The following is a 72,089-nucleotide window of genomic DNA, read 5'->3' as shown; positions in this document are numbered from 1 at the left end:
TGAAATCTTCAAATATAATCTAAAACAATATTTTTGAATGGTCTTGTGAAACCCATCCCGATTTTAGGTAAGTCTGCCATCAGTGGAGACTCATTCCTCTGCGATGATTTTCTACAGGGTACACACTTTGCCTTGATTTGTCTGAGTTTGTTTCTTACACCAAAAATCCAGAAAATCTCTTCAACCATGCTTCTGAGTTGTTCAATCCTAATCTTCCAGATGTTCATTTCTCAGGAAAATAACGGGTGTTCTGAATCCAAAAAAATTGGATGTTTTTGTGCAAATGATACGTCTTTTGACCTCGTCAATCTGCATCTTGCTCTTATCACTGCTTCCGCATCAATGAATGGGTTCACTTTTTCGAGAGGAAATTGTTTTTTTTTCTCAAACTTTCTTGTTGAACACACCTGAAGAGAACTTTTGTAGCTTGCTACTTCTCTTCAGCTGTTATGCCCAGCGATTTGGGTTTTTCTTTCCGTAATAATCTCAATCCGTAGGCAATTGTATTGTGAAATTGTTTAAAGTTAGTAAACCTATGCCAATCGGCCAAAGGTTTAAAAATTGTAACCTTACTACAAGTTTCTTCAATTACTTTTTTCGCTTCAGCATTTTTGATGTTCGATTTCTATGGCCATTCATCTTCACTCTTTATCAGGTCGGCCTGTGTAGCAGGTACTTTCAAGTGTTTGTGCTATTGTGAAACTTTTTATAACTAGATCTGCCGGATTCATATCTCCTTTAACATGTCTCCAGGTAATCGTCGTCGTGGTGTCGAGAATCATTGAGACTCTATTTGCTACGAAAATTGGCAATTTCGTTTAAGGAGACAATCAAGCTAGTTTTGAGCAAGATTCCGACCACATGTTGACTTTGAAGTTATTTATGTTTTCAGTATATTGGTAAATTGTCATTAATTCTTGTGGCTATAATTGCTGCTTGCAGCTCCTAACGTGGTGTGCTTTGTTGTTTTTCTTGATCAACTCACGTTTTTCCAAGATTAAAATAAACGTTTCTAGTGTCATCTTGCACCGATGCACAAAATTAAGCAACCGCGCATAGTCTTTCAAGTGAAGCATCAGCGAACGCGTGGAGATCAACCTCTGTTGGAATGAAATTGAAATATTTTCTTGGGAATTCAATGTTTTTGATTTGTGTAAGTATTTCTCTCTGAGAATTATAATCTTCAGCAGTATTTTTCGGAATTATTTTGTCCCTTTCAGCGCCTTCAGATTTCCAGAGTTTCTTCAATAATTTCCTTATCCGAATGGTGAAGGGTGACATTATTCCTAGCGGATCGAATAGGGAGGAAACCACGCTAAGCAATTCTCTTTGTGAGAATTCTTCGAGTGGCCTGTCCTTCAATCGTCCGACTGCTAAACTGTTCGATTCTATTTTCCATTTGATTCCAGAATCGAAGTTTCCTTTTTTGCGGTGTTTTCACATAACCCTTTTGAAATTAACCCCTTTGTTTAATCTTTTTACTACTTGTTGTTTGGGGTTATCGGATTTTGGATATCATTGATTGAGTATATGAAATCATTTATATAGAAATGATTCGACAGTTTTGTAAGTTGTCAATTTCCAATGAATTGGTCAGTGCATAATTTGCACAGGTTTGTGAAATTCCGGCTCCAAATTAATGTCTGTCATTATTTATATCACTATTTTGCTGCTTTTATTTTCGTTATCTGGATACAAATATCTTGGACAATCTTTAGCTTCTTTTTTCTTTTTGACTTGAAAAAACAACTACTCAATTTGCGCTGTAATTGCAATTGTTTGTCGCTCGGAATTTAAACAAGGTTTCTACAAGCTTCTGCAGCAAATTTTGTCTAGTTTGTAATTTATCATTCAAAGATATCCCATGATACTTCAAAGCTACATTACAAACTCTTCTGATTTTCCCTTGCTTGTATGGATGAAGGACCGGATGATGAGATAAATACCAGACTCCGGCATTCTCAGTGTTGGATATGTCATTTTGAGACATTTTCTCATGGAACCCAATTTCGAGATCAGTTTTATTGTGTCGGGATACTGTGTTTTCGAATCACCATCTTTACTGAGTCTTCTCTGTATTGATCTAAGTTGCCCCAGCACACTTCAATTGTTTTCTGGAAAATTCGATTGATTCTCTGACCAAAGAAGTCCAACTGCCCATCTACCAGCTTGATATTTGGTAGTTGATTCAAGGATTTTCTAAGCTCGTTTTTCCTCACCAGATTAAATTCAACATTTTTCACTGATCCATAGCTTTCTAATGAACACCAATTTTTGAACTTCGGAGCCAATTGCTCTTCTGGTGAAAAAAAATACGATCGCGCTTTGCAATCATATGATTGTTTTTGCACCAATGGACCGCTTAGAGACCTTCCAGGAGGCGTTCTTACTCCCCGTGGACTTCTCTTGTTCAGAGTTCTGTAATATATTGGTCTTATCATATTGAAATTAACCTGACTAGTTATTAATTTCACTTCGGAGCGTGAATTTTTCTGGTTTGACAAAATTGATGAGTGCGGATATCTTCTTTTGTAGGCACTATAACCCTAATTCGTTGACCCAACAGACAAATCGGGATGAACCAAACAAATGACGTTTTCAGGTTTCAGGATCTTGGTAGATACCTTTACTGTTACTCTTTCCGTGATACTTACTGAAGTTTTAATTCCAGACCATTCTATTTTGCAGCCCTTTGTATCAAATTTCATCGCTTCTTTAAGAGATTTGTTTATTAGTGTCAATGTTGACCCAGTATCTCGTAATGCACAGGTCTCCAATGATTTGCCTGTCCATGCATCAGTTATTTGCACTCTTACAATTGGTAGCAAGGCAAAACTGGATGGCATACTTTAGGAATTAGTTGATTCTTGGTGCATTGGTTTTCGTTCGGATCTGTTTTCATGTAATAGTCGGTTGTGCTTTCTGTCACATCCATCTATTCTACATGGATTGACTTAACAGTCTTTAATGCTATGTGGGTAGTTCCAGCGTTTGCGTATCACTTTGTTGCAACACAAGCAGTGATCTGCGCTTTTTTTTGAAGTCTTAAATTTTGACTTCTCTAACATACGTTCTGGCTTTTGTTGGTGTATGTGGTTCAGTTTCCGTGTTTCAGTTGGTCCTCAAGGCTCAGGTCGCTTTTCAATTAACTGATCGTGCTCTAAGGCCACATCAGTGAGCCATTCACTTAGCTCAACCACATTTAGTTGTAAGCAATTCCTTTCGATTGAAAAGAAAGTCCATTTCACTCTGAGACCTGGTGGAAAAATGCTCAATATCATGTTTAAATTTGAAGTTGTTTTCATATCACTTTTATACCCAAAATTTTTCACAATGCTTACAAACATACTCAATATTTGATGCGAATCGTGTATCCTCAAAACTGGAAAGTGCTGCACCAGCTTTTGTTGTGAATCGACTATGATATGTGGCTGACCGTGATGCCTGGGCAACAGTTTCCATGCATATTCTATTAGTTGCCATCATAGCTGAGTCCTGTCAGAATCTGTTTAGCGTTGCCAGATACATTGTTTTTGAGCTATACGTCTTTTTGCTGTTTGTGATGTTTGCGTTATGCACCGTTGCTGTGATCAATCCTGACCATTCTGGCCCTTCCAGTGGATCACCAGCAAGTGTTTTGTTGGATCACTTTACGTTCGGTGGGCTATACTTTGGTAAACTTCATTATCTAAACTCTGTGTTTAGTTGTTTGGAATATCTGCCATGAGATCGCTCTTCGTGTGATGTACTTAGATCTCCAAGTTTAATCCTTGCTTTTGACTTTTGCTTTCTGTTTGGTTTAATGATTTTAACCAGTTGTTTGCGTAGGTCCTCTCCGGATCTACTTCGTCGGATCGGACTGATTTTCTATCTGGAGGTACATATTTGTCACTTTTATCTGGAGACAAGTATCTTTTGCTTCTGACACTTGCAAGTTTCGCTTGGTTGACGGCAAAAAAAGTTTTTTTTTTCACGAGCTGTTCAGTTAACCTTGCTGCTTCTTTGGCATTTGTAATCCTCATTTCCGATAACTGCTCAGAAAATTTTTGATTCATTTTCAAGTTTTCCATCTCTAAATCTGCTATTCTTTGTCTCAGTTATTGGTTTTCAAGGTCATTGGAATGGTTGCCGGCATGCGACAAGGTTTCTATGGAATGACGTCTGTAACATTCGTCTACTGCAGTCACACATGAGGCTTAAGAAAAATAGGCCCTATAACCACTGGCTCAAGGGTCAGGGACACCATCTCTTGTGTTTTTCTACCTCAAGAACGGTCGGAGCCAGTTCGGTTCGTTTGTGACATGAGACTACGACCCGTTACAGCTTAAAGGCTACTACTAAAATATCCCCCCACTCTAGAATTAGAAACGTCCCCATACTTAGGTCTCTAGATACCCAAAATACATGAACGCCGTTAAAAACCGGGTTGGAACAATCCGTTAAGTTACTTTTTATTAGACAGTAGGACTTTGATCCATTTCAGATGGATCAACCTAAAACTCGCCTTACCTCAACATAACAATTATAAAACAAACTCTAGAAATTTAAATTAGTACTCACATTGTAGCACACTCAAGAAGGGGAAGTACTTCAGTCGGTAATTAACTCAAGAATTAAATAATGTAACTAAATGAGTTTTAATGTTTATCAGTTTCAATAACGAGGACAAGTCTTAACTCTAGGATATAGTTTCTCGTGAACCATTGGGACACTCAAGTTGTCCACCTTTCCGTCGAAGGTTCACTCTGGTCCAGCTCAAATAATCGTTCTCTCGGGAATACTCTGTCCTCTATTCAGATGGGACAGCTCTACTCTTGTTCACTATGATGGAAATTGCGAATAGCAATTTCCTACCGATTTCTCTTGCAACTTTCCCGCGTTTTTTACTCGAACGTTCTGACTTCTCTTTTTTGATTTTTAGTTATCGCGAGAAAATCGTGCATGACATGCTCCACTCGAAATTTTGAAAAATTAATTTTCTCTCCAAAATCAAGTGTTTTTTGCTTCTCTCAAGATCAAACTTCCAAATATGACCGACTGGCACATACTCCCCGGACTCGAGATCGATGTCCTCATCGCGTGCTGTCGTCTTCCCGTGAGTCCCAAAAAACCGAGTGTTGCTCAAGATACAGTGCCAGTGGTCATTTACAGAAGTTTGCAGCAGACTTAAGCTTATCTACACCCCAAAAATTCACGGCCATGTAAAATTTTCACACTATCGCTAAACAGCAATCAAAATCTGCAAACACCTGCACCCTTGAATTCTCGCTTTTTAAGCCAATCATTTAAAATTTCTTTTGTCCCATTCAATCAGGAAATTGTCATGCAGTATTTTGATTTATATAGTAAATATATTATATTAATAACAATACTCGATTCGTTAAAATTTCTTTTTCGTGAACCCAGGTTTCGCCCGGATCCACACTCAAACCCCCTTTCCCTCTCAAGACTCAAGATCCATTCGAACCGTCCGCTCATCTCGCACTCTTCGCCTTAGAGGTGCCGTCTCCTGAAGTACTGGATACGGCAAACTGTCTCAACAGTTCTTCTTCATCATCGGAGCTGATCACGATCTCCTCCCAAGCCTTCAGCTGTTCATAGGATCGGATCCATTCTCTTTGCTCCTGCAACCTCTTTGCCTGGTTGGGTAGTGCCTTCACTCTAGATTCCCTGTTCAAACAAAAGGAGTTGTGCAGGCTCAAGCTCACGTTCTTCGCCAAGTCCTCCTCTAGTATCGATTCCCTCGCTTTGGTATTGTCTCTAGACATTTTACCCACTCTCTTCCATCCTGTCGTGATCGCATTTCGATGGGTTAACAAGGGTCTTTTGAAAGCCTCCGGCCCAATCTCGGCCTGGAACTGTCGATACTCCTTTTGATGCCTTCTCATGTGATTTTTCGTTGTCATGTACAACCAAGATGTCAGCGTCGCCCGAAACCATGGAAAGTATCTCAAGCGGCTCCATACGCTTCTGACTTCCGTTGGTATGGCGAATACTTTTGCACGCAGTCTCAAACAACTCGAGTCTCCTGCTGTAGTCTATTGCATATATTGATTCAACCGTTGGCGTCGCTGCTTCCCGATACTTCATTATATTCTCATCTATCCATCTCAGAGCCAGCATCGTACTCACTACTAAGAGCGTCACCTACTGCCGGTGATCCGGTAGTCCGATCGACCGAATTTCTTCTATATCCTACACCAGGCAAAGGTTCTTGTGATCTGGATACCACACCGTTTGTGCCAAACAGTGGCATGGGCGTTCTCCATGGGTGATTTCGATGCTTCTGAGGTTACGCTCTCCCGAGGCTTCCAAGAGAGGCTCAAGCTCCATCATTTTCTCATGCATCGTGTCGTTCTCTCCCATGTTTGGAGTACCCCCCACAGGCTTTCCGATCACGTTTTGTCTCTCGTGATCGCTTGTATTCTCACTTTCCAACTTCAAAAGCTCTTCTCCCCAGATTTCACTCAAGTCATCTCTCAACTCCCTCGGTACTGTCCCTTTGATTTTCCTCAACAACTTGTGCGAGTGATGCGATACCCGAGCCAGCCTCCCGCACTTGGGCACTGAGAATGCCTTGTCCACCAATATTTTCTGGCTGGACACTTCCACCATCGCCATGTGCAGTGGGTAGTGGCTTCCGCACAAATTGGCCATCATTGACCCTATCAGGGATTTTGCGTTCAATGGCAGGCCATAAGCTTCGCTCATGGGGAACCCCATCTCTGCCTCGAGACCAACCTTCCAGCTCCGGATATGTTTTTGAGTCACCTGCAACACTCCCGGCCATGATTCCACGCTCAACGCCGTCACCAAATGGTGCTCAGACTCTAGCCTCTCCAGTGACTGCAGACTACACATTCTCGAGAAGAGTCCGAGAGCTGTCGCTATGTTCACCGTAGTTCTCGCGTAACACTCCGCCACTATTTGTACTTCACTTTTCTCCCTTTCCGTGATGTCTTCAAACCAAGTAACCAGATCTTCTTTCTGAAAGGACAATATTCTGACACATGATCGTCCATCGCAAGTGTGCTCTCCACTCCCACACGTAGAATCCAGACAGCTACCCGGTTCCATCTTCTTTGCTGACTCGAGATTGTTCGTCTTTTCGCTTGACTCCTTCAGCTGAGGTAAGATCAGTTTGTGCACCACACTCAACTTCGCCAAATCTTCGTCTTCCGTAGGAGCTAACCTCACCCTTTCGGTGGTCTCCTCAATCAGTCTCGCATGGGGATGTGGGCACCAGGAGGGTCTTAGTAGCTTCCATACCACTCCCAAGTTCGTGATCAGCAAGCCATTGCCATCACCCATGTTCACTTCAACTCTCTTGTTCGAGCGCGGTATGCTCACCACCTCCGGTGTTTTCTCAAGGATCAGGCCCAGGCTCGGCCTCTCTTTTTCCACCGCGTCTATTTCCATTATTCTTTCTGTCCAAAACTTCAGCAGCTCCACTACCTCGTGGTTTCTGTGAGCGCCTCCAGTTTCTGAGTCTAAGAAGGGGTTGTAGGCTATTCCCATCACTCCTGACACGTATTGGTATTCCCCCTTCTCGCTGGGTCTCGAGTACTGCTCTGACGAGGCCAGGTTACGGTGAACATCATGTTCTTCTTCGAACTTTTTGTTAGAAAACCTCCGCACCTCATCTAGCTTTCTGTGGTTCTCTAGGGATAGTCTGGAGCCATCTTCCTTTTCTATTCCAGTACTCTGATACACGTTCAAGATGATCGTCGAGACTCTTTTTTCCATGGTTTTACTTCCGCTTGCTCTTTGGTGGCACACCAAGATGGTGCTGTCAGACATCATTGACATTATCCATCTCAAGAAACATGTGGCATCCTTCCTCCTAGCCAGGCTCAAGCCTGAATTATCCCTGGCCACGTGTTGCATCAGTGCTTGATACATATCCAGCTTCTTGCTTCCCAACTTCAGCCTATCATATGAGGTTAATGTCTCAAACTCTATTCCCACCAGACTCCAGGTGAACATCAATTGTCCTGCGGTTCTAACGAAGGGATTCGCCATCAATGGCAGTGCTGATGAGGGTGTCCTCATTGCCTCTTCAAAATGATCTTTCAACAAGTTCTGCCAGGACCTCTTCAGCTGATTCGCCATTTCTATTTTATTAACCTCGGCCTTTTGCTGGGTGGCCCAAATGCGTCGCTTGCGAGCTACTCCACTGTCCAACTTCTTCAAGCAGTCCTCCATTTCCTTCAATGTCTCGAGGGCCACCCACCACGTCCGGGAGGTGTTCCTCGTCTTATTCCTCTCCAATGGATCGCTCGTCACTTGCTTGCCCGTGGCCTGGTGTGCCTTCGAGATCCATACTTTGCCGACATCCACTTCCCATGTCTGTCCGTTCGTTGAACCTCTCTTTACGTTTATCTTCTGAGGCTTGAAGTCTTTCTCCGATGTCGAACTGGTGGAAGCCTCTATTTCCTTCTCTACTTCGAGTGGTCTTCTGAGCTCCGAGCTGCTCTTGTATGCCGCCGTCTTGCATCGAGCCAAAACCATGGGCGCCGTCTCTCTCAAGCTTTCTTCCGAAACAGCATCCACTGAAGGACTACCCAATCCCTCCACTTCTCTCTTCCTCTTGCGAGTCTTTACATCTCTGCTTGAGGGTGTCGTGGCTATCATCACTGATTCGACCTCTCTGTCTACCTCCAGCCCTTCCAACTCTTGCCTTAAGGATATTAGTACTTTTAATCATATTACTAGTCCCGACCTTATCCCTTTTTATATCATCAACTATTTTATCTACAGTTTTTTGTTTCGGAGTAGAGCTGTCCTCACATTTTTCTTCTCTAGTCTTCGATCGTGCATTCCTCAGCTCTACCAGCTTGCTCAGCAGCTCTTTTCTCGCCTTCTCATCCAGGCCCGTTCCTATCAGAAGCGGTTCTCCAAACCTTACGACTGTGTCCCACAGTTCCTCCTTGAATTTGTCCAGCGTCATCTCGCTGCCCACTTCTTGATTGAATTCTTCCAAGAACTCCTGCCAAGCATCGTCCTTCAGGGACCCCAGGAATATGTCCCTGTTTCCCTCGAAAGTGTTCTTTTCCCTTTCCTCCGAGCTCAAGAGTATCATTCCCATATTGGAGGTCTCACCTGCCAATGGCAATTCCAGATTCTTCCTGGGGGACGGAGTCAGAGAAGGAGTGGCAGTATCCGCCCAATTCTCCTCGCTCAAGTCTTTCAACAGCTCTTGAGTGGTGAGCTCCTCTCCTGATGGTCCTGGTTCAGGCGTATTCCCCACCTCCATGTCCTCAACAGCTTCACTGAGAGTTTCATCCATACTCTCTTCTTCTGACTCCTTTCTCCTTCTCTCGAGAATTCTCTTGAATCGGTCCTCCACGGGTCCACTCCTCTTGTCTCCAGGCGTGTCCACTGACAGAGGTGATGGTGTCGCCGGGTCCAATTTCTTGTATTCCTTCAGGGCTACGAGCAATTGGCCTGCTGCATCTAGTTCTTTTCCCTCCTGTCTCACTTCCACCTGTTCTAAGCCATAGGGTGCCCTGAACTTTCTTGTCGCAAATTTCATATCGTCCACCAATGCGACGTGCCCTTCCATCACAATCATCCTGCCATCATCCCATATTGGCAGCATGTTCTCTAGTCCTTCCCGCTCAAGAGCTCTCAAGACCTTCCGCACCTCATACCCGGGGGGCTGCGAACCTCTCATCTTTTTCGCTTTCGTCGTCCACGAATTTATCTTCACCTCGCTAGTGTGGAAGTAGACCGCCGCTGTGTAGCCGATGAACAGGGGATCCCAGCCATCAGTGAAATACTTCTGCATTTCCTCCGTCGTCATCCTCGCCATTATGGAGGGAACTACCGAGGGACTGTTCATTCCCAAGGTCATCCTCCTGACTATCGGGAACTCAGGCATGGCGGCTGGAAGGATTTCCTTCTCCATTATGGCCTCCAGCTCCCTCTTGACCAGTGCAAAACATTCCTTCCAAGCAGGAATCCTCAAGATCTCTCGCCCGTCTGCCGTCAATGGGTTCAAGTTCCAAAACTTGGGATATGTTTCGATGGGGACCTCTCGCTTGCCTCCCATTCTACATTGCATTTGCCCCCTGAAGTTGTACACTATCAGCTCGGCATCTTTCACTTTTCCAAAGAGTACCGTGTTGCTCATTCGCGTTCTGAGCACTTCCTGCTGACACCAATTGAGCGCCGTCCCATCCAGTATGCTGATAAGACTCAAGTGCGTCACCGAGTGACGATACGTCGTCACCAGGGGATCTGGAAATGCGTACGTCACTGCTGGACCATAAATGCACGTCACCACCTCCTCTAGACCCCGGATTATCCCCATAGGGTCCGACCTCATTGCCAGGCATAGGTCTGTCAACAGAGGCATCCCTCTGTTCATCTTCTTCCATTCCTCTCTCGAGGTTGGATTTTCATCTTCACCCGTCATGTGCCGATTCTGCATCATGAGGTATTGCACTAATAACGTCTTCAACCCGGCGGCACACTTGTAGGAGCAGGTTTCGATGCTCGAGTGGACTCTCCCCATGGACAGGGGCTCTCCGTATTCCATTAATCTATGAAACGACAACAATTCCCCATGGGTCAAGAGTAATAGTGCCAGATACCCATCAACTCGAAGTGTTTCTACTCCTCGACTAAACATGTAGGCTGGGCCCATGTTGAACAAGTATCTGGGGTAGACCAGATACAAAGCCAAGAGCAGGCTGATGGGCATGCCCAGTATCTCCTGCACGAAGGCTCCAAAGATACTCGCCGTGGTGCCGAACATTCCTGCCATGAACTCCTTCTCCCAGCAAGGACTCAAGAACTTGAGAATCTCATGATCCCTTCTCGTCCTCAGTTCACCCTTGGCGTGCTCTCTCCAGAACCCTCCAATCGTCACTTCATTGGCGGCCGTGACAAATCTAGCCACCGTCATGTCTCTTACCTCGGCCAGCTCCAGTTGTTTCTCCAAAAAACTCCAGACTTGTTTCACGAGGGGTGGTGCCTCCTCCCTTGTCTTATTCGTGGCGTTCTCCAGCCTTGATGTCAAGAATGGCCACCAGCCATTCTCTTGTGTCAATCGATATTTCATCGACTCTAATTGCTTTTCCGTCTCGGCCACATTTATTCTCTCGTTACTCGGACCTCTAGATTTGCTGTTGGAATTCGTGATCCTCACTTCCATGCTCCGAAACCACAGACTGGCCGTCAATTGGTTTATCGCCGGGTGATCGTCCCCGATGACTGGGCTGAACTTAAGTTGCCTGGCGAAGTTCGATATCTCTAGCAAGAGCACCTCGTCCAATACAATCAGGATGTCGGCTAGTCCATAGAAGCCCCTCAGTGCATGAGATATGTCCGCCCATGCCGCCGCCAATTCTGACTTGCGAAGCCTCAGGTTCGATGGTTCCAACTCCCGATTGGGGGCTGCCATTAGAACTCGCCATTCGTTCCCCTCTGCTATCAAGATCAAGACCGCGTACATGAATTGTAAGGCGGGTGGCATATTCGCATAACCAGGAGACGTGGTGAACACCACCTTCGTCTTGGATCCAAATCTCGAGACAACATTCTCTTGCACTTCATTCATCGCTGCAAACAACGCCTGAATGGCTTCCCATATCTTCCTCGATGTCGGAATTTCATTGCCCTTCAGCTGCTCAAGAAGTCCCATCGCGTGCAGGTGATCATTCATTCCTGCAAACAATAGCAGCTCAGGCTCACAGGGCATCTCTGACTTTATTGCCACCACCAGAGTTAACATCTGGTTTAATTCAGCTCCTGGCAAAGAGTATATCAGGGTCTCCGGCCAGAACAACTTAGGAGACGTTCCTTCGAAATCCGATCCCGCCACAATGACTACTCTCGCAGCAGCTGGGTCTGCTCTATCATAAACTGCCAGGGTTTTAGCCAGCTGGGTGCTCCCACAGGGCTTCCCGTACCTGGGATCTTCCGCCAATTTCGAACCTTCGTAAGCGGCATCTGGCAATCCCCTTCCCCCCGGATTGAGCAGCTTGTCTACGACCTTCAACTGTGCTGGGGTTGCCAACCTGATCCTGGCGATGTTCGTTCGGTGTTTGGGGGGTTCTGCTATGAGTCCAGGACTCCCCAACAGCTTGAGAGGTCTGTAGTTGATGGGTCCCATGATCGCTTTCGTGGGAACTCCGGTCAGATCCGCGGTCTCCATCAATTTCGTTCTCGAGAAGTGCGCCTCATGAGCTTTCAACCAGTCCACGCAATGATGTCTGTTTAAATCCTCGTGCGACACTCGTTCAATCCCCAGGGTCTCCGCCAATTCTCGCCTGCATTCCAAACCCTCTAGGTCCAGCCCTTTCACCTTCTCAGGATATCTCAAGCGAGCGGTCTCCATAGACCTCTTTTCCCGTTTGCTCTCTGCCACTACCACTGAAGATATCGCCGAGCCTGGAGGTGTTGATGACATCACCTCCTCAGACTCCATTGGCGTGGCACTCTGCAATCTGGTCTGGCTGCTCCTTGAACTGTCTCTAGTGTCAACTCTCGGTCCCAAGCGACCAGACAAGGCCCTTGAGGCAAGGAATGGTGGGTTCGGAGGTGGTCCTAATGTGAATTGGGCTGTCTCTAGCAGATCCGCCTCCAGCGCGTTTATGTGTTCTTGGAAGACGTCGTTTAGCCACTCTGCTCCCCTTGGTCTATCGAAATGGATTCCATCATTGGAGGTGTCTTCAGGGAATCCCTCTTTCTCCATGCGCTCTGCCACGTCCAACAGTCTGACGGGGAGCACACTCTTCCGGTGGATATCTCGTATCACCTTGTTTAGGTTCCGCACCTTCTCATTCATCTCCAAGGCGTGCTGATCAAACATCATGTTGTAGGGGACAGTACATACCGTCAACAGGATGGGGTCCATCTGGATCCTCAGCTCCTCAAGAAGGCAGCTTATCTTGTCGTGCAGCCTTGTTATCTTCCTCGCTTCCCCCCTTGACACATCGTTGGTCCCGACCATCAGGGTCACCGTGTATACTTTGGTCATCCCCAGCATGTCCAGCGTTGCCAACATCTGTGGTGTGGCAGCTCCAGCGAAACTCAAGATTCCTGTCTGCCAGTGCGATCGGATCCGGGTCAACACTCGCACCAGGCTGTCCCCTACGATTAGGTGAACCGCACCTTCTGGCACCCGGGGTGGCGCCAAATAGTGCACCCAGGCCGCATCATGAAAGCAGTCTCTCCTAACTTTCTGTTCCGCACTCCAGTCCAGCCGATTGTGCCTGTGGTACCTCCCCTCTGTATTCTTCTTATAACTCGAGATCATGACGCTCCTGACCGGCTGTTCTCTCCACGTCGGGGGAAGCTCCGGTCCTGCTGAACTCTCACGATTCTTTTGTCGCAATTTCTCGCCCAGTTCTTTCAAACGCGATGAGCCGCCACTCACCTGACTGTCACTCGAGGTCGAGGTTGGGGTATATCCCGGCAGCACCACATCCATCAGTGGGCGTATGGGTTGCGTCTCCAGGCTACGCAAGGAAGACGTTGCGTCATTCGGTATCCAGACTTCCAACCCTTCACTCATGTGTTCTCGGGCCTCGCGGTCAAGGTTGAACCGTGCTCTTAGTCTGGGGGCTTCATCCACCTCCATACGTGACTCTGGCCTTGAGCTGGTAACCACTCGCTCCTTCGGCCTGGCTCCCTTCTGTGCATCAAGCTCGCGTTGTCGTTGTTCTATTCTGTCCAACTCCGACCTCAGCTGATCACGATTCACGGCGCTCTCCCGCACCCTTAGCTCCTGTTGATGTTCAGCTTTTTGTATCTCAAGCAACCTCAGAGCCTGATCTCGCTCGTTGACTGCCTGGTCCCTTTCCAGCTGAACCTTCTCCCGATCCAGCTGAGCCTGATCCCGATCGAGGTTCGCCTTATTCTTTTCCTTCTGCGTCTTCTCGAGCTCTTTCTTTAGGACACCCAGATCCGGATATGCCTCGGTCGTCTGTTGCGCTCGCGACATCGATAGCACCTTACTCGAGCTCTGGCCTGTTGATCTTGCCGTTGGCCTAGTCGGTAGTGGGAATTCCCCTGCGCCATATTCGGTATTATTATTCAGGCCAGGATTCCTTGCCAAGTCAAAACCCCTTACTCCTCCATCCACATTCCAAGACAACCATCTGGTCTGTTCTTGGTTCGATATTCCCTCGGTTGTGTAGCCGATCATCAAGACAGCCTCCGTCGCAGACTCCTTGCATTCACCCTGGTCTTCCAACTGAAGGATGGCATTCAACATTACTGCCATTCTCTCGTCTATTTGGGTATAATCCAGGTCCCTCAGGCGTCTGTACAGCTCATCAAGAGTAGGCTTCTTCAGGGCCGCGGGCATGGACTTCCAGAATCTGTCTGCCATTCTCTGTGACTTTGGGATGTATACAGGTATGTGTTAACCAGCTCAAGAATTACCTTACCAGCTCAAGAATTACCTTACCAGCTCAAGAATTACCTTACCGACTCAAGTATTACCCAACTCAAGAATTCTCTCGAAATGTTCCCTTGCAAATACTTGCTGTAAGTGCCGACTATCGCGAGTTCAATCAAGGTTTCTCTCTCTGTTTCTCGCTTGAGTATAGTTGGATTTTCAACTTTGTTTTCAAACTTGATCTGAAAACAGAAAGCATTTTGAAACTTGACATGTCATGTTCCTAACCTAGAGACCCCCCTTTTACCAGTATGGTTAAAATCTTATTATTTTCATTTTGTTTAAAACGATTCAATTGGGATTTCCTTAAAAGCATGCAGATTCATTTTATGTTTTAGCACCGTTAATTCTTTTCTAAAATTCAATTGTCATGCCAATCACGTCTTTAAGATCCCTCTACCTGTGCCGCACCCCAGTACCTAACTCAAGACTCCTCCCTCACACCCAACTCGAGACTCCCGTTGCCCCAACTCAGGCGATGCTCAAGTAGTATTTTTTGTGCAGATACACCATTATCTCAGTTTCCGCAAAGAATACATGTAGGATAGCGTACAATTCCCTCGAGCTCAGTTTGCCCCTGTTTGGGTCATACACCGGCATTGAGACCTCCGTTATTCCTCTTTCAATCATGAAGTCTCGTAGTCTTGTCAGTGCCAACATCACGTGTTCGGGATCAATTGTGTTCCTGTCATTGACCCTCGTCACTAGGAAGCACAGATATTTGCCCGGGACTTGTGCTACTGATGGTGGAAGCGCTGCCATCCCTCCTAGTCCTGGTCTCTGTCTGAACAGAAACTCCACGTTCTGGTACTCTCTTCTGAAGTCAGCTTCTAATCTTGATTTGAATTTCATGTCCGCCGTGATGCAGATCGCGCTAGTCCTGTTTGACAGGATGAAGTCGCTATCCGTTATCATGATGTTTTCCGAGTACTCATTGGGTATTTCAAATTTCGTTTTGAAATTCCTACCTATGGTAGGCTCTGACTCTTGTTCTTCCTTTCCAATTCGCTTGTTTCTCTCACCTCCTTGAGCTTCTTTATCATCAAATTTTCGGTGTGGGTAAGTCCTACCCCCACTCCCCGGACAAAAATATTTATCGACGTCCCCGTCGATGTTGTCGGGTCTGAATTGTCTGGTGGAATGTTCAGCGGCCTGTCTGTCGCCGTCCAGCTGAAGAGAGGGTCTTCTGACTTCTTGTGTTTTTCCGCTGACACGTCGACTTGCTGGATACTCTGTCCTCCTTGGCCTTCGTCTTTGACGTCGCGTGTCCACTCTAGTATTCTCAAGTTCGTGTTCTCCCTCCTCTCTATCTCGCTCTGCTCGAGATCCGTCTCTAATTCCGGCGTCGAGTGGTCTTCCTGTGGATAGTGTCCATCATCGTCAATGACCTGCCATTCCTCTCCGGCTTCCAGTTCGCCTGCGCTCAGTAGTTCCTCGCCCAATTTGTCTGGCTGTATCTTATCGATCAAGAAGTCATCTCCGTACCTGTTGTACCTCATGCCGGTGCGTTTACGATTGCCAGTCCTGGTTTCCGGTGGTGTCGGTCGATCCGGCTCCATCCACTTCGGCACCTCATCTTGCTCCGGGTCGTTCCAGTCTTCTTCTACAAATGATCCTGCATCAGACTCCACTTCTATCTTTTCATTGTCGTCTAAACTCAAGTTCTCATTACCATCATTTTTCTCCCTGGTGCCCTTTTCATTCACTTCACACGCTGGTTCTACCACCAGGTACTCGAGACCCTCCATGTCTTTCGGTAGGCACCATTCTTCCGGTGACGGGACGTGAGGCTTCAGATTTTCGTAATGTGCTGCTCGCCCAGTTATCAAGCGGTAGAACCGTCCTTTTTGATGTACTTCCGTTATCATGAATGATCCCCTCCACTTCTTGAGTAGTTTCTTTGTTCCCTTGGGCGGTATGACATTTTGGAAGACCCACACGTACTGGCCCACTTCATATGGTTTTGCTTGTAATATTTTTTCGTCATATTTCTTGCGTTGTCTCATCTGCGCTTGCGCCGTGTTCCTCCTGCATAGCTCGTTCAGCTCTTGTTGTCTTTTGATCGCTTCTTTCACATATGCCTGAGGCGACGTCCTCTTCCCCTCGTATTCCGGGTAGAAGAATGTTAGAGGCATTGCCCTCTCCCTGCCCGTCAACATCATGAAAGGACTGATGCCCGTCGTTGAGTGCTGTGTACTGTTGTAGGCTCCTACTACCTGTGGCAGGTATTTGTCCCAGTCCGTCATGTATCTCGAGCAGTACACCCTTAACATGTTGACCAGCGTCCTGTTCTGTCTCTCTACCAACCCATTGGTCTGTGGATGATAGGTTGTCGAGTGTGCTTGAGCAATGTGCGATCTCTTCATCAATTCTTTTGTCAAGTCCCCTACAAAAGCTTTGCCGTTGTCCGACTGGAAAGTCATTGGACAACCATGCCGCGATATCCAATGCGTTATCAGATGATCACATGTCTCCTCGGCCGAGGCTGTTTGGCACGGGACCGCTTCCGCCAACTTTGTGAAGTGATCTATTATAACCAGTATCTGGTTATATCCCGACTCCGTCATGCAGATTTTTTGATGGTCTATCTGCACCACTTCATTGAACTCTGAGCTCTCAACGGACTTGAGGGGAAACTTCATCTTCCTTGGGTCTTTTACCTGGAGACATGCCAGGCAGGCATTCACCCATCTCTCGCAAGCTTTTCTCATTCCTGGCCAATCAAACCTGTGAAGTATCCTTTGTTGTACTTTGTCTATCCCCTGGTGGCCCATCTGGTCGTGCGATCTGAAAACCACCTCCGTTTGATACAACTGTGGCAGTATGATGAGGTTGTGTTTGTGTAATATCTTCTCCTCATCTTTCCTCTTGCATGCTACCACCCCATCAGCTGTGTGGTATAGTAAGTCTTTTTTCTCTTTGTAGAACTGGCTCAAGATCTTGTAGCTGTCTTCCTCGAGTTCCCCCTTCTCCTTGACCCCCGACTGGATCCATTTGGAGAGGTTACTTGTCATTTTGTCATTCTTTTGGGCTCTTATTAGGTCTGACAGCCTATATCTCGCCTTGACATGCTCCTTTAGCGCCATGATCTGTCCATTCATCTCACCAGGGCTGTGGATGTCGTCACTCAGTTTCACGCATATCATCCTTTTCACTATTTTCATGTCGTCTTCTGGTACCAGATTCGTTCTGACGTTTGAGTTGCATGATAGTTCCCTGAATGGCTTTCTTGAAACCGCTATTCTCTCAAGTTCTTCACCACCTCTTATCTCTTGTGTATCCAGATTGTACGTTCCTGAAGATGGGTCAGTTTGTAACTCTCTGTCGTGGTGCCTTGTCTTCTCTTCTGCCAGTATCATGCAGAGACTGTCTTGGCCTTCGCTGCTCTCATCCGAGTCTTCATCCCATTCTTCACGCTCCCCGGACAATTTTCCTTCTCCGGGTTCCTCTTTTTCTGTGAACCTGGACCACTCCCCGGACTCTTGATCTGGTCCCAGGTGTTCAGTTCCTTCTTTGAATGTCACCTTCTTTTTCCTGACTTTTGTCTGCTCCAGAATATTTTCGGGGATTTTGTCAACTAGTGACCGCACGACATCTTTGCCATCAGTGACGATTCCTTTTGAAATGTCAGTCTTGTTCGCTGTTCCTTCTCTCCGAAGTATGTTTAGTTCCGGTCCTTCCTGACCCTTCTCTTGGATCACGGGCTTATCATCTGCTAGTTTCTCGAGCAACCCCATCAAGTCATCATCTATCGGTGCAGCTCCCGCTTCTACCTGGTTAAGATCATAGCCTTTTGCTTTGAGTGTTTCCCTCACGATCTTCGACTTGAGTATTACCTCTATCGGGATCCTTCTGCTCTTCTTCAGGATGGTTTTTTCAAGAGGCTCTTTCGGTAATTCGGGATGATCTTCAATCGGTTTGCCTGATTTGTCCAGCCATCTTGTGAGTGGAAGACTGTCGTACGTTTCCTTGTTCATGAAGGAGAAACCCTCTTTGATTTCAGGTCTGTCTGCTTCTCTTTGTTCTTGTCTCTCGTAGAACTCCGTCTTCTTACTCAAGCTGTCGGCGTTTTGATGTTTATCCCGTGTTCTGTGCTCAATTATCATGTTGTATCCGTCCAAGCGAACTATCCACCTCCCAATGTAACTTTGGTCCATTGAGTACGTTTTCAGCCAGCTTAGTGCTCGATTGTCGACTCGCAGCTTGAAGGGCTCACTGCCTAGGTATGCCCTGTATTTCTCGACAAAGGTGACCACTGCGAACATCTCTGCTTTCGGTGCCCCGTACTTCATTTCTGTGTCGCTTAGGACTTTGCTCCCGTACGCTATTGGTCTCAAGACTGTCTTCCCATTCCATTCTTGTTCCTGATGGAGAATTCCTGAAATCGCAACTACCGATGCATCCGTGTCCAGCACGTACATCCCCTTCTCAGTTGGCATCCCAAGTACCGGTGCCTCGCATAGCTCTTTCTTTATCCTCTTGAATGATTCTTCTGCCGCGTTGTTCCATGTGAACTTCTTGCCCTTGTGCCTCATCAATTGTTGCATCGGGTACACCTTGTCTGCGTAGCCTTTGATGAACTCTCTGTAGTAGTTAGCGAAGCCCAGGAAGCTCATCAACTGGTGCTCCGTCTTCGGTGACTTCCAGGTTAGGACTGCTTCCACGGCGTCTGGATCAGGTCTGATGCCATGCTTGTCCACCATCCTGCCCAAGTATTTTATTGAGTCCTTGAGTATCTCGCACTTTGACGGTTTACACTTTAGCCCCGATCTTTTCATGCACGCGAACACCTCGTCAAGTCTCTCAATGTGGTCTTCTAGTGTTGGCGTTGCTATTACCACGTCATCCACGTAGCACATTATCAGATTGCCATACTTTTTTGTCACGCCTATCAGCGCGTGTGCCATCAATCGCTGAAACGTGGCTGTGGCATTGCAAAGTCCAAACGGCATCCGTTTCCACTGAAACAGACCCAACTCGCAGGCGAACCCTGTCTTGTCCCTGTCCTGCTTCCGTAGTGGTACCTGCCAAAAGGCCGAGCCTAAATCAAGAGTCGTAAAAAATTTTGCATCACCTAACTTCGAGAGGCTCTCATCAATCCTAGGTATGGGATAGGCATCCTTCACCGTGACGGAGTTCAGGTATCGAAAGTCACAACAAAACCTCAACTGGTCGCCTTTCTTTTTGGCCATCACTACTCCACACGCCCACGGTGACTTGGATGGTTCTATCATGTCATACTCTAGTAATGTCTCGATTTCCTTTCTACACGCGTCCGATTTGTGTGGGGTCATGCGCCTCGCCCCCTCCCTGTGTGGTACCGCGTTTTCCTCAAGCTCTATTTCATGCTCAACAAAATTACAACACCCGATATCCGCCTTATGCCTCGAAAAAACTTCCTCGTTCCGCTCTAGTACGTCCTTGATGGCTTCGAGCTGTTCATCTTTCAGTTTGCCCCTCAAATGTTCAATCTCCGGCAGAACCGGTTTATCAGTTTGCATTTCATCTAGTGTGGGTCGCTCTGGAAAGTTCGAACAGCTCGACAGCCCATCGTCCGTTTCTGACTTAAGTGAGTTAATAAGACCTGAAGAATCTTTAATTTGCTGCAATCGTCTCAAGATACAAATTTTGTCCCTGTGATTGGGACATTCAACAACTTCATTCAGCTTTGAGTTCTCAATTGTTTCATATCGAGTTTTAACCGGTAAAGCATATCCCATTTTCCTCCCTCTCTGTATCGTGATCGGTATATCAAGGGTATTCAACAAGACACTGACGCAGAGGCCGCTCTTCGTTATCGAGAATGATCTTCCTAAAACAGCAGCACTTTGACTATTAGGATTCGGGACTATACACACTTGCTTATTGTCGCTTAACTCATTGTAATTTTTCATCCTTAAGCCTACGATTGCCGCTTCATTCGCTTTTAGCCTCACCCTCCTACTCAAGAACACCGGTGCTTTGTTTTCATTTGCCATTATTAAATTTACCGGTTTGATTGCGTACCTCCTATCCGGGTTCCGTATCCTGAACATTGCGTTATTTAGGTCAATTGTTACATCAAAGTTCCTCATGAAGTCTCTGCCTAAAATGAATTGGTCTGACTCATCTAGGTTTTCTACTACAAGAAAACTCATCCACAGGTTACGTTCCCCCAGATTGAGCGCTATTATCGGCGTTCTGCCCAACACGCGCAGGGCCCCTTTATTCGCAGCCGATAACCGTATTCTCGAATCTATCAAGTCATCTTTGTTGAAGCCCATTCGTTCCCAAGTTTCGATTGGTATGACGCTCAAGACTGCTCCCGTATCAAGTAACCCACGTAACTGAGTCTTCTTGCCACTAATGTCCAGCACGTGCCCTGTCACATCTGCCTCTGTCCCGATGTGCATCGCATCTTCTTCAAGCATGGCACAGTGTCCAATCGATCTCACTTTCAACTCTTCTTTTCCCACGTAGATTTGCCCAATTAGATCTTCGTCACATGTTATCATTGTCTTGGTATAGATGTTTATTCCATCTATATTTAGCATCACCTCGTGTGGACCATAAGCTTCAGTATACCTGTTGTCAACACGTACCGACTTGCTGCCCCCTCTCGTGAGTAGTGCTCTCAGTGCTCTAGAAGTCGTTTGAGGGCTTATACAACTCAAGTAATCTGCGTACACGTCAATATGCATTATTGTCTGGTCGCTCGGTTCGCTCAAGTTTCTGGTTACCTCGTGGCCACCCACTGTAATTATCGACATTATTCTAGCCCCGATTTTTGATATGCCGAATGGCTTTCCCGTCACCATTTTTACAGTGTTGCAATTCCCCGTCTTTGTTGAGCCCGGTACAGCCCCTGGTGCTCTGTTCGATCCGGTTAATGCTTCGTTAAAATTCTGTCTTTCGATCTCCAGCTTCAGTCGTTGTTCTATTTCCTTCGCAGCCAGATCCTGTTTCACCTTGGCAATTGCTTCCGTCGCCGCTTTCTCATAATTTATCTCTAGAGAGTTCCCTGCCGCGGATTCTATGGCATCATTAACATGTGATACAGCTTTCACTGTCTTCGTCGGCAATTCCGTGCTTGGTGCTCCTAAGTTCCTCGATTCAAATTCGTTTTGCCTGTTCCGCTGATTCTGCACCGCCGCTAATGCCAACTTATGTTTAGGGTGACTCTGGTCCTTGACCGCTTCCCAGAACAAAGGACAATCCATTCGGAAGTGCCCCTCCTGGTTACAGAAGAAGCATCTTGCGCCTATCTTGATGATTAAGCCACTATAGTACTCGTGTTCCTCCATCTGGCTCATGTCCTCCTCATCTGGTGCATATCCTAGACTCTTCATGCCTTGTTTGTATGTTGTGCAGTCAGCCACGTGGTGATCCGCCGACCCGCAGTTCGCGCATGATCTGCGCTTGTCCATGTCATCTCTAGGTTTGTACCATGACGACCTCTGCGGTTGACTTTTCCCTTGCGTGTTCCTGTTTTCTGAATACGAGTATTTCATGGGTTTCATCAGCATGTATTCCCTTGATTTCTGTCTCATTTCTTCTGGGGTTGGTGCGCTGTCTTTCGACAATGTGTAGTATGTTGCTAACATTGTCCTTAAGTCGTCACTTTTTACCCCATCAATGAACTTCGAGGCAATGCTAAAGTTTCTTCTGTTTGTCGACTCCTCTGGGTCACTCCTTCTTCTCAAGCTCTCGAGATCATCTAGGAACCGATCTATTGACTCGTCGTCCCTCTGCCTTCTCTTTTCAAATCGCATCATCGCTTGGTGACCCTTCATGCCTGACCCGAATCGATTCAGCAATATCTCGAAGATCTTGTCCGCGGTATCGCGTTCTTCTTCTTTCTTCGCAACCACGCATTTTAATGCTGTGCCTTCTAAATTGCTGAGTATGGCTGTGCATGCTTGTCTTTCATCGTTCAAGTTGTCTTGCTCTAGATGTAATCTCATCACTTCCACCCACGTGTCAATGCATCCATCTGAGTCGTCTTTGAATTCTTTTGGCTTCTTGAATGTTTTTCTTGATTTCCCATCTCTCCTATCGCTCGAGTTAGTGTTCCTCGTGGCGAAGGCCTCTAGAGTCCTGTTCATCATCTCCCAAGTGTTTGCCCATGTCATAGCATCCGGACCTGCGTTGCTGTTAGCTGTTGAGTCCCCCGGACCAGTCGTTGTACTTGACATTCCATTCTTCATGATTGTTTTAGCAGCTGTTGGTGCTATGCTCACCGTATCCCGGGTTAAGGGCAACGGTGTCGATTGCCGTTTGTTCCTTTGTGGTTCCACAAAGTCAACTCTGGTGCCTTGCGTGCGATCCGCTGCCGGTCTTTCTTGTGAGGTAGAATTACTCAAGATTGCATCCAATTTCGCCTGTATTGCACACGAACTCTCGGCCTGATTTTTGCTCATTGTGTCCATTCTCTTTTCCAGGCTACCTAATTGGCTGTTGACATCATCATATCGGTTTTTTAACTGTTGCAAATCTTTTTTGATGTTCTTATCTCGTTCTTCATTGGTGGTTTCTACATTATCTGACATCTCCTTGAGTCTCTCTTCTGTTGCCTTGGCCAGGTTAAAATAACTATCCAGATACTCGTTTTTGTTGTATCTTAATTCTTTTCTTATCACTTCTCTGTCCTCTTCGCTGTGCTTCAGCTTTTTGTCGATCTGATTCAGTTTTGCCATCAAGTCACCTAGCTCAAGAGTAGCCTCTTCATGGTCAGCCGTCGGTCTTTCTTCGGCCGTCGCTTCTGCTCTAGTTTGTTCCTCTCTCGGATTGGCTTCTGTCGTCTTCGTGCTCACTGTTCCAAATGTTCGTGCTCTTTCAGCTTTTGGTTCTTCAGTCACGTTCTCTTTCGTTTTTATTCCGACCATCATCGCCAACCTTTCTGTAAAAGATGTCTTTTTTACTTGAGAGTCTTCTTTCACCGTTTCTTCGGTGTTGCCTATTGCATCTTCCACGTTGTCTATTGGTGAGAATTCTATGGGTTTCGAATTTGGTTCTTCTGCATTGGGCATTGGAGTTGACTCCGTCGCTATTTTCCTTGTTTCATCAACACTTTGATCAGGTGTCTCTAGATCAATCTCGATGGTGGGTTCTACTCGTTCCCCTTCCATGCCCTCTCTTGCTCTCTCCGTTGTACTCATTGTGCTGATCATATTAACTGAAAAGCTCTTCTTTGTTATCTTCGGACCCATTGACGTTGTTTTGCGTAGCGACGAATTATACTTTGTCTTTGCTTCGGTAGATCTTTTTTCAGCTACCGATACCCTGCTCCGCCTCATTATTCCTATTTACAATTGCTCTTAATTACAATTTTACTGTATACACAATCCTATTCTAAGAATAAAATCTTTCGAGAAGAAAAAATTTCTTAAAAAAAACTTTTATACAACGTGGTTAAAACCTTGTTTCAGTTCTCTTTATTAACTTTTCGAGAAACTTTCCTTATTTGTGGTCTCAACCGTACCTGGTTCCAATTAGTATTGTTCTATCTTAATTCTGTCTTAAAACACTTCTTGTAACTTCAATTTTTATACTGTCCCAAGACTTCCAATTGCCGTCCCTACTCTTCTTTGTACCGTCCCAAGACTGTTCGGTACCGTCCCAGTACTTCCCGGCAGTGTCCCAAGACTCTTGTCCAAGACTACTGTCCCAAGACTACTGTCCCAAGACTACTGTCCCAAGACTACTGTCCCAAGACTAGTGTCCCAAGACTAGTGTCCCAAGACTACTGTCCCAAGACTACTGTCCCAAGACTACTGTCCCTAGACTAGTGTCCCAAGACTAGTGTCCCAAGACTACTGTCCCAAGACCCTGTCCCAAGACCACTGTCCCAAGACCCTTGTCCCAAGACCCTGTCCCAAGACCCTTGTCCCAAGACCCTGTCCCAAGACGCTGTCCCAAGACCCTGTCCCAAGACCCTGTCCCAAGACCCTTGTCCCGAGACCCTGTCCCAAGACCCCGTCCCAAGACCTTGTCCCAAGACCTTGTCCCAAGACCTTGTCCCAAGACCCTGTCCCAAGACCCTTGTCCCAAGACCTTGTCCCAAGACCTTGTCCCAAGACCCTGTCCCAAGACCTTGTCCCAAGACCTTGTCCCAAGACCTTGTCCCAAGACCCTGTCCCAAGACCCTTGTCCCAAGACCACTGTCCCAAGAATGTACTGTCCCAAGACTGTCCCCAGACTGCTCTGTCCTAAGACTTCTTTGGCACTGTCCCCAGACTGTTGACAAGTGTCTTGGTGGTGGGACTTCTTTCCTCTTCGTTATGGGGACTTCTTGATTCACTGTACCTTGTACCACCACTCAAGCTCTAGTAAAATTTTCCCAAAATTCTCTCTTAAAAGCCAAATGCTGACCCCCCTTTTCTTATTTCTTTTTAATTACCTCTCTTTCAATGTTCCAAGCAACTTTAGACCAAAACCTGTGCGCAGGTATCTTGTGATCACCTGTTCGTGTAAAAACTAAACACAAATCCTCACCAAAATGCAACAAAAATCCAAGCTAGAAAAAGTAATAAAAACAGAAAGATGAGCCCACCTAAAATTCAAAGGTGACAAATGTCTACCTTCTATCTAAAAAAATGTCTGGTACCTAATTGTCACGCGTTTCCTTCCCCCCTGCTAGCGATCTTATGGGGTATTACAAAAACTGTCTATGTCCCTTCCCCCCTACCAATCCGACCAGGGTACCTTCCTTAACTCGAGTTCAAATTTCGATATCCACCTAATATTACCAACGCGTGTTAATGTCTAATGTAACTAAGTCAACGATGTCGACTAATTAGTTACTCTAATTTCCCCCTTTTTACAATTTACAACCGCCAACCTCTAATTTAACCAGCCCCCCTTCTAACCTCCCCCCTTTTTAGCCCCCTTCTTAAGCCTAAAATTACCTTAAGCGCCGGGTGCTAAACCTCTCAAGAGAAAACCGTAGACCTGTCTCCAGGCCTGCTCAAGTAAAAACGTTCCTCAAAACCGGGGGATGTCGCTTATCCTATTTTACACTTATCTCCTATAATGTAATGTGGATTTTAACGATACCCGTTCTGCCCAACTTGAGAACTCGAGAATTGCCAAATCCTTCTTGGCTGGTTTCCCACTCGACTGGTCACCTGTTCCAGTCCAGTCTCCTATTGGTTCAGCTCAAGTGTCCCTGAACCACTTTCCCACTCGGCTGGTCACCTCTTCCAGTCAAGTCTCCTATTGGTTCAGCTCAAGTGTCCCTAAACCACTTTCCCACTCGGCTGGTCACCTCTTCCAGTCAAGTCTCCTATTGGTCCAGCTAAGTTCCAAGCTATCTGAAAACCCTTGACAACGCCCCACACTCGGGCTCTTTATTAAGGTTACTGGATTAAATTACTAGATTGATCGAAACGATCGAACTTGTAAAACAGTATGGGTATACTATTTAATTAATATAAAGGTTTGATCCAACTAATCTGGTGTCAAAGTCACTGTCATTTTTCGTTTTATGGTTTTTGTTCCTTTTTCTATTCTTTTTTGGTTTTTGTTTTGCTTTTTGTCTTTTTGCTCGTGTTTTTGTCCCCGTAGTTGCCCCCCTTTACTCGGTTAGCTAAGCCTCGTTCGGAGAGCGTACCAGGAAGTTTTCTCGGGTTTTCTTAAAAAGCTATCACGGTACAACCGGAAGGTTTGCACGTTCCTGTCGAACCGCACCGCCGGTACTCTAGAATGGGCATTCAGCCCGAAGCTGTCTCAAGTGGGTTCGACTCCGTAGTCTTGATGTCGTAAACACCCAGGAGCGCCATAAAAACACTATGTAACATTCGTCTACTGCAGTCACACATGAGGCTTAAGAAAAATAGGCCCTATAACCACTGGCTCAAGGGTCAGGGACACCATCTCTTGTGTTTTTCTACCTCAAGAACGGTCGGAGCCAGTTCGGTTCGTTTGTGACATGAGACTACGACCCGTTACAGCTTAAAGGCTACTACTAAAATATCCCCCACTCTAGAATCAGAAACGTCCCCATACTTAGGTCTCTAGATACCCAAAATACATGAACGCCGTTAAAAACCGGGTTGGAATAAATCCGTTAAGTTACTTTTTATTAGACAGTAGGACTTTGATCCATTTCAGATGGATCAACCTAAAACTCGCCTTACCTCAACATAACAATTATAAAACACACTCTAGAAATTTAAATTAGTACTCACATTGTAGCACACTCAAGAAGGGGAAGTACTTCAGTCGGTAATTAACTCAAGAATTAAATAATGTAACTAAATGAGTTTTAATGTTTATCAGTTTCAATAACGAGGACAAGTCTTAACTCTAGGATATAGTTTCTCGTGAACCATTGGGACACTCAAGTTTTCCACCTTTCCGTCGAAGGTTCACTCTGGTCCAGCTCAAATAATCGTTCTCTCGGGAATACTCTGTCCTCTATTTCAGATGGGACAGCTCTACTCTTGTTCACTATGATGGAAATTGCGAATAGCAATTTCCTACCGATTTCTCTTGCAACTTTCCCGCGTTTTTTACTCGAACGTTCTGACTTCTCTTTTTTGATTTTTAGTTATCGCGAGAAAATTGTGCATGACATGCTCCACTCGAAATTTTGAAAAATTAAATTTCTCTCCAAAATCAAGTGTTTTTTGCTTCTCTCAAGGTCAAACTTCCAAATATGACCGACTGGTCATATCTAGAGACCTAGACAGCTCAAGTGTCCCTGAACCACTTGAGCTGTCTAGGTCTCTAGATATGAGCTGTCTAGGTCTCTAGCTCAAGTGTCCTTGAGGTAGAAAAACACAAGAGATGGTGTCCCTGATGGCTTCTTTGGCATTTGTAATCCTCATTTCCGATAACTGCTCAGAAAATTTTTGATTCATTTTCAAGTTTTCCATCTCTAAATCTGCTATTCTTTGTCTCAGTTATTGGTTTTCAAGGTCATTGGAATGGTTGCCGGCATGCGACAAGGTTTCTATTGAGATTTGTTATTGGTAAGCAATTCGGCCTTGCCAGTGTCGTCAATAAACTTTTGATTTTTTTTGACGAAGTCTTCATGTAACTTTGGTTTTTCAGTTTGATGTTTGTTCACGGCTTTGACGTCAATGCTTTCCTTTCCAATTTGTCTACGTGATTTTAAAGTTTTTCCAACTCTGCTATTACTCGACAAGATCTTTTTTTCTCCTCCTTCAACTGATTTCTTTTATCGTATGTGTGGACATCTTCTTCATCGTAACTGTCCATTTTTTCACTTTCAATCATGATTCATCCATTTAATTTTGTGTTATCTCCGGCCTGAACATTCACTTGTTCTTCTATCGTCACCGATTCGCTCGTCATTTTGTCTGCTCTTCTTTGATCGTTTTGTCTGATTGTGTCAACGTGAAATTATTGTAATGGAAAACAATTGAGGGCAAACAATTTTTTTTTAAATAAAAATATTCAACAAAAATATTTTGAAGTTTGGCCAACAAATATGAATAGTCAATCAAACCTTTTCGATTATTTTTAGAAAAAATTTTTTCAGTTTTTTTGCGACCTACCCCCTGCTACCATTTTTTAGAGGCCTATATTTCACTGTGACTAGATGCCACTAGACTTTGTAGCCTAATTTTTGTTTTATCTGAGAGGCTATATCTATAAGGAATATTTTCTGATGCGGAATTACAATTTATTTTTACTGTTGTGATTCTGCAATGAAGTTTATTAAGAGTTGCGTCCCGATTAAAGAATATATATTGAAATAACCTGAGAGTTACACAATTGAGATTATAATATAACTAAGCGGCATATAAATTAAATAAAACTTAGTTTTGTAGTCTTTGCTAGTAAATTTATTTAGTTGCATTTTTCTTGGCAGTTGTTATTCGATCAAGAATTGTATCAAGTTGATGTCCCTCTTTTCTGTCATGTGATTTATTCAAATTATTTCCTAATTTTGTTGTTATTTAGTCAAATTTGTCGAATTTCAGCTCCAAAATTTTCTGTCAGTTCAAGGGTTACCCCAAATTGATGATAAATAGTGTAGTTCAAGTTCATATCATAGTCATAAAAGCTTCAGGTTTATATTAATATAAATATAAGTGAAACGTCCTTGGTGGCAAAAGTGAACCCAATCAGTAAGTTCGCTGCTTGGCGATAATATTGATCACGTTAATATTCATAGTCGGTAAGAATATTCATAGTCTAATCGACAAAAAAGAGCAATGGTATGTTAAAATCACTTCTGCCCATGAATAAAAATTTTAAGAGAATGGCTGACGACAAAAACGGTAGATATGATGAAGTTTTTATTTTGAAGACTGATGCTTTGGCTTGCATTCAATTTTGAGAATAAACAATTTCTTAACTTCTTTGTTGGTTTATGCGAGATCTTACTAATTTTTCGTTGCTGCCAGACGTTTTTGGTTAATTTTCAGCTGATTAGGGGTCCGCTTTAGTTCTGTCAGCTTATTTGATTATTTGTTTTGTTCATATCTTATGATAATCTTGTGGCTTTAAATTTTTTTGATGACATATTTTTTTGAAGTTTTTTGTTCTTTTCAGTGTTTTTTGAAGTTTTACTGAATGTTTCACGAGTGATTTACGTCATATTTGTACTAGCAAATCAAATCTCGAGTTTATGCGCTGTTTTTTTCACACTTGTTATGCTTGCAATTAGCAAGCTCTATCAACCTGAAATATAGACTTCCTCGACAGGTTAACAACTTGTTCAACAAAATCACTTTACTTACTTTAAATCTTGGTGCATGATGAACTGAATCATTATTACGAGGTGCATGTTGAATTAAAATCATAACTTAGTCCGGAGGTAACAGTTCCGTTTAGATTAGTAAAATTCTGATCATTAGGCAATGCTGCCGCAGCTTTTGATCAGGTCATTCTGTATTACTTTTTTCTTAGATCGTCTCATAAGTTCTCCTCATAAGATCGTCTTAGATCGAGATAAGTTCTCCTCGCAGCATGTTTTTTTCTAGTCTGATGCAGTTCTGATTATGAAAAAGTGTTTTCTTACTTCAAGATTGGCTTTCCTCGTCACAATATTCTTGTAATTTATCCTTGCGTCTCTGTTGTTTGATCAAAATAAATTTTTTATGGCTTTTGGTCACAACAAGTGTGAACATTTCAATTATTGTTCCTCATCTTCCACGATGTTCTAGCTTGTGGTTCTTTCTCAAAGTTTATTTCCCTCGATCCATTAGTCATTCGAGTTGCTTTCCGTTGAAAATTTTCCAAAAATTGTATATCTTTTTTGCGTTGCGGATACCAGGCTTGAATAAAAACATCAAGATGGGAATATTGTATGGCTCCTTCAAATGCTTTCTCAAACGCAGCTGTAGTCATATAGTTGAAAGTCTTCATGAAAATTGCAATTAGTCAGTTTGCTTTTTTATTTCGGTGAAAACATGCGCTTCATTGAAAAATGAATATTAATTATTACTCCCAAATTTCTTCCTACCTCGATTTTTTTAAGTTTTTTTCAGCAGAAACAGTAACTGTGTTCAAAATCATCAATTTTTTCATTTGCAATTGTCATCTGTTCATATTTATTGTAATTTCAATGAAAAAAGCTGTTTTTGACAAAATTTCCAACATTAAGAACATCTTGAAAAATTTGAACTCCTCTTGTGTCATTTATCTTGCAGTATAATTTGGCATTGTTAGCGAATAGTAATAAATTTGATGTTAATTAATCTCGCCTTGAGTTGTTAGACTTTAGAACAAAAACACTGATCTGACGACAGCTCCTTGAGGAGTTTCTCTATGTACTTATTTCCTATTTGACTTGTTATCATTGGTTACTTCTGTTTGGTGTCTAATAGAATTGAAGTGTTTTGGTCCAATTCAATGTTTTCTCGTTTATTACATACTGCTGTAGATCACCTAAGAGTCTTTTTTGTGGCACTGAGTCAATATTTTTTAAAGTCAACGTAGATTACATCAAATTCTCTGTGCTTATTCAGAGTTGACGCGAAGTCTTCGATCGTTTTCTGGGTTTCAGGATAATCTTCCAGATAAAAACCCATTTTGTAGTTTTATACGAGGAGTTCTTTTTCTATTCAGATGATTCATTAAATGCGTTTTTCAGACAGTGAAAGGCTCACTGGTTTACTAGTTTTCCGCCAATGCATATTTTTTTTAAAAATAGAAGTTATCTGCGCCATTTTCCAATCTTCAAAAACCCCTACTATCTTTCCAGGATTTGATTAAAACTTCTGGTTAATGCAGAAACTAATTGAAGTTTTAAGTCTAACAAAAAACTTCGGGTGGATTACGTCTGGTCCTGGTAATTTTGAAACATTGATGACGTTTAATTGCTTGTTGACTGTTTGTTCCGAATTTTCCTAATTTGACAACCGGTTTTTGCTACTGGAAATGTTTCTTTCACCGAGACGTTCCTTTGTCAAACCCGATCAAAGTTTTTCTATAGGATCTTAAAATTTTTTTTATCTTTTGTTGTTAACGTCCCACCTGCTTCAGCTAATGCCAATACTGCATTTTTTAAACACTTTGTCTCACGTAACTCCAAAATTTTTGTGGTTTCAATTTCACTTCTTTTGATACATGATTTTTTTTTAGCCAAAAAATCTATTTCGCTGGCTGCATTAACTGCTTCTTTCTAATTATCAAATTTTTCTAGACCAACAAATTTTGTTTCAAGCCTTCTTTTTTAAATTTTTTTAAAAATTTATAGTCTTCATTCGAGAGCGGTACTCGTTTCAAGGTTCTCTGTCTTAGTTTTGAGATTGGTACATAATTTCTATTAGTAGAATTTATTTATGCCGCAGGTTTTCCTATACCTCTTCTATGCTGTTATAACTTCAATTTCAATTTGGTTCATTTCATATTGCATTCCATTCTAATTGTTCCGACTTTCGATACGAAAGTAACGGAATATTTGTGCTCGGGGTGGGTTTTTTTTTTCTTCGGACAAATTTCGACTTTTTATCTAGCCATTTTTGACGGATTTTTGTTTTCATCATTCGAAAGGTATTGTTGGCTTGAGCTCAAAATTGAAAAGATATTTCACCTGTGATCATTTTTCGTTAAGTTATGGGGGTTTAAAGATTGCCATTTTGGCTAATTTGGGACAATTAACGCGCGATATATTTCGCGCTATTAACGCGTAAGCGGAGAGTTAATCCGGCTTAGAAATCGTTCCAAATTAGTTTACCGAAGCTTATTTGCCATAATTGATTTGTTACAAGGAACGAAATCTATCCTTTTGTACTTTATATGGCTTGTGGGGGGATGATTTCCATAAAAAAATTTCAAATGTTATTACTGCTCGATAAACCTTAATAGGCAGTCGGAACATTCAGGGCTTCGCCCTAATACGAGCAGTCTTGTTTCATTTTAGAGTTGCCTCGAGTTTTTATCTTATTGTCCTCAAGATTTATTGATAATTTCGTTTCCGTTCTAAAGAACATGGTCACTTTGTGCAAGAGGTACATTAATTTTAGCCACAAGATTGTTTAGACCGGCGGTTAGTGTGATATCAAGAAGTGATTGTTTATCTCCTGCTGTGATGCTTGTTAGCTCGTTGATATGTTATATAAGGAATAAAACCCTAACTTCTTCCAGAAATTTGAACTCTTGCTCTAATCATCTTGAGTTGTACTCACTTTGTCCCAGTTGATCGAGGATAAGTTTGTATTACCAAGTATAACAACCACATCATTCGAACCTTCATCACAGATGTCCATGGCTGAGCGGTACAAAGAATTACTACTTGACTCGGTTGAGTTTGGACTCCGGTAGATAATTGAAGGCAAATGGTTTTTCGACCGACAGCATTGTCGTATATCATCAAATCTTGGGAGATCAGTTTGTTATTAACTTATCAAATAGTAAATTTTTTTGTTCATTAACATTAAAATTCCTCGTCCATTTTCTTTTGGATTCGGATAACTGACTTGTTTTGTAGTTCTCTTTTTTGTGCCAAACTGAGATCCAAATACTTTTTCTGTTTTTTTTTTGGTTGAGTTTCAAGTAAATCAAAAACATCCTGTGGGTAATTTATGTCATTATTTTATTTTACCAACTCTTGATGTTTTTGTTAAAAATGTGACATGGTTCGTCTAGCAAAAAAAAATAATTTTCCTGCCTCTTCTTTTTTTGTAATTTTTTAAAATGCAAAACAGGAACCAGATGCACAAATTTCCCTTATTCGGCTTTGTTCATGTTTTTTTTGGCTCTCGTAACTAGTTTTTGCATTTCATCTCTTCTCTTCAAACTTCGGTTGGGACTAATCCTGAGGTTTCAACTTTAATTTCAGCATCTGCGTCTTTCAGTTCTTCGAGATTTCGAGTAAAAGAACATCTTGTTCGGCGTTGAATGAAACTCATAGTGGTCTGTTTATTTGGTTATTGGATTTCCGACCAAGTCGGGTCTTTTTTTACAAACTCTTTGCCTCCTTGTCACCATTTGATGAAAGCTTATCAAATAAGTTATTATCCTCGTTTTTTCTTTCTTCGATTTCACTCACCGTACTTTTTTTCCTCGCCAAATGATAATGTTTTTTCCGCTTAATTTTTTCAGCTTCGCGCTTTTTTTCTTCGTTTGCCTCTATAATTTTTGTAGACGCTTCATCTTCCGGCTTTTAACTTATTCCAAATACCTGTTTTTTTCTTTTATGCATCCCTGAGCTGGTCCAGCTAAAAGCTTGTCAGTCATCATGGTGTTCATGTTTTCATTGTTGAGTTTTCTCTGAGTTTTTTTAAAAATAAAATATCATTTCTCCGGTTTCTTGTTCCTTATTGATCGACTCCTTCACAGCAGGGTAGCAAAAACCACAATACCAGATTAAAGCTGGTTGTCACATATGTTGATAGGCTGTGTTTAGTTTCTTGAAGCATTCTGCACAGAAATATTTCATTGATTGCAGTCAACACTTTGTCTTTGGGGTTTCCGTTCATATTTTTGTTCGATGTGATCACTCATTGATGTTGTGCCTTTTCAACTTATTGTTTTCTCCTTAGGAGGCATATCTCGAAATATCACTATCTAAAACTCATTTAACTGCTTCAAGATATGAGAACCTCAGAAGCAAATTAAAAGAAAACAGTTTAACTACTTGTTTAAGCCTCTCGACATTTTTTGGATCTTTCGTTTCCTCGTTTTTGAGCGCTTCTTCAAAAAAAGGTTTCGGAAAAATCAAGATTGAGTCAAGATTCAGTTTTTATGGCCCAGATTGAAGCAAAGACTTTGATGTGGAAACAAGAGTCAAGGTCAAAGTCAAGATTGACTTTTTGTCAAGAGTCAACGTAAAGATTGTGTAGTCAAGATCAAAATTCAAAAAAGTCAAGATCTTGACGACGCTGCTCAGGACATTTATAAAGTCAGATACCTAACTTCAAACGCGCAATTAGTGATTCGCGAACGCTTGCTCCCATGTGCTGCAATTTAATATAGTGTTATTCTTCGCGTAAATCTTTGTTTCTGCCGCTATTTTAGATTTGTGTTTTTAGAGTTGGTAGTTTGGTTGACAAATCGTGATGTAATTGTATGAATTTGGGGAAGATTGGCCCCAGACTGAGCGTCTTTTCGAGTCTGTCAATCAATCATGCACCTTTTTACCACGTTGGTATGCTTAACGACTCATTTTTCATTTTAGTTGGACTTATTGGCTCTATTTTTCCACCTGCTAGATTGCAATACTTTTTTCGTGGTATCGCAAAGAACTCTGTGCAGTATTCTGATGAATTTTTTTTCCAACTGTGTTTTAACAATGTTTTGAGGATTTTCGAGCTTTTTTTGTTGCAATGCTCTATGAGGCAAGAATGGAAATCAGGACGACTTAACCAATGTCAAACTTAAAACCAATTATGTCATATTTTAACTTTTTCTTTTCAGATTTCGTTTTTTGTTTTTCGGTCTTTTTTCCAGATAAACTGGTTGTTTTGTTCTCGTCTCTTGTATATTTTGGTCTTTTACTAGAGTATATCGGGTAATTTTAGCCACTATTTTTTGTTTTTTATACACGTTGTCTCAGGAAAAAAATCGAAGTAATCTAACTTTTCAGTGTTTATTTCATCAATTTGAAATTAGCAACCCAATAGTAGGATATTATCTGTAGTTGGGTGCTGTCAGGGTACTCTCAGGGGTTGCGAATCATGCCTCCAATTCTGACTTCTCAAATCCTTGTAGTTTTCGCGATATGATAGTTTTTATGATTTTTTCAAAAAAACTTCAGTAACTTAGATTTAAAAAATTTCCAAAACGTATCTCAATCCTGTTGTTGGATTTTGTGAGGGTACTCTCAAGGGTTGCGAATCTTGCCTCTGAATATGGCTGCTCAAATCTTGACGTTAGTTTAGGTAACTCCTAATAATGACGTTATTTTAGGTTTTTTTTTCAAAATTTTTCAGAAAACCGAGGTATAAAAAATTTTTTACAAAATTTTGAAATTTTCATCTCTGTAGTGAGGCTCTCTCAGGGTTCTCTCAGGGGGTTGCGAGTTTTGCCTCCAAGTTTGACAGCTCAAATCATTGTAGTTTTCCAGGTATGACGTTTTTTGTGATTTTTTCATAAAAATATTCATGAAAATTACCATTTAATTGTTTTTTCAAAGTTTGAATGTCCTAACTTGTTGTTGGGGGGCTGTCATAGTAATCTCAGGGGTTAGAAATTCGGCCTCATGTTAAGAATGAATCCGGGTGAACAGCAATCTTATCGTCACTCGGGAAGGAATTAAAATTCCCCTCCGAATTCTCTGTAATTGCTCCGTAACGATTGTAGCTGCACAATCGTTAAAATTCGGAATGTTCTTCCAACAATAATATTGATCGTAATTCCAATTTGTGTCGTAGGTCTGTTTTCTACTGATGTGGTATCGCAAATGATGCGAAACTCCGCTTCGCATCTGTGTTATGAATCATCTGAGTTTGTTCTGATTTCAAGTTGTTTCAAATGAAAACAAATTTGTAACCTGAACGGGTGTCTGCTCATAAATGTTGGCTTTTTACCGCTTTGTAAGTTTTGTTTTGATGCTAATTTATTTTTTTTTATCAGACATGTTTTTTGTAAGAATAAGTTTTTTTCAAGAAAAACCAAGATAAAAATATGAAGATTTTGGTAGACCTGGTTTTTCTCGACATTAAAAAAAGTCGACCTTGCAGCTTTCATCTCAGTTTCTGTGTGTTCTTTTGTCATGCTATATTTGTGTTGTAGCGCAAGTGCTGCAAATTTCTGCTCCGCTTCTGTGTGTAAGTATGAAAAGGCGTTAAGCAAGTGATCTTTTTTCTGAAACTCAGTATAACCGAAATTTTTCATGCCGTTGAAAAAGCTTGATATAACAAAGTTCTAGAATACTGGCATTTTTATAACCAAAAATAAACTGCAAAGAGTTCCCTTCAAATTTCCGTTTCTCCACAGACCGAAGTTTTGGTCAATTTCTCTTGACGTGGGTAGAAGCTATTTCAAACTTTCAATATAAATCTTCTGGACAGACCATCACAAGCGGAAACTTTTTCTAAATAAATCCTGATTTTTCGGCTTACTGCCCGCTAGTGTTCAATTATCCTGTGGTAAAATTCGGAGTTGAATATTAATTGCTCGAACAAAAATAAATAATTTTGATTTTATAATGATATAGTTTTAAAAAATATGCCGTAGCCGCCCCTCCAATGTTTCGTGCTGAAACAGAGTCCAGCTTCTTACCCGTTATAGATCATAGCTTCAAATTAAAAAAAAGCCTGAGCGCCACTAAAGTGGCATTTTTATTATGGGAGCTATAGGTTGGTGGAGGGCTTGTTGAAATAGGACTCAGTCCTTGTTACGGATATCAATCATAGGCTAGTCAGATATCATTTCAGATTTAAACAAAATGACTGATGATGCGACATCCTCCGCAACTCTGCAGGAAAAAGACAAACCTGCTATTGAAGATGCAGCTTTTGAAGCACTCGAACGTGACTTCAACGAAACTATATCAGAGCTTCTTGGTGACAAGTCATTAGAGAAATTTAAAGTTGAGTACGAGAAACTTCACAAGTCTCTCAAGAAGTCGCACGAAAGCGAGAAACGTCTCATGTTGAAATGTCGAGAGCTGCAGGCCGAGATCGTGGCCAACTCAGCAAAGGTAGCAACTGCCGTCAAAATATCGCAGGAAGATCAGAGCACTATCTCTTCTCTGAAGAAGGAGATTGAAAAGGCTTGGAAAATGGTGGATGCCGCATACGAAAAGGAACAACGTGCGAGGGATACGATTCAATCTCTGAAAATGGAAATAGCTAATCTCAGTAAACTCGTGGAGCAAGGCGCGGGTCTTGGACTGGGAAGCGAGCATTCAGTGAGTGACTTGTTGAAGATAAAGGATGATCTAACCAAAGAGAGAGATGAGCTTTTGGAGGAAATTGTGCGGCTGCGAGAGGGAAACAAGGCGGCCCAGGAAGCTAACGACAACCTGACGTATGAGAGAGATGAGAATCAGCGAAAAGTGTTCGAGTTGAACCAGGAAATTCAGATGAAAAACAACGAAGCATCTAGAGAGGAAAGAGCTAGAAACAACTTGGAAAAACAGCTCAAAGATGCCAAGGAAGAAATATCTTTCAAGACTGTGGAAAACGGTAAAATAAAACAACAAATTGAACGTTCGACAATGGATCAGAAACGCCTACAAGACGAAGTCAAAGACCAGAAAGCGCATAGCGAGAGAATTATGAAAGATCTCGATATTCTGAATGCCAAACATTCCAAACTGCAAAACGATTACGAAGTTCAACTAATCAGCGCAGATGCTTTGGCCGGCGAGAACAGCCAAAAAGTAGCGGAGCTTAAGTCAAAGGAAGACGAAGTGAATACGTTGAAAGTTGAAGTTCAGAGGCTCTCGAAAGGCCTGGAAAATATGGAAAGAAAACGCAGAACTACCGAGGAACAGAAAACGGCAGTTGAAAGTCAGAAGGAAGAACTGAGGAACAAGATAGGAGGTTACGAACGAGACTTGGAAGCTGCTAAGAAGCAAAATGACACGGATAAAAAACAGATTGACGATTTGACCAGGGAACGCGATATGCTCAACAAACAAGTGATGAAAGCTGCGGGAGCAACTCAGAAACAAATGAATTTGGCAATGCTTCACGAGCAGGCCAAAATTAACTTGGAGCAGGAAATTACCAACTACAAGGACGAAGCTCAGAAGCAGAGAAAGATTATCTACAAACTGGAAAAAGAGCGAGATAGATACATCAACGAAGCTTCAGAATTGACACAGAAGGTTCTGCAGCACATGGAAGACGTGAAGGTGCGAGAAATGCAGATTTTCGACTACAAGAAGAAAATTGCAGAGGCAGAAACTAAGCTGAAGCAACAGCAAAATTTGTATGAAGCAGTTAGAAGTGACCGAAACTTGTACAACAAGAGCCTGATTGAGGCGAGAGATGAGATCACTGAGATGAAACGGAAGCTGAAGATTCTGAACCATCAGATTGACCAACTCAAGGAAGAAATCCAGTCGAAGGAGGAAGCGTTGGTTAAACAAAACCAGGAGTACAAGGCTTTGGAGAAAGAGAAAGAAAGCTTGGTAGCCGAACGAAATAAACTCAGACAAAAGGCTGTTGAGACTAAAGGCATCATCAGCAATCAAGCGACCGAGCAGAGAAAGTTGCTCAAGATCATTGCTGATGCGGACCAAGAACACAGCAAGCAAAAGAAAGAGCTGGACCAAGTTATCAGCGAGAGAGACATACTGGGTACCCAGTTGGTTCGCAGAAATGATGAGCTGGCGCTTTTGTACGAAAAGATCAAAATCCAGCAGTCAACCCTAAACAAAGGAGAAATCCAGTATAAGGCGAGGCAAGAGGATATCCGGTTGTTGAAACTTGAGATCAAGTCTCTTAGAAGAGAAAAGAATATTTTGCACAAGAACGTAGCCAATATTGACGAACTGCGTCGTGAAGTGTACCACATGCAACGGGAGTTGCTGAGAGAGCGAACTAAATGCAAAGCTCTGGAGGAAGAGCTGGAAAATCCGATGAACATTCACAGGTGGAGGAAGTTGGAAGGATCTGACCCGAGCACCTACGAGATGATCCAGAAGATCCAGGCCATCCAGCGTAGGCTGATTAAGAAAACAGAGGAGGTTGTGGAGAAAGAACTGCTGATCCAGGAAAAAGAGAAGTTGTATCTGGAGTTGAAGCATATTTTGGCGAGACAACCAGGACCCGAGGTTGCCGAGCAGCTGCAAGTGTACAAGAAGACATTGCAGGAGAAGACAAAGCAGCTGAAAGGTATGGCGAGTGAACTGAACATGTACGAAAGTCAGGCGTCAGATTACAAATTTGAGATCGAGCGTCTCTCGAAAGAACTGCAAGAGGCGAAGAAGAAGTACTACTTGCAGAAGAAGAAAGAGCAGAATGTGAAGGAAAGGGAACTGGCTCTGCAGCAGATGAACAAGCCTCCGATACAACCACAGTCCCAGGAGTCCAAAAACAGATACGCAGGCGGAGGTTTCAATCTTAAACAGCCCAGTGCGGCTGCGAACAAAACTCCGCCTGTCGGACTGAACAAGTCAGCTTCGGGACTGTAAAGTCAAGATGTGTAGAAAGAACTAGAAGCCATTAAGGACTTCATTTCCATCTCTATAGTGTATTAAATTGAAAATAATTTGTATATATTTTCATTGTGAATAGCTGTAAATACAAAACTTCATGTACCATACGCGTGAAATATAAATTCATCTATCATAAATATTTCTATTTTGAAGCTCTCATACGACCAGGGGGTGGGCGTCTGCCTCAATACCCTCTGGGGTTCGGTCCCCTGACTACCCAAGTGGTCCCCCGTTGATACTTTTTCACAGCCATTCTTGCGACTTCGGTGCCAAGGCTTCTTCAGTAACTATACTAAAATTGAGGGGAGAATGCGGACGTAAAAATGCAATTTTGGTCAGAATCTTCGAAACATTCACAGAATCGGCTTTTTACTCAATTTTGAAGATGTCATTCAATCAATCATAAAACTTAAGTCAAACCATTTAAGCAAAGGATTCAATCGTTCGATAGTACAAAATTGGGACAATAAAATGGCTTTTGCACGAGAATTATGGCTTTTAGAGAAAGTCTTGGAACTTTTTAAAGCCATCCGAAATTGTTTTTTTTTCAACCTCTTGCTTATACTTAACAAGACCATACTTTAAACCAAATCTTCCGTCACAGGTTTATAAGTTTGATAAAACTAAAAATATGTGGACTCAGTTGCCTCGAAAGTTACGTATGATAATTCAAGCTAAGAGGCTAGCGCGTACCATAAGAAGTTTGAGTAATGTTCATTGTTGTATCTGGAGCTTTGTTTAATTTGATTTATCGGGGTTCGACTTTTTTTATGTTCAGTTCATTTCCTTTGTTAAAAGAAGGGAAACTCAACTATTGAACAGCAAAAGTGTAAAAATGAAAAACGTGATCGACTTCTTAATTCGGAAATGGATTTTAACTTTCAGGTTTCCATCGGAATAAAAATAACGATTTACCTGGTTTTCTCAAATTGGGTAATTTTTATCCAAAAAGTGCAATCATAAATTGTTCTAGAAAGCCGTTTCTTTTTTCGAAATTCGAAGGTTGAGATTTTTTCAAAAATGGCTAGTTAAAAATTTCGAAATTTCTCTGAAGAAAAAAAATTACCGCGAGCAGAAATATTCCGTTACTTTTGTTACGAAAGTCAAAACAATGAAAAAAATTTAGTCTCAGCAAACTGCACACAAATCATACAAAGCTTGTATTTCACAAAATGCATATGCATGAACAGCTTTTTCCCCTGGCGTTTCTTAGATATGGAGTTTTATAATTTGAAAGTTGCCATATAATGTAAGTATGGAATTGTATGCTAAGATTTTTCATGTCTTACAAGTTATAACAAAAGTCAGCCCGCCAATGGTCAATCTTATATATCTGAAATCTTAATTTGACTTCTTGATTCGAACCTGGAAAAACCGGAAAAATATCATTCACTTAAAAACGAGAACAAAAGAAAACAAAAAAACCTTGTACCCAAAAGTTCGTTGTATTTTCGTGTTATTGTACTACTGATCTTTTTTCCGAAATAATTCAAATCCCGAAAACCAAATAAGCAGAATTGTTTTTTCTGTGCTTTCTTTCATTCTTGGAGAACGAAAACTGGCTTTCATTCAGCAGATTAGCTTGATATGAACAAACAAAATCAAACCTCCGAAATCAAATAATTAAACAAAAATCGAGCTTAAAAGTTTTAATTTAAACTTGCGACATTTAATTTTAAAAAGACTGCAATATTTATCTAAGCTTTGCTTGCGTAACGAAAAACATCAATCAACAAAATATGAAACAGGGTTAGAAATTGTTAAAAAACAGAAAATTTTAAACGACTTGAATATAAACAAGAATGCTCGTATCAGGGCGAAGCCTTGAATGTTCCAACTGCCCCTGAAGTACTATGGATCGGTAATAACATGACAAAATTAATTGAAATAAAATAATTAAAAACAAAAATTGAGGTGTTTTGTGAAAACCATCTCTCCACACGCCGTATAAAGTAGAAAGTGATAGATTTATCTCCTAGTAACAAAGCAATTAGGATTAAATCGATTTCGAAGACGGATTAAATCTCCGCTCACGCGTTAACAACGCAAAATCTATCGCGCGTTAATTGTTCCAAGTTGGCCAAAATGGCTATCTTTAAACCCCCATGACTTTACGAAAAATGATCACAGGTGAATTATCTTTTCAAGTTTAAGCTCAGTACAGCAGTATCTTTTGAATGCAATTGAAAAAATTCGTCAAAAACGGCAATTTAAAAATTTCGAAATTTGTCTGAAGAAAAAAGATCACCCGAGCACAAATATTCCGTTATTTTCGTTACGAAAGTCGAAACAAAAGTTCATTTCATCCATGAACACCATAGAAATACTCATGACTGAATTTTAAAAACTATCAATTCATTGAACAATGGTTTTTATTCGTAAATTGTAGTTGTATATGGCTCAGTTTGAAAAACACTTTTTTAAAAAGATTCTTTGAAGTTGGGAAGTCAACAATACCAAAAGAAAAACCACATTGAACATTTAAAGTCTTTGTTGGTTTTCTTGGTCGCGGAAAAGAATCTGGAAAAGTTTGTATAAGGGTTCGATAGTCTGAAATTAGTTACGTTCTTCTAGAAATGCGCCGCGATGGTCCGGATTTGGGTGTCCCATTCTTTAACCCGACGATATTTAACCCCTTATGTTTACCCCCCCTACTTTATAACCCCGTAACAAGATAACCCCACAACAATTTAACCCCTTTCTTAATACCGATAATTTGTTTCAAATTCACTCATTTTTTAAGTCCTTTTACACTCATAGTATTCCAATTAGGTGTAATAATTGAGGCCAGAGAAGCCATCCTTAATTCACGATAGTCTAAAAGTGTGTCCCAGAAGCCTGGAAAGTTAGTCGCCATAGCCCATACATAAAATCGTCAAGGTATGTTTCGACAGTGCTCGAGGTACGTTTCGACCGTATTTGAGGTATGTTTCGACCGTCTTATCTACTCGAGGATTATAGTTCATGCTCGTTATTATTTTTTTCAGATAAAATCTCAGGGTGACTTTTGACCAGTATAGAATTATAAGAGTAATCAAAAAGGTAAAAGTTTGACACGCAAAACTTATTTTTTAAACTTAGTGGCTGAATATATGGCTGACTTTTTGAAGTTTTAATTGGCCTCAGTGCGGGTAGATATTTGTGAGAAATGTTCGAAAAAGCTATATCTTTTTCTTACCTAGAAAACCTAAGATCTCAAAACTATAAAAGAATTTCACTGAAATGCATCTTGTATTAGCGGTTTAAAAAGTCTTCTCAATTTAATCTGTTTTTTTTTCCAGCGCTCTCTGTTGCAGATGTTTTATGGAGCAGCAATCCGTTGCTGAAAATTGCGAGTTTGTTACAGAAAAAAACTTTAAATCCCTGTCATCAGTAACCATTTTTGGTCCGGCGCTGATTTTGTGCTAGACTTGCGAAGTCGAAACATAAAATGAGCACTCCGAATTAGGTTTTCTTCGCTTTAGATTATGAATTTTTCCGATTAATTCAGAATATGTTTTACAGAGTTGTTCTTTGCAATGTTAAATATTGCTGCTTTAACCTGCCGTAACTATCGTATATAGTTTTACCCTCTTTTGGCAAGCTGGCATTACGTTGCAGTGGTCAATTTTTTGCAGTTTGAACTATATTGCGTGTATTGGATATGCGGCAACCGAACGAGGTAATCAATAAAATTGGTTTCTGCTGAGATATACACTTTTTGATAAATATTTTTGCCTTACGAATACTTTCTTCGTTTAATCTATGTTCCCCCTAATACAACCTTGGTTTTTTCTTCAGACAAATTTTGACTTTGTTAACTATCCATTTTTGGCGGAATTTTTTTTATCATTCAAAATGCATTATTGTCTTAAGCTTACAATTGAAAAGGTATTTCACCAGTTATCCTTTTTTGTAAACTTATGGGGGTTTGAAGGTTGCCTTTTTGGCCAATTTGTGACTATTCCCGCGATAGATTTCGCGCTTTTAACGTATAAGCGGAGATTTAATCCGTCTTAGAAATCGTTTCAATTTGGTTGAAAGAAGCTTATTTGTCATAAGTGATTTGATAATAGGAGCAAAATCTATCACTTTGTACTTAGTATGACGTTTGGGGGAATGTTTTTACAAAAAATCTGAAAGTAAATAAAAATTTAATTTTTTTACTTTACATTTAAATTTTTCTTGTTATTACTGCTCCATAGACCTTGTTATTACTGCTCCAAAGCAGTCAGAACATTCAGGGTTTTGCCCTGATACGAGCAGTTTTGTATTAAGATTTCAAATCTGAATTTCAGTTGAGGGAGAAAGTGGAAAAAACAGCCCGTCAATCTCAACTTGTGTGACTGGTTGGCTATGCTCTTTTTATGTTGACCGTTCAACTAATATCAAACTCGACTAGCATAAAAGTTTGAACGCATGATAATGTATCGATTAGCAGAATGCTGCTAGCTTTATTTCGCAGAAATACAAAACAACACCGACAATTGAAACTTGCGTTTCTGATAAATAGATTATGGAGAAACTTAGCAATTAACAATAAATTGAAGATCCTTCTTCTTCCACCCACTTCGTCCCAGCATCAGTTTTGTGGTGTAAAAAGTGTTTTTACAAGGTAAAGTATGAACACCAATCAAGCATGCCAATTTTCTAACAATCGAACAATTTGAACAGAAAAATTACTTGAAATCTTTGCAAACGGCATAGGAGAAAAAAAGCCTAAAATGAAATTCCCGAGCTGTAATGGCTTGAACCGAACATTGTCTGCGTCGCAAATTTTAAAATAAGCAATTAAACTGTGAATGTTCCGAGTACTGAAAATAGAGAAAATTTTCATTCGAGTTTTAGTTTTTTGTTTCGCACGCGATATCAGTAGCCATAAATAACCATTGGATCGGGTCGAGTGATATATCATATTGAAGCTTTTTCAGTCGTGTTTCCTACGAAATTCAAAAATATTTTGAAAATTTCTCAGTGTTGAGAAGAAACCTGTTTAAATATTTTAGTTTTTGGTTTAATTTTGAGCAAATATGCTGAGCGAGCAGGCTTATTTTTTTCAACTAAAAATACTTTCCACAATTAATCATCATAATGGGTGGAGAGATTGATTATATGGAGGGTTTTTCAGTTCTGATTCGAGCGACTTTTAAAAATTTCGAATAAAAAAGGTACCAGAGTTTTTGATACTATTTAGCGCCGTTTTTCGAGTAAAAATGACGCTAAAAAACCATTGCAAAAAATTAACCATTGTTTTTTTTCTGGTCATTTTTTGACAAAAACCGTTGCTCGATTTACTTAATTTACTGTGACTGTCGAATATGCCTGAATTTTAGGTTTTTGTACCTAAGCACAAGAAACAGCACTAATTTGAAAAATCAAACATGAAAAACTTTGTATTTTTCAAGAATATGGTCGGAGCACTCTGTGCACTGCAACCGGCTATCCTTGTTTATGTTTGTTTTTATAGCATAATGATTTTAATTTTGAAAATATCTGAATTTTGTGCTCCAATTTTTTTCAGCTAGTGGATTCAATTTTCAAATTTAAAACTTTTATGCTAATCGAGTTTTATGCTAGTCAATACACCACACTTTTTTATATACAGAAAATCAATACGCGACAAGGTTGATCGCTGAAGCAACCAAAAACCGAACAGATGGTTTCAAATCGATTCGGATGATGGATGATTCAGTCTAGCATGCAGTGTCGGTTTATACTTGAGAGCAAAACATAAACGATTATTTCCCATGAAACAGAATTTGCAGAGTTTTTCACCATTGGCCATAACTGAACCGGTTTAAAAATTATAGTTTTTAAAAATAGTTAATCTGAAACATTTAGATTTGATTTTGTACCCATAAAGTTTTGAACGTCACAAATTTTTTGGACTGGAAAGACGGTTTAGTTTGACTTTTAGCTTCATAAAATTGCCATTTAAAGTTTCAATTTTGGTTGCAGCATATAAATAATAATAAAAACTTTAGTGCCATCGGCAATTATTCCGCAAAACCTGTTTTGTTTTTCAAAAAACAAACTGATTCTTCCACTTGAAATAATGTCATACGAGAGACTGTACGTTCCGAATTCAGATGGAATATTTGAATCGCCGCTCGGAGAGTTCGACACTTCTTTGTACACGGACAGATGGGTGACTGTCGCGGACTACTTGGAAGAAGTGTTCACCCTAATGTACCCCCACAGCAGAGTTATTGAGGCGTTGACAGACAGAAATATCTCATACAGGTCATAGCTTTCACAGCAATTTTCGCCAGATTTTTAAAAATAAATATCGTCATAACTGTCTTTATACCTGGGTGCAATTTCCGTTTTCTATGTTCTTATTTAAATTTTAAATCGAAAAACTATAACTAACCTGAATGAAATCTCGATAGTGGGTAATTTAATTGTTAGGTTTGAAGGATCGGAAACTTATGAGAAATTTTTGCTCATATTTTTGCAGCCATTTGTTCGCTGTCGGACAGAGAGTGAAATCGCAGCTAATCGACGCCGGACTTGAAAGGTCAGACCAGAAGAATGAGACAAGAGAGAGTAAGGCAAATGAAAAGAATGAAACGAATAAGATGAATGCGATGAATGGGGGTGTTTGCACTAGAGAGAAAACGGTCATCCTCATGGTGGGGGAGAACAGTTTGGAGTGGCTGGCGGTCTTCATTGCCTGTCATCTGATGAGGGGCGAAGTTGTCTTCTCTGCCACCCACCCTAGCTCCCCCTGGCCTGAGATTAGCAGGAGTATCACCACAACATGTGCAACTGTTCTTGTACTCACAAGAAATTGCTATCAAAAGTAAGCAGTGTGCGGTGTGAAAAAATTTATTTAACCGTTTCAAAGTGCGCGATTTACGTTTCAATGTTTCGACAAACTTCACCAGATATGAGTCAATCGAAGCAAACAATTTATAAAGATTTTCAAAGGTTTCTTCTTTGTCTTTGGTCGAAAACGCGTTAGAACTTTTCCCGAAATTTAGGAGGTGAAAATTTTGAAATTGAAAAATTTTCCTTACGACGCCGCGCTGGGTAAATTTTTTACTGGTTTGGATTCCACATACTTTGTCTCTTTTTCCCGCAAAACTGGAACTGGATTCCACATACAATCTTTGAATTGGTATCAAAGAACAAATGCTTAAAAACTAGGAACCACAGACAATGAGGAATTCAAAGACAAATACTTGCCTTGCTTATTGTATTACTATTGCTTTGTATTATAAGTACAAACGAGTTTTTTTTCAGTTATAGCGAACTCCACTAAAAGTAGCTGGTTTCCAGCAATTGTCAGCGATTTAAAATTACTCAGTTTGCAACCAATTTCTTTCAATTCTGCTTGCCAAATTTTTTCTAAATTATTTTAAGGCGCCTGTGGCAAAATTTGACCGAGACTAATTCATTCAAAAAGCTCAAAAACGTGATTTTTGGCCTGTTTTCTTTCTAAATGTTCCCTCCTGCTCAGAAATCATTGTTATTCAGAAGGTTTTAGGTGAACTCGAATAAACTGGTTAACTTAAAAAAAATTGACAGACTTAAAAATTTTGTTTTGTTTTTGGGCTATACCCCCCTTATGATGAAAAATGAAATTATATATTTTTTTGTACTACAAAATGGGATCAATTCTCCTAGAAAAAGCAAGATGCTGAGGTGAGACAGATCTCAAACTGGCTGTTTTTTTATATTTTATGCTGTTTTTCTTTGCATTATATTCTTAAAATGAACCCAAATGCTTTTTTAATTGTAACTTAATTCCTATTTTTTGTATTTTTATTTCGACGTTTGGAATATCAGCACTGCAAACTTTAGTAAAATAAAGGCATTTTCGTAATTTAAAACTTCAGTTGGTATCAATAAAGGCAGGGGGATATAACCACAAAACATGCCAGCGTTTCATTTATCCGTAACGGATAAAACTATCATAAGAGATAACGCATAAGCCTATTCAAGAGACAATCTCAATCTATCTCATATGTTGTTTGTTGACTTAATTTTGTCAATAATAAATAATTATATTTCATCAGATTTTGTTTTCTTTCGTTTTTGTGGTGTTTTTTTTGTTCACGCAAATACTTGCTTATAACTACGGAACAAAATAGCTCGAGTTTAAGAGGTTAAGACCATTCATCCACGAGGGAAAGGACCAACATACGAACTGTACATCTCATCACGGCGAACTGCTGTTATGCCCCTGCATAAGAACTACATGCAATTTGATTTGGTTATTTTTCTTGGATGGGTAATGTTGCTTCGCCCTAAAGCAACAAGAACGGATCATGGTGGGCCTCGAACATCCGACCTTACGATTGAGAGGCGGAGACGTAACTACTTCTACACCTCTGGGGCGTTTTTTTTTGCTGCGATCTCAAATAGAATCAACAAAATGGATAGAATTTGTAATCGACTATCATCTGAGCATGTTTTTGAGCCTTTTCCGATTTTGTGTTTGACGGAAGGGGTGTTTCGAACGCGGAAATTGCGTCAAATGTTTACATGTGTTCGAACAATTTCACTCGAAACATATGTCAAACACCTTGACGCATATATTGGTCATTTTTCGATCAGAGCAGTAAGTGAATCAGTTCAACAGTCTTCGCTTGTTCATTCTTCCAGCCATCCATCAGTAAAAATTATAATGTTGCCTGATAATTTTTCTATAAACAAGGTCATAGCAATCAGGTACTAGAAGTTTTTGTTGCTTTTTTTTATGAAAGTAAGGGCTAAAACCGGATATGAAAAATTTACCAATGCATCACTTGCATTTTATCCTGTATACAAGTGTTTTTGCTTTGTTTGTAGATAATATATACAAATCCTGCAGCGGAAAGTTATGTCCTAAAATTCATTACGTACGATTTTCAACTTTTTTTGTTATGGGTTTTAAAGCTTTTGGCTGATTTGCCCAATGGTTTTTCAAAAAGTTTTTAGTTTTTTTTTATAGAACTAAATTCCAATTATTTTAAATTTTAAAATTTTTAAATCGTTTTAAAATGGTAGCTTTATTAGAAATTGTACTCTATGCTTTTTGAGAGAGATGCTGCACTTATAATATTTTTTCGGTGAAGTTTACTGAAACTTTGAATAAATATATTATGGATTTTCTTGCAGAAAATTTTGGATAATTTTTTGTCAACTGTTTTATAATTTGTTTTCTTTATCATTGCTATTGTTTTAAATAAGTATTTCCTAGATTTTAATTTTTGAATGCATAGTCGTTTTGAGCATAAAATTGCGGTTTAGGAAGCTTTCACTGCTATCAGAACTAAAAAAAATTATCAAAAATTCATTTATCGTTTCTACACTTGCGAAGCGAGATTATTACTACTTAACTTCTTTTAAGTCGCAAATTTTGGGGTCAATTTTGGATAACCTTCACAGTTTTCCAAAAGATGAGTTTTGACATTCGAATAGTTATAAGTTAACAGAGTTGATGCTTTTTTAATTCATCAAATCAACCGAAAAAAGTGATTTATTTCAAAAAATAATAATTATTAACACTCGATTCAGAAGATTTCCAACTCAATATATCTCGCAGTTTTTGAAATGCATATTTTTAAGGTGGTTTTATGCTTTGCAATGTGTTACATGCAAAGTTAGTGTGGATGCCTTCAATTTGTTAAATTCCAATTTATTACTTGCAAACTTCAGTCTATTTGTAGTTGGTGCCGCTTTTGATGAATCGCATTGGCAATTTAAAAGCATATGTAGCTTCTTTATTCGTGAATAGTGTTTTTCCATTGTTAAGCTTGCGTGGTTGAGTGGATAGTGCGTGATACGCAAAATCTCTTGATTGCAGTAGGTCGCAGATTCGAATCCTACACGGGGCCGAGTTTTTGCTAAATCGAGGCTTATTTCTACTTTTCTTATTTCACCTGATAGAGCTGATTTTTGGTCGTGTTCTTGCAAATGTTTGCAAAGTGCAGCTTCGCCTCTGTGTAAACGTTCAAATTTATTTAAACCCCGGTATTTTTTCTTCGGTAAAGTTTTTCATTGCAAATTTGAGCAGCAAATTTTTAGTTTAAATTTCTGGCTTTTATACTTTTCTGTTAATGTTAAAAAAACGAAAAATGTTCGTTTATTTGGCTGCGAGGACTTAGTTTCCTTCTTATTTTGTTCGGACTTAGTTTCTTGCATTTAAGCGTCGTAAAATACGTTGAAATTAATACATTCTTTTGTAGATTGATTCAGAGTAACAGCCCAAAAGACTTTCTCAGTTATCGGTTGAAGTTGTCAAAAAACTTCAAACTTTCTCGAAAAGCTTTTTTGTGGTGACATTGTTTTTGTTTACAAGAGAACTTGGCAATTTAAATTTTTTGGCTTACGACTAACAAGCCTTTCAAATTAAAACGTAGTTTTAATTTAAAGTCGATTACTTGCTTAAAAGATTAAGCAAAGCATTTACTACCTTGCTTGAAATTATTCTAAATTCAGTGATTGCTTCGACTTATTTTGTGGGATAACTTCTAAGCTTGGCAAGACAAAGAGCAGGCGTAATTTTTCGCACTAAATTTTTTTCAACTTTCAAAAATGCATTTTCTGAGCTACTGAGTTTCGGCTCACTTTGCTAGCTTTGTTCTGTCAACGCAAAATTTTTCTGAAAGTTCAGCGATTTAAAAATTTTTGTAATACAATATCGAGAAGTTTTTCAATAGCGCAGGTAACTGAGTTTCAAGATTTTCTGTTTTTTTTTCTTGTTTTTTTCTTCGCAACGAAGGTGTCTTTGGCTTAAATGGGTCTGATTTGTTATGTTGGTTTCTTGCTTGGTATTGCATTGTTTGAAAAGCCTTAGAGTTCATGTGCTATGTATGAGTTCATGTGCTTCATTGAACAAATTTAATTTGGAATGTTAAAAGTTTTTCTTCTACACAAATTTTTAAGCATAATTACTGCGCGGTAACTTTTTTTAAAGCTGATTTAACTCTGGAAGTCATTTTTGTCGACTGCCTTTCATCAAATCAAATTTATTTTCACTTGACAAGCGTATGAACATTTTGGTTGATGTTTTTTGGGCAGGCTTTTCAAAAAGTTTCAACTCGGTGGCTTTCGTCTATGTTTTTTGGTATTCCACATAACTGTCGTAGAAATTCATGTGTTTGACCTTTTCAGGATAGCCGAGGAAATAGACCATCCATTCCTGACACATGTCATAATCACCGACTCCAGAGGAGGAGAGGGGCTTGGAAAGGGGGAGGGGGAGGACGAGGGAGGGGAGAGTTATGAGGTCACTTTGACCAGTACGAGACGGGAGCAGATAGAGAACCCTGAGTACGACAGACATGAACTGGACGATGTTTGCCAGATGCTGCTTTCTTCTGGAACATCAGGTAAATTCCAAACCTATTCTGAATGATTTTGTGACCTATAGGTTGTAAAGGCTCTTTCACCGTCCCCTCCCTTCAATTTCAAAAATTTATCCTGTGCGTTAGCCATTGACTTTGCGAGACAATCGGGAAATGTTAGCGCAAGTTTAATTCGGTAAAAATTACAAGTGGTCGGAAACGGTGGGTGGATTGAGATGATACATGATTAAAAGGATTTTTGACAGAACATATTGGTGCTTGCTCAAAACATGATAGATTTAAAGTTATCTAAATGAGTAAAAATCAAAATGGTAGAAAACGATGTCAGCTTAGAATTAGGTTAGCGATATCTTCAAAATGGTATAGGGAAATAGAAAAAAGACTGAATATAAAATCATCCCAAGCATAAATATTCCAAATTTTCTTCAAAAGTTGGAACCGCAAATGTCAATTTCATTTAGTTTTATATACGGCAAAATGCAGGCTGTTGGAAACTGCAAATTAAGGTCAACGAATCTCGAAATTGAGTCACTTTCATTCCTTTGTATGGGCATACCAATCAACACACTTGCTAATAGGCATGTAAATGGAATCCGCAAAATGTAAGTGGAATCCGCAAAATGTAAGTGGAATCCGCAAAATGTCAGTGGAATCCGCAAAAATAAATGGAATACGCAAACAAACTGCGGATTCCATTTACAATTTGCGGATTCCATTTACAATTTGCGGATTCCACTTACAGTTGCGGATTCCGCAACAGCTCAATGTAACTACACACATGTCTTATTATTTGTCTGTGGATCTCACAAACTGTTTTGGATTCCGCAAATACAATTGCGGATATTTTTGGAGCGATTTTGAGCGGTAAAATATTTTAAGTATTTCATTGTGGAATCCAAAACAGCAAAAAACATCAAAGAAAAATAGCAATGTTGCGGATTCCACGACAAATCTGATTTTGGCCTGTTGCGGAATCCGCTTCATATGCACAGAATGCACAGTTTGGCCTCGTAATGTGAGTTTTTTTTTCTTCAGACAAATTTCGACTTTTAACTAGCCATTTTTGACGGATTTTTTAATCATTCGAAAAGTATTGCTGTCTTGAATTTTATCTGTGATCTTTTTTCGTAAAGTAATGGGGCTTAAAGATTGCCATTTTGGCCAATTTGGGACAATTAACGCGCTATATATTCGCGCTATAAACGCGTAAGCGAAGAGTTAATCCGTCTTAGAAATCGTTCCAAATTGGTTGAAAAAAACTTATTTGCCATAATTGATTTGTTACAAGGAGCAAAGTTCATCCTTTTGTACTTTATACGGCAGGTATTGGGTTAATTTTCATACAAAATTTCAATTTTGAGAAAAAAATTTTTTCATTTTGTTTTATTTCATTTAGTTTCTTAATGTTATTACTGCTCCATAAACCTTTAAAGGCAGTCGGAAAATTCAGGGTTTTGCCCTGATACGAGCATTCTTGTTCCAATTAGGCCTAATTTGCAATAATCAACTAGCCATAACTTAACAAAATTAAGTCGCAGCTGAAATATTTTTATAGAATTTGAGCTAATCGAAACCAATCGAAACTAATTTAGCAAAAACCATCAAAAGCGACTAGTTACAAATCGCAATTGGTCGGAAGAAATAAAGATTTCTCGTATCATCAAGTCAAAGCCGTGAATATTTCTACTACTTATTTTTCTGAGATTTTTAAGAAAACCATCCCCCACGCGCAATGTGAAGTCAAAAGTGATATAGTTTGCATGCAGCAAAGAAATAATAGATCAAAAACAAGCTTCAGTTCAATTTGGAATTATTTCTAGGGCGGATTAAATCTCTTCCTTCGCGTTATTAGCAGAAAAATATTGCGCGTTGGTTGTTCGGAAATGGCCAAATTGGCTATCTTTAAACTTGAATGTACCTTCATTAAATCGGTTTTGAAATGGAAAAAAGTTAGATAAACTTATCAAAACAAAAACGAAAAAAATGTGAATATTTTTTTGGTGTTTTTGTTTAAAGAACTCCCCATACACTCAACTTAAAATATCTTGCTAATGCAAAATAATTTGCCTCAATTCAATTTGGAACGGAATAAACGGCCGTATATCAATAATAGCACAAAAACTCTCGGGCTTTATTTTTTTTAAATAAGGTAAGTTGACAGTTTTCAGATCCTTATGGCTGTTCAAAAAATCAAAGGTAAAATATATTTCAAATTTCTATAAAAGATATATTTTAATTTATACTCAAGACATCAGTAGCTTTCAGATGTATCATAAACCATATCAAAATTGCTAAATTAAAGGCAAAAATTGGGGAAAAAAACAATTACCCCGATCACAAATACTCGAAATAAGATGCTAAAATTTGTTGAAATTCTTAGAACACAATTTATACTTACATTTTTTATGACAACAATTATAATTTCGGTTCTACGGGAAATTACTTTAGTTTAGTCGGCTCAGTTGCCGCTTGTTAATTTTTTAAAAATCCTTAATTGCCGTCAAAAGTGTTTCTGGACGTGTTTTGGGCAAGTAGAACATGATTCCAGACAGCTTTTTGATGTTTTATGGTTTTTGAAGTTTTTTTTTGGTCTTTTTTAGAGTTATTGGCTTTCTTTTCCTGTCTGCTAGCTTGCACTGCTAATTTTATATTGTATCGCAAGTGGTGCGAGGCTCCGCTTTGCCTCTGTGTATTATCGCGTAGCCATCTTTTATTATACGAATTGATTGGATTTAGTGTATTTAATGTTTTTAATTTTTACGCATATATTTAGTTCGGTTTTCATGACAATTGAATGAGTTGAATCTGTTTCTTGTTTCACATTTACTTTTTTTTTCACTAATTTTTAAATTCAAAAAATTTCCATAAAAAACATCCTCAACCTTTTACTTTGAATGTTTAGGTTCGCCTAAGCCAATCAAAATCAGCCCTCAGATGATCTTCTACAACATCTTGGCCTTGGCCTCCAAGGGAACATATGTATACTCTCCAGCTGACATATCCCTTCTGGCCCAGCCTCTTTCCCACGTGGGGGGCCAAAACATTGCGTTCCTCAGTGTTATCTACCATGGACCCTCATTGGTACTACAAAATTTTGTATCTTATGTTTTTTTTTCAATTTTTTTTTTACCATTTTACTTTTTCGAGCCGATATTAGGATTAAAAGTGAAATCTGCATTTTTAGGCTATTGTTTCATTTGGAAAAGAATACCTTGCGAAAATGACATTACTTTAAGTAGGGCTTTCATTTTTAATCCTAATATGGGTTCTAACAAGTATAAAGGGTAAAAAACTAACAGAGTTTCACTCAGTCTTAGATCGCAACCGACGATATCAGTGATTTATTAGTTTTCAAAGGTTTTAGGTTTTAAAAGATATATTCGAATCGAACCGCGCTTTTTTTGTTCTTCTACCATTATAGTCTCTTGTGTTATATAATCCCCAGTCCCTTGTGATATATAATCTGAAATATGCATCCTCACTTTTTTTGCAAAAATTTGGCCGCTTTGGAAAAAAAATTTCCAAAATAAATGCTGACGTAGATGTCATTAGTCATGCACTTAGGTAGTGACTGATTACCCCGGGTCAGTGGGAGTGCTAGAAATGGTGCAAAAGTACAAAATGACTCACATCATAGCAGTTCCTGTGGTGCTGAATTTCCTGTCCCAGTACGAACAACTAGATCAGTTTGACCTATCTTCTCTCAAGTATATTTTGGCTGGAGCAACAATTCCTAACTTTGAAAAGGTCAATCTGCTCCTGAGGAGGGCAAAACTGGAGGGAAAGTGCAGGTAATTTTAACTAGTAATTTTGTTCAGTAGTAATTAGTACTTATAATCAGGGGCGGATTTAGGGGGGGTGTGAAAAATGCAGGTTCAATATCTTTAATTCACTGAACTAAGATTGACTCGTTTATTCTTTAACGGTTAACAACAATGAATCCAAACATCGCAGACTAAACTTAAGGTTGGCAGGTATTAATTAATTAGTAGCCGCACCAGACACATAGCTAACCAATGGCGCCAACACGTAATATATGATTAGATACTATATATGACATTCCCTCAACAATCAATTTTCAAACAACTGTTTTAAAATTATCCAACGGAAATGTTTGAGTTTTAGACCAGCGATAGTCCACCCTCTCCCTGGGCATGAGTTTTAGTTTAACAAGTTTCTTGAGTTTCCTTTTTCACTCCCTCTTTCAAATGTGCCTTCCTGCTCAATTAGTGTCCCGCTCTCTGTCTTCCTCTCCTTTGGATGTTCTCGCTTTCAATATACTATCTATCATAACCCCGCCGAATTTAGATACCGCCGTCCGCTTCCTGGTACTTTTCCGTGATCCTGTTCCATCTTCTGATTCTTGACTAGAGTATGATACGAGACGTAAGCGTCGTACTCGTTCCCCTTTCTTTTTAGAATGTTTCCCCCCTCGTCCTTCGTTACTCAAATTTGGGGCACTCCCCCCTTGCTCGTTGCTCATAGTCTGGACCTCCGTGTCCACCCCCTGGGATTTTCCAGCTCCGCTTCCTTCGGATAAGTTTGGTCTTCCAATTCCGTCTTCTACATCGTTATTCATTTTTGGTTCATTTCCTTCCACATCTCGCCCTGGTGCTATTGTTGAGTTCCCTGCGTGTTTGGAAATTGTTATTGGCTCGTACTCCGAATCCGAATCGTCCTCCTCCGCTGGTGAAAATTCTCGCACTCTGTTATCAGCCTTAATCTGTGCGCTTGCTTTACTCTGTGTGCTCGTCCCCGCCGCCTGTTCGTTCGCTGCTCGCTTTAGTTCCGCCCGACGTTGCAATGCACTCATAGCTGGGAGTGGTAGTGTTAGCTTACTCGCGGTAGTTGGCGCGTTCGATTTGATGACTTTCTCGGCAACCCCACTTTTCCTAAGTACAGAGCCATTTGCTAGAGTTATAGTGTGCTTAGATTCGCGAATTACTTTTTGGTTTATGGGTCTATACCTTTTATTGCTATCCTTGAGTCGTTGGAACAACAGTTCGGTCCGTTTACTTGGCTGTTTAGACTTTCCCCCACAAGCCTGTTTCCCGTCCCCGTCAGCCATTGGTGTTCCATCCGCCGCCGAAACTAGTTGATTTTGTGTCAGTCGCCTAGGGTGATTCATATGATCGACATCAAACTCCACGTCGGATCGTTCTTCCCAATCCGTTGCCATGGGTTGGATGTTCCTCGGAGCTCTGGGGTCAGTAGAATCTAAATAGGCAGATTTTTGTTTCAACACTCTGGCCCAGTTTAGGTTTTGCAGGGTTGGCTTTTTCGTAAGATTTCGCAGTACCGTATTGGCTTCTCTGCCGTGATGAGCCTCAAACGGCGATATCTTGAGAGTAGCATTTGGGGCAAATCTTAGAGCACTCAAAGCTCGTTCTATCATTGATTCTAAGTTTCCACTATCTTTTTCTTTAGCGTAAGTTAAGACAAAGTTTTTCAGACTGCCAATGGTACGTTCGACACACCCGGTGGCGCGATGATCATTCACGGGTGAATAAATTATTTCAATTCCTTCGGAATTGCAAAATGATTTAACTGCATTCGATGTGAAACTTGTACCTTGATCCATAAAAATTTTCCTAGGGACACCATGTTGAGATATGTATTGTTTAATGAACTTAAGGACCTTGTCGCTTTTATTATTTCCGCAGATCATTGCAGAGGGCCAACGTGAGAATCGGTCAACCGCTACCAAGACATATTTACTTGACTCATTTAAGTATCTAATTGGACCCCAAAAATCAAGCTGTAGGCATTCGTTCGGCTCGCGTGGTTCATAGATCTTCCCAACATCACCTTTGGCGCATAATGGTTTAAGGCTTTTACCTGCATCGGTGCATTCCTTGCATCCATCCGCAGCTGCGACTAAACTCCGGTGGAGATAGGGAAACCAGACATCCCTCGCAGCGTCGAACATACTCGAGCGCCCATGGTGAAACGCATGTATCCGATTAACCACAGCCTTCCTGAGTGGTATGGGGATGACGAGTCGTTCGTCCATCCACAGACAATTTTCCCGCACGTGGAAATCATGTGTGTGCTGTCCGAGGTAGGCACCCATTGCTCTGACCTTCTTTTCCAAATCCGGGTCCTTACTCTCCACCAGTTCTTTTATTGCGCGCATCTGGGGGTCCCCTTTATAGTTCGCTTCCACGAGCTTCAGGTTGAATAGCTCCGGCAGTGCACTGCTTTTGCGGACTATCTTGCAGTCCCGGGGGATTACTGACATGATGACGTTCCCTCCTGCTGGGCATGCCGCCGGAAAAATTTCACCTCCGAATGCCGAAGGAATGGAGATGACTGTGTTGCATCGAATGTCCCTGGTGTGATGCGTCTCCGCCTCCAATCGTGCATCCACAATCTCCACCTCGCTGCTACTGCCGCTCGTTATTTCTGGATGTTTCAACAGTAATTTATTTAATTTCTTCAAATTAAGTGATGTCATTGTAGATATGTGTATTTTGTTAGATCGATAACTTGTTTTGTTAAATGGAGGACTACTGTTTACTGTGGAATTAATATCAGACTCACGTAGTTTACATTCGGTGATTGACTTTACTACTTTTGCGCTTTCCCGGTCATTACACTCAGCTATTCGTTTTAGTGGCTTCTGATTGGTCAACCGATGGTCACGCGTTTTGACGCCCTCTTCCGGTGGAATGTTAACTTTATCGTTTCCAACTTGAATATCTTTAGCTGAAACAATTGATTCCTTTGATGCTTTGATGATCCCTTTATTGGTATCAATATATCCGAGTGAATTGGTAATTGATTTCAATTTTGCCACTGTGAAAGTGTTATCATAAAGACTAACTTTCGTGGCTTCCCCCACCGGATGCCTTGAAAGGTAATCCGCCAGGCCAATTGTAGCCCCAGGCATGTGTTCAATGACAAAATCAAAGGGGATAATTCTATCAATCCAGCGAGTTAATCGACTGAACATAGTCTTGTTTTTCTTATTGTTCCCATTCAATAAAGATAGCAAAGCCTTATGATCTGTCACCACAGTAAATTTCCGCCCGAAAATATAATTTCTGAAGTATTCGGAGCCCCAAACTACGGCCAGCATTTCTAGCTCATTCGTCGAATATTTCTTTTCGGCCGCATTTAAAAACCGCGACGCAAATGATATTGGTCGCCAACCCTCGGTGCCTAGTTGTTCGAGTACCGCCCCCAAACCGTTATGGCTTGCGTCGCACACGATACGTATATCCTTATGTACGTCGAAATGCTTAAGTTCGACAATGTTCGCGACTTGTTTCTTAATCGATTCGAACGCTGTTTGGCAGTCAATTGTCCAGAGGAATTCGTTCTTCTTACTTAGAAGTGGACGTAGAGGCGCCGAAGTTTCCGCTAACGCCGGTAAGTATTTGTGAAGACTATGGATTGACCCCATGAACGATTTCAACTGAGAGAGCGTTTTCGGGGCGGTTAATTTGTCAATTGGATCTGTTTTCCGCACCATTGGTGTAATCCCTGATTTCGTAATCCGGTGGCCTAACCACTCGCAAGTATTTTTCGCAAATTGACATTTTTCTAGCTTCAAAGCCATATTTTCTTTATCGAGTTTCGTTAAAATCTTCTCCACTAAAGCGATATGTTCGATCTTGGTACCTTTCGAAATTACTAATATATCATCAATGAAAGCATGCGCGCACGGAAATTCAGCCAGAATGGCATCCATGACCCGTTGAAATTCCGCCGGCATGGTTGTCAATCCGTAGAATCCTGTTTTGAATCGATATGTACCGGTAGAACGGCCTCCCACCAATGAAAAATTGCAATGTTTACTAGTGTTTTCATTTAAAGGAAGTTGACCGTATGCGTACGTGAGGTCCATCGTTGTAAAAAAAACATCCCCCTGTTTGCGTTCGCTGATAGTTTGCCCTACGATGTCCATTAGTTCTTCAATATTGGGCATTTGGTATTTATTCTTATGCACTTGTTTGTTTAGTTCTCTAGATTCCAGTGCAAGTTTAACAGAACCGTCCTTTTTCACGGTGATGACAATAGGTGAAACAAAATATTTGTCTGAACATTCTTCCAACTTTTGAATATGACCCTGTCCCAACAGTTTTTCAATCTCCTTATCGACTTTTTCCTGTAATGTTATAGGTACTCGCCTACCTTTTTGTTGAATTGGAGTTAGGTTTTTGAAGAAATCTGCCTGCACCTTATAATTTCGAATGCGCCCTACCCTGTGAAAAAGATGTTGAAATTGCTTACAGAAATGTGTCTGCCACTCATCCAGGTCATTGTCCATCGCCACAGTTCCTTCCGTGGTATGTATGCTTTTCACCCCTTCTGTCGATGGTGCTTGTACCAGCATCAGTCCTAGTGAGGGCATTAAATCCCTGCCAATAATAGACGGTCGGCACCCTCCGATGACGTTTATATCCGACGAACAAGTCCATCCATTGGAATGAAGCGTGACTTGCATCTTTCCCAGAAGTTTTAACGGATTGTTTCCGTAATCGCGGAATTGGTCGTCTTGTGGATTCAGCGGTTTCAATTGTACGTTGACTGTCCCCAGGGTACGTTTTAGTTCCCCAATAGTGAAGATGGATATTGGCGAACCACTGTCAATCCAGGCTTGAGTTGCTTTGCCGTTGATTCTTAAGGCTAGTTTGGCCCCCGCGACTTTTAATTCCGTTTCCTCCTTCCGCCGAATTGACATAACCACATACTCCGTCGAACTATCCGAATCCCATCCATGTGCCGGTGTCTTTGAATCAGTCACCCATCCGACAGAACTTCCGTAATTGGATGCACTCTCCTCCGGATAATCTTGGGTAGTCCCGCCATTGGTGTCATCCTCATTTATCATGCCTACGCGACCCCTATTCGCCGATCGACGTCCTCTACAAGTTCGCTCATAGTGTCCCATTTTCTTGCAAAAATTGCAGGTTACATTTCTTGCTGGGCACTTTGGAATGTGGTCCGGGGTAAAACCACTCTGGTCGCAATTGTAGCACTTGCGATCTGCTGCTCCTCCGCGGCCCCTTGTGCCGCCCCTGCCAAATCCACGTCCGCCTCTTTGGAATGGACGACGGTACCCTCCTCTAATTGCGCTTATAGGCTCCGCTTTAATTTGTAGTGAACCCGCTGGTGCCGCAGTAAGTCCCCCACCGGATACTTTATACGACTTTGCGTATTTGTCCCCCCGTTCATATGACAAAGCAATCCGGTAGACCTCATCTGGTGTCTTAGTTGAACGGCATAGCTCCGTTTGGGCTTCCTTGTTGGACATATTTACTATGAATACATCACGTAACACCCGTCGTTCCAATGTTCCCAATGAGCATCTAGCGGCTAGTCCACTCAAAACGGAGTGAAATTCTTCTAGCGTTTCCCCGTCACGTTGTTTCCGAGATAGTAGCTGATACGTCTCGAATGTTTCGTTTCTTTCCTTGCGGAAAACACTCTCAAATTCATCCAACACCCGTGGATATCGGGTAGTCGCCAGGTCCAGATGGGGCTTCCGGTTATGTAATTCGTCCTGTCCACGTTCCCCCAAACACAAATAGAGGTTAGAAATTAGTGTCTGCTCTGCTTCCACTCGATTTTTCCCATTCACCTCCTCTGGCAGACCGGTAATTTGCGCCTCAGTGAGCGTATTAGCAAAATAAAATGCCGTCGGATTGAATGAATGTTTTGCTATTACACCCCAGGTGAATCGTGTAATCCAATGCTCCCACAACATTGGTGCTTCCGTACATTTACTCGGCCAAAATGCCGTAATTCCCAGTGGATTTTTTCCTGATCCCGCGCTTTGTCCTGCTTGCTGCGCCATGTGAAAAATGCAGGTTCAATATCTTTAATTCACTGAACTAAGATTGACTCGTTTATTCTTTAACGGTTAACAACAATGAATCCAAACATCGCAGACTAAACTTAAGGTTGGCAGGTATTAATTAATTAGTAGCCGCACCAGACACATAGCTAACCAATGGCGCCAACACGTAATATATGATTAGATACTATATATGACAGGGGGGGGGGGGAGTCGTTCCTTTTCCTCAGGGATTCGATCCCCTGACGACCCAATGGGTCCCCCCTTTGTACTATTTTGAGATATCCATATTTGGTGACGAACCCTAAAAAATTTTCTAAAGGCGCCTTCGCCGCCAATATATAATAATTTTGAGGGGGAGCGCGCGTCGAAAAAGCGGGATTTTGCTCAGCAACCTCAAAAAAAGCCTAAAACTGTCTTTTTTGGCCTGTTTTTTCAATGCGGCGCTGTAAATTTGACCAAAGCAGGGTCTTTTCAATCAGAATGGAACTTCTCGCGGGAATTTCTTGCCATTCACTCTCCCCTCGCTCTTCCACGCTTCTCGCCATGCTCTCATTCGATCCGATTCTCAATCTTAGCGGTTGAAACGACTGTCGGTTTTGGGTCGACTTTCACGCTGCGTTTCTTCTAATCACTCTCATGTAATCGTAATATTTTGACTCGCTCTCGTCGTATCTTTCTTCATTTCTACCTCGTCTCCTCTGTTCGCTCCATTTCACCATCATTGTACCACTTTGGGTCTTGTGAACAAATAAGGATCCGTTATTGATGTCACATGGAAGGCAAATTTTGGAAATGGCTTCAATATGATGTGTCACTCAAACCTGTTGGGATGTTTTTTCTAGGTACTTGTATTTCATATCGAAATAAATGAACAACTTCAACCAAATCCAAAGAACCTCCTCATCTTCGGTGGTCGGAACAATAAGTGTGGTCGTGAATTTTACCGATTTAATGGCTTTTTTCTTTAGGCTTAAGAACATATACGGCGCATCTGAATTATGTGGGGTAGTATTTGCTACCAACGACCGCCTCCTAACGCCCATAGAATCAGTGGGGGTGTGTGCACCTGGAATCTCTTTCAAAATAGCACGGATGGGGGAGGAAGAAAGAGACAGAATAACCTCTACCGCCCCGGCGTCGGGATTAATCACTGAGCCCGGCGTTGAGGGGCAGATGATGATTAGACTTCCAAATGGGCAACAACTGGATAAGTTGTACTTTAACGACCCCCAGAAGACTAAAGATTCTATGACTGAGGACGGCTTCTACAAAACAGGTTTAGTAATAATTCATCGTTGGATGTAGCGATGACTTTATGAGAAAGATTCAGTGATATAATTCCTTTAGGATTAGCTTCATTTGCTAGTTCATAATTCTGGATTAAAACATTAAACAAAAAGTTGATGTTTCCTTCCAAATCCGTCTTCAAAATCTATCGAGACAAACACTTTTTAATGATAGAAATTTTGAGATGGTTAAGAAAGAAAGTTTAAAGACAACACACATGCCTGCAATATGAAAAATATCTCGTAAAGTTTGTGTTAAAGTTGTAAGATAACTTGCTGTAAACTTTTGTAAGTTAATTGAGGGCAAATCCGATGGCTGCTTATCCCGACTTCAAAATTTGTTTATTTTTTACTGAGGTTGATTGGTCAAAATATTTCGAACATTCGGTCCTTCGGATTATTTATTCCCATTTCTATGATACCTAAGTAATTGACATCTAAGCATAAAAAGAAGCAGTTGTTTTCATTCTGGCTAGAATAATTTTTTTAAATTGTAACCGGTAAAGCTTCTTCGTTTCAGGTGACATTGCAAAGCTAGACGAGAACTGTAATGTGTATATAACTGGAAGAATGAGTGAATCCATCAAATTCAGGGGCTTCTACGTCTCCGCTGACGAAATAGAGGAGGTATGAAAATATAGTATTACAATTGTCCTTTCCGGTAATTGATAGCGTTTTTACTAAAATAAAATTGGCAAAAACTAAAAAAAATTTTTTTTTATTTTTTTTATAATTTTTCCCCACTCAACTTGTGTCTGCTTGAAGAGGTTCGGCTTTTTTCCTCTTTGTAAGTCTTGTTCCGTTGCTAACGTAACATTCATTGAACTTTTATCGTTTTTTTCTAAAAAGTTTTTTTAAGTTGTTTATCGTTATACTTAGTTTTTTTTCAGCATTTTAAGTGTTTTTTCGATTTCTTTGAGGTAACTAGGTATATTTGACTAGTTTTTTTTCAAAAAATTAATCGGAGAATGAAAAAAAATCAAAGAAAATTTTTAGAAGAAAGTGCTAAAAGAAACTTCGAAAGCCAATCTTACTGATACTGAAGTGAAATCCAGTTTTGAGGGCTTTACATGAATTATAAGAATTAAAAGAAAAAAGTAAAACACATACACTCTCGAAGACAAAGATCTTCCCTTTTTTTAAGTTCTGGACAAACATCCGACAAAAGTGGACTTTTGGCTGGAGAAAAAAAACCACAGCAAGGCAAGCATAAGAAATTCATCACTTTCTGCGGAAATAGGAACCAAAGCTGGGCGCTTTTTTAGTTGTTCCCATGAAACAATTTTTCTGGAACCAATTTAATTTAAAAGTTTTCTGATTTTCAAGCTTTTGTTCCATAAAAAAATTTCAAAAAAGTCTAATTGGTAAAATTGTTTGAAATACTTTGGTAAAAAATCTTCTTTTTTCCATTAAAAGGGCCTGCTGCAAAAAAGCGTCTATCATACGACATTTATTGCTCATTTTTAATAAGGACTGAAGAGTCTTTAATATGATACATGATACTATAATTGGACTCCTACGAGCTTAAACACAGTAGAATCTGAAAATTCCGACTGCTTGTTGACGTATTTAAAGTAGTTTTTGATTTGAAAAATTTGAAAAATTTTAATATACATTTTTGGCAAAAAATGGATTCTTTTTTGTTTGTTTTTGTAGTTGACTTTCACACGCACTATCTAAAAAATAAACCAACAGTTTTTGCTTCTGATGACACAAAAAGTAGAACAAATATCTCAATTTAGTTAAGTTTTGATTTAAAGTTAGTTCAATTTCAGAGCCGAATTAAACCACATTTTGTAATTTACAGAAAAGAATGGCAGAATAAACAACTTATTAGAGAAAAAACAAGCGTCTAAGTTGTCAGCTGAAGCCATTGATGTTTTTCAGATTACCAAAAATAATGCATTCAAAGCCGTGGAAAATTACCCTAAAACACCAAGAGTGCTGTATATCAGGGCACGTACCTGAATGATCCGAATGCCCCTCAGCTAGTCTTGAACAACTTTTGTCTAAAAAAGTTTCAATAAACTTGACATTTTGGACTAACTGGCCCTTTTTGGCAGAATCATGATTAAAAAGATACTTCACCTGGGACAAATTGTTTTAACATAAACTAAAAAAAAAAGAAAAAAAAACATTTGTTTTGTTCTTTTTTATTCGCTCGTTTTTCTACAAAGTTTTTGTAACCATAAATTTTTAACCGACGCTAAAGTGTTATTGGAACAATCAAAACATCGCCCTGATAGAAGCAGTCGGGTTTCATCTTCATACTTTCTATTATTTGTCTAGATTGTGATGCAAAGTGACTTGGTTATGGATTGCGCTGTCGTCGGTGAGCCCAGCGTCAGCAACGTGGAGAGCCCAGTCGCATTTGTAGTCCCCTCCCCCAAAGGGACATTAATGCCCCAGGAAAAAATAAAAGAGACACTTATAGCACACGTGGCTGCCTCAGTGTCAGCTTACAAACAGATTAGGGAAGTGTACTTCATAGACCAAATTCCGAGAAACGGAAATGGGAAGACGATGAGAAAAGAGTTGAAGAAAGGGCTCATCAAATGATAAAAACATGATAGCTGACAATTTTGCCCCCTGAATAACATAAACTATTACTCTAGGAAATAATTGTTTAAAATTACTGCTATGTAAGAATAATCTAATTAATTTGAGAAACATCAACATGGGGAACCCTATTGAAATGACAAGCTTAGATTGGCTATTTTCCAGTCCCCCCTTTCATATTCAATTTTGAAAAGCTTATTTAACGTTGTCATAATGCTATGAAATTTAGCGTGGTGAACAAATTGACAACTGTGAACAGATTTGTTCTTTATACTTAACAGCGTAACATCACCCATTTAGCCGTAATAACACGTAAAACAAACATAAAACTTGGTACTTTGAAAGGGGGGAACTGGAAAAGAGCCAAGAGCCCTTAGATTTTCTGGTATCAGGGATCCCTGAATGTGATGAATGTCCGGGTGTGCTATAAAGGTATCTGAAGTTGTTTTCGGCTTAGTAAAGATAAGATAAAACACATTCAAGTTTCGAAAATTTCTTTTATTTCTGCAAATCATTCCACTTACGCAATTTCAAGAACAAAGTGGTATGTTTCTCGTCTAGTTACGCTGTTGTAAAGATCAAAAAAACTTGCCTCAATATAATTTTTTATAGAAAAATGGTCATAAGCGCGCATTATTATACCAAATTGGCTTACATTGGTCATATCCATACCCCTATTGCTACGCGAAAATGGATCATTAAATATCTGTTTTCTTTTTGAGCTCATTTCATCAATATTTTAAAACGCTGTAAAAAAACCTCAAAAATTCAAAAATTCCCGACATAAAAAACATTCGATGCACAATTCCGTCAAATTCTTTCAAAGTCGGAACTGTGATGGAATATTCAGATTAATTTCAATTTTTTGACAGTTTTCGATTTCATAATACTATCTGCAAGATATCAATGCTCTGAGCTCAAAAAATGTTTCACCTATGATCAATTTTGTGTGAAAAAAGTCGGGTTCGGAAATAACCAATATGGTTCACTTTATGAATTTAACAAACAATATAAATGATCGTTAGCGCGTATGCGGCTAGTTACTCTAGCTCAGAAATTTTTTAAAAATGTACTTGGGCAAGTGATTTGGTCTTTTTTAGCAACTAGTCGCAAAGTATATCCTTTTGCATTGTGTGTGGAGCGGGGGGGGGGGGGGGTGAGCATGATATCGCGGGTGTGGGGGATAAATTTGTTTTTTAATTTTATTTATTTTTCTTTCAGTCAAATATGTTTGATGGATGTAATAGAGAATTATTCGGAACTTTTCACTGTTATTTTATTACATTTAATTTTTTAATGTTATTAGTGCTCCATAAAACCTTAAAAGGCAGTCGGAATTTCCAGGTTTTCGCCCTGATACGAGCAGTCTTGTTCTTTTTCTAGTTGAAAGGACGCATCTATCGTATCGATACGTATTCCTAACTATTTACCGTTTTTTGTTCTGCGTATTTGCTTTCGGCTTTATTGTCACATCTTGGAATCGTTTTTTTGCTGTGCGCATTATTTTAATGTTGCTTTTAGTGTTTGATTTACTCGTACATTATATAATTTTACTTACTATGACTTTGTGTTCCCTTCTTCGTTTTTTTTTTCGTATTTCGGCCTAATTTTATCGGCCTAATCACCTAGTTTTGGGTTGAATTAAGGGAAACACAACTTTAACACTGCCTCAGCACTTTTCAACTTGGTTGCATGTTTACCAATCAGTTTGATGTTTTTTTTTCGTTATGGAAAGTTATTTTCAAATTTATAGGAAATTTTTTTATTTTTCTCAGAAACTTCAACTGATTTTCAAAAATGGGTATCAATTAAAATATTGCTTATTCTCTTGTGAGCTGCATAATCCTCTAGAGTTTTTTTACCACTCTGCCTATAGCTTTCGAAAACGTCTATGGGGGTAACATTTGAGCCATTTTTTTTGTAAAAAGAATCTATGGCCCCAAATTTGTGATTGGTTATTCGTTTTCTCCTAAACTACACCTCTCACATCTGAGTTTTTGCATACAATGATTAGAACAGTTCCAAAAGGCTCCCTGAATATGCAGCCAGGCTCAATTTTTTTACACATAAAGTTATGGACCTTGGAATTGTCAAGTTTTTAATTTTTGACCGTTTTTTAAATCGATTTGAATTTTCTCGGAAACTAACCTCTCAAATCTGAATTTGTTGTTTCAATGGAGATCCCTTGCAGTAGAGCTCCTCTGAATTAGGGGCCACTCATAAAATTTTTCTACACAAAAAGTTACCGCACTCAGAAAAGTCAAATTTTTAATTTTTTTGAGCATTCTCGAAAACTTCCCTAAGATATCTGAGATTTTGGGATCAATTCGAAGCACGAGTTATGAGAAGTTCATTTGCTTATGCGACTACTTCCGAATTATTTTGACATCAAAAGTTATGGCCCTTGGAAATTTTGTTTTTGGCCGTTTTTTTGAAAGTTTTTTTTCTGAAACTTTCTCAAATCTGACTTTTTAGGTTCATTCAAACTGACAGGTTGCTTAAGTCATTCGGCATAAGCGGCTACGCCTTATTTTTTCCACACAAAAATCTATGATTCTCCAAAATGTCCAATTTTTGATTTGTTGACCGTTTTTTGGACTTTTCTCGCCAATGCTCCTGCCAAACCTGATATCAAGTTTAAGCAAATCAAAGCAACAGGTTATTGAAAACCTACTTTTATAATTGGCGATGTCGAGCTGTCTTAAGAAAAAATTATGGTTTTCTTTCAGGTCAAAGTTTTGAAACTTCGGCAGTTTTTTGGAAATTTTTTGACTTTACGCGAAAACTACCGTGCAAGTTCTCACGTTGTATTCAATCAATAAACCTCTGCTTAAGCGGCCACAATCGGTTTTTGTGAAAAATTTTACGGTTTTTTGAAAGTCTTTTGACAGTTTCTCAGAACTTTTGATTGTTTTTTCCTGAAATTTTTTCAATTTTCTTGAAACTTGCACAATCAAATCTGAGATGAAAAGTTCAAATATAAAAACCAATTGCCATAATTGTTCCCGAAGAAACGTTGACTCCTTGATATTTTTCAGAGAAAAATTATTTCCTTGAGAAATTAATTATCTCAAAAGTTTATGCACTTCTCAATTTTTTTTATTGGAGAAACAACTAAGATTTTGGGCCAAATCCAATTGTTGAATTCACATTTTTTGTGCCGTGTCAGTATAGCAAGTTCGTTCAATGTCAAGCACGGGCCACCAACTTTAGCTGGGCTCCTAATTGTTTTTTATAGAACTTTGTTTCATAAATTTTTTTCAACATTATTGACTTTATCATTAAAGATATGATTTTTTTTGTGAAAGCAGTACCAGTAACAAAAAAGACATTTAAATACCTGAACCAATCAATTTAAAAAAAGAAAAATTTAACTGCATAATAAGATGAACATAATTATTTACTGGATTTATATGAACACAACATACAAAATAACGCAAACTTATTGACTCTATTCCTCAAACTTTTGAAAAACAATAATTGAAATTTAATTGCTAGACTTGTAAAACTACATAAAAATTCCAATGGAGTCAAAAAAATGATTTTGAAATCTTAATTGGAAATGCATAAATTATAACAACAACTCGAAACTATTTGCATTACGAAAAATGAAAATGAGCATGCATATGAACATTTCAAAAACTTGTTTAATCTAGTCTTCTTATATCAAATTGAACTCCGAAATTTTTGTGACTGTAGTCAAATTCGATCATAGTTTTTTTGGCACTCAGAATAAGGTTTTGTGAAATTTTTTAAAAGTTGGTTGTCTTGCATGATCTTGCAAGCATCTTGCAAGATAACCTCACTCTTGCAAGATCTTGTAAGATAACCTCCATCTTGCAGGATCTTGCAAGAAAAACATCATTTGCAAGGATCTTGCAAGATCATGCAAGATACTCCTCCTTGATCGACTAGGGAAGTCTTTCAGAAAAAGCGGACAAGTCAGTCGTTTTCTTTTTCATGGGTTTATTAAACTTTGCAATTACTTGATACTCCTTTTTCCACACAAAAATCTATGATTCTCCAAAATGTCCAATTTTTGATTTGTTGACCGTTTTTTGGACTTTTCTCGCTAATGCTCCTGCCAAACCTGATATCAAGTTTAAGCAAATCAAAGCAACAGGTTATTGAAAACCTACTTTTATAATTGGCGATGTCGAGCTGTCTTAAGAAAAAATTATGGTTTTCTTTCAGGTCAAAGTTTTGAAACTTCGGCAGTTTTTTGGAAATTTTTTGACTTTACGCGAAAACTACCGTGCAAGTTCTCACGTTGTATTCAATCAATAAACCTCTGCTTAAGCGGCCACAATCGGTTTTTGTGAAAAATTTTACGGTTTTTTGAAAGTCTTTTGACAGTTTCTCAGAACTTTTGATTGTTTTTTCCTGAAATTTTTTCAATTTTCTTGAAACTTGCACAATCAAATCTGAGATGAAAAGTTCAAATATAAAAACCAATTGCCATAATTGTTCCCGAAGAAACGTTGACTCCTTGATATTTTTCAGAGAAAAATTATTTCCTTGAGAAATTAATTATCTCAAAAGTTTATGCACTTCTCAATTTTTTTTATTGGAGAAACAACTAAGATTTTGGGCCAAATCCAATTGTTGAATTCACATTTTTTGTGCCGTGTCAGTATAGCAAGTTCGTTCAATGTCAAGCACGGGCCACCAACTTTAGCTGGGCTCCTAATTGTTTTTTATAGAACTTTGTTTCATAAATTTTTTTCAACATTATTGACTTTATCATTAAAGATATGATTTTTTTTGTGAAAGCAGTACCAGTAACAAAAAAGACATTTAAATACCTGAACCAATCAATTTAAAAAAAGAAAAATTTAACTGCATAATAAGATGAACATAATTATTTACTGGATTTATATGAACACAACATACAAAATAACGCAAACTTATTGACTCTATTCCTCAAACTTTTGATAAACAATAAATGAAATTTAATTGCTAGACTTGTAAAACTACATAAAAATTCCAATGGAGTCAAAAAAATGATTTTGAAATCTTAATTGGAAATGCATAAATTATAACAACAACTCGAAACTATTTGCATTACGAAAAATGAAAATGAGCATGCATATGAACATTTCAAAAACTTGTTTAATCTAGTCTTCTTATATCAAATTGAACTCCGAAATTTTTGTGACTGTAGTCAAATTCGATCATAGTTTTTTTGGCACTCAGAATAAGGTTTTGTGAAATTTTTTAAAAGTTGGTTGTCTTGCATGATCTTGCAAGCATCTTGCAAGATAACCTCACTCTTGCAAGATCTTGTAAGATAACCTCCATCTTGCAGGATCTTGCAAGAAAAACATCATTTGCAAGGATCTTGCAAGATCATGCAAGATACTCCTCCTTGATCGACTAGGGAAGTCTTTCAGAAAAAGCGGACAAGTCAGTCGTTTTCTTTTTCATGGGTTTATTAAACTTTGCAATTACTTGATACTCCTTTTTGACGGCATGATTGAATATTAACGGCATGATGAAACAAGGTTATCTTCAATGGAGTTTATCTAGCAAGATCTTGGGAGAATATTGCACGCTCTTTTAAAGAAATGCATTTTCTGTAACAGAATCTTGCAAGATTCTTGCAAGATTTTGCAAGATAGCCTCCCTTGATCAACTAGAGTAGCTTTTCCAATTTTTGTAGAAACCTGTGATTATATATGCTGGCAAGCGAACAAAAATTTATATCAAAACTTTCCATACACCAATAGGACATCAATTCTCTAAGAAAAAAAGTTATTTCACCTGCAATCCTTGTACGTTAAGTTATGGGGCTACGAAAATTGCCGGTTTGGCAGAGCTAAGCATGATTAGAAGTTTTGGATCTTGTTAACTATTTCCCTCGTTTTGGACCTTGTTATAACTATCCCCCCTATGAATATATGGTTTTTTGACAAGAATTTTTGTATAAAAGATATTTTAAAAATTTCAACAATTAATTGGGACTTTATTTTTGCGCATTTGTATTAGTATACGTCACTTTTTATATAATACATACATTGGGAATTTTAATTAAAAGTAATATCTGAAAATGATTTTAAACTAATGAAAATATGGCAGCCAAAGCTGAATTTCTGAAAAACGAAATAGGGGAGGGGGGATAGTTAACAAAATCATTGTAATCTGCTCTGTCGGAATTTTTGAACTAGAAAAGAACACTTGAAACCAAAATCACCCACTATAATAGATCGGACTTTAAAGGAGTATACCTCCAACTAATACTGGTCTTATAAAATTGGACCCAGAGCCGTTACAAAGGTTTAAAAAATATTTGTTTGTTCAACTCGGGGATTGCACTGAGGAAACTAAGTATGAGTTTCAAACTTGGCAGCGCTTCTTATGTGAGACAACGTATCGAGTCTGATCAAAAATTTTAATGGGTGAATATGGAATCCAAGACGATTAGGTTCCAAGTTTGACAGATTTGTAGACCAAAACTACACGTAAACACGGTTCCCTGCGGCCAATTTCGCACTAGTTAGTTTTAAATGGACATATTAAATATCAAAATAAAAATCACTCAGTGATAAAATGGTATTACTTGAAGCTGTTTATATGAATTGTTTCCAAATGCGTCTTTAAACATTTTATTGCCCAACTGAGCTGGTATATCTAAACGCAGGATTTCACACTTTCTGGGCGGGAAGACGTATTCTAGACAGACTTATTTATCCGAGCAAAGCTTCCATGGAACTTTCTTCAACTTCGTTAAACTGATTCTTCTAAGTCTCAGTCTATTTCAAAGCCGAAAGCTTTTCGAGATTAATTTTATCCCGACTCAGCAATTATTTATGGGCGTTCTTACCAAAATTATGGTATCGAATTTCGTCTGAAACTTCAAAATTTAGGCCAAAACTAGGATAAATAAGTTTGGCGTTGCTTGTATTTCCCAGCTGCGGTATTAAATCATTAAATCTTTGACAACAAAATCCATTGAAGTTTGGTTTCATTACGAAACTCTTTGATATCCGAATTCTTCTGCATTTTTTGTCTGTCTATCGCTTAAATTGCTGGCCGTTTCATTCTATTAAAAGAGTAACAAAATTATCGAATTCTGCATCGAACAGATGTACTAAACCTAAAAAAGGCGAACTTGACTGCTGACTGAAAACTCAATCAAAAACATGCCATCAAATTCAAATGAAAATCATAACTCCGAACCCAAATCTTCAAGAAACGAACAACAGACTGCATCCTCTCAAGTCAAGAACATCAATACTCAGTCGCCATCGAAATGGCATAAAAGTGCAGCAGGAACTGGGAATGACGTCAGAGGTTGGCTAGCTCTGCGAGGACTGCTTGTGTCGCTTTCAGTGCTGATTCTAGTTGGAGGTACCATTGCCACGATGATTTATACCAAGATAGATATCGATAGAACGCTAAGAAAGATAGCTTTGGCTAACGCAACAGAAAACTTGCAGTTTATCAAAGATGAATGAAAAATAGGAACACAAACAATTTAACCATTATTTATGTATCAGCCGAATTCATACTTTACAGCATTATTGTTCTGACTTTCAAGGAAAAAAATGTTATTTTTGACTTCCTGACTAGCATTTTTTTGTTAAAATGTGAAAAATATTGATATGTTTTTGAGCTCAAAAAAATTATATATACGTTTAACTGTGATCATGTTTTGTAAAATTATGGGGGTTTGAAAATAGCTATTTTGGGTGATATCTATAACTATCGGGTGATATACTATGTTCTTGAAAGGCGCAAATGTCAATTTAATCCGGCTAATTAACCATTTTAAAAAATGGAGGCACGTCAATTAATTCAAATACAGAAGTAGTAGATCCGAAATTAACCTTTTATCACTCTGCAGTTCACATAGGTTATAGGGGAAGATCTTATAGAAAAAAATTGTCGTTTCTCAAATTTTATAGGGGAAGATCTTTTAGAAAAAAATCATCGTTTCTCAAATTTTAGAGCCAAATTTTGTTCCCATTACCGGTAAAAGCATTCGTTACATTCAGGGTTTTGCCATGTTACAAATACCTCTGTTTTGTAAACTTTCGATGAAAGTTTACTAAACAGAGGTATTTGTGCTCGTTGTGATTGTTTCTTCAGATCTATTTCGAATTTTTACTAGCCTTTTTTGAACACATTTTCTAAAGTAATGACGTACTGAGCTCAAAACTGAAAAGATATTTTTGTGATCAATTTTCTTAAATTTAAATGGGTTTTGGATTTTGCTAATTTTTTCATTTTG

The 72,089-nt window shown here is 39.8% G+C and overlaps 2 protein-coding genes across 2 annotated transcripts; both read left to right on the top strand.

The window, feature by feature from the left end:
• Positions 1-36,181: 36,181 nt before the first annotated feature.
• LOC134852570 (cilia- and flagella-associated protein 58-like) lies at positions 36,182-39,063 on the top strand. Its single transcript, XM_063868558.1, has one exon. The coding sequence runs from the start codon at positions 36,201-36,203 to the stop codon at positions 38,898-38,900; it is 2,700 nt and encodes an 899-aa protein (XP_063724628.1). The 5' UTR covers positions 36,182-36,200; the 3' UTR covers positions 38,901-39,063.
• Positions 39,064-44,728: 5,665 nt separating this feature from the next.
• LOC134857238 (uncharacterized) lies at positions 44,729-64,021 on the top strand. Its single transcript, XM_063873615.1, has 8 exons — positions 44,729-45,146; positions 45,364-45,708; positions 50,010-50,227; positions 53,106-53,284; positions 53,768-53,994; positions 60,980-61,287; positions 61,818-61,924; positions 63,587-64,021. Exons 1-8 carry the CDS (start codon positions 44,959-44,961, stop codon positions 63,854-63,856), a joined length of 1,842 nt encoding a protein of 613 aa, XP_063729685.1. The 5' UTR covers positions 44,729-44,958; the 3' UTR covers positions 63,857-64,021.
• Positions 64,022-72,089: the final 8,068 nt, after the last annotated feature.

The sequence above is a fragment of the Symsagittifera roscoffensis genome, chromosome 1 (assembly GCF_963678635.1).
Source record: "Symsagittifera roscoffensis chromosome 1, txSymRosc1.1, whole genome shotgun sequence".
NCBI classification, from domain to species: domain Eukaryota; kingdom Metazoa; phylum Xenacoelomorpha; order Acoela; family Convolutidae; genus Symsagittifera; species Symsagittifera roscoffensis.
This window is presented reverse-complemented; position numbering and strand designations above follow the sequence as displayed.

What these genes read in the sequence shown, in the direction of transcription:
- LOC134852570 (XM_063868558.1), top strand. Translation starts at nt 36,201, where the DNA reads ATGACTGATGATGCGACATCCTCCGCAACTCTGCAGGAAAAAGACAAA.
- LOC134857238 (XM_063873615.1), top strand. Translation starts at nt 44,959, where the DNA reads ATGTCATACGAGAGACTGTACGTTCCGAATTCAGATGGAATATTTGAA. An exon ending in GACAGAAATATCTCATACAG is followed by an intron (nt 45,147 to 45,363) that starts GTCATAGCTTTC and finishes ATATTTTTGCAG; the next exon opens with CCATTTGTTCGCTGTCGGAC. An exon ending in ACAAGAAATTGCTATCAAAA is followed by an intron (nt 45,709 to 50,009) that starts GTAAGCAGTGTG and finishes TGACCTTTTCAG; the next exon opens with GATAGCCGAGGAAATAGACC.